Source organism: Solanum dulcamara, chromosome 1 (assembly GCF_947179165.1).
Source record: "Solanum dulcamara chromosome 1, daSolDulc1.2, whole genome shotgun sequence".
Lineage (NCBI taxonomy): Eukaryota > Viridiplantae > Streptophyta > Magnoliopsida > Solanales > Solanaceae > Solanum > Solanum dulcamara.
In genome coordinates, this window is record NC_077237.1 from 47,241,364 (window position 1) to 47,313,452 (window position 72,089).

At 37.4% G+C, this 72,089-nt stretch overlaps 1 protein-coding gene across 5 annotated transcripts; it reads left to right on the forward strand.

Moving 5' to 3' along the window:
* The first annotated feature begins 9,757 nt into the window (after positions 1-9,757).
* LOC129881410 (probable RNA-binding protein ARP1) lies at positions 9,758-38,766 on the forward strand. Of its 5 annotated transcripts, XM_055955754.1 has the most exons (9): positions 9,758-10,074; positions 33,982-34,100; positions 34,285-34,341; positions 35,138-35,305; positions 35,541-35,697; positions 36,042-36,186; positions 36,688-36,730; positions 36,832-37,063; positions 38,525-38,766. In XM_055955754.1, exons 2-9 carry the CDS (start codon positions 34,098-34,100, stop codon positions 38,563-38,565), a joined length of 846 nt encoding a protein of 281 aa, XP_055811729.1. In that variant the 5' UTR covers positions 9,758-10,074; positions 33,982-34,097; the 3' UTR covers positions 38,566-38,766. The 5 variants fall into 5 exon arrangements, with proteins under 5 accessions (XP_055811729.1, XP_055811766.1, XP_055811626.1 ...); XM_055955791.1 differs by lacking the exon at positions 33,982-34,100; XM_055955651.1 differs by lacking the exons at positions 9,758-10,074; positions 33,982-34,100 and adding an exon at positions 10,113-10,719.
* Positions 38,767-72,089: the final 33,323 nt, after the last annotated feature.

A 72,089-nucleotide genomic window follows, 5' to 3' on the forward strand; every position in this document is an offset into this window, starting at 1 on the left:
TCAAGTGCACTGATGCCAAACAAGAAAAATGATCAGATGTCATAAAGTAATCATAACTTCAGAGCTCAAGGCTCTCAATCTCAAGGAAGTATGGCCTAAGGTTCTGCACGAAATCCATCTTGTGGTAGGTGTGGTAGACTATATTTAGGGGAGTGTCATGATAGCACTAGTGGTTACTACAATTGTGGTAAGATGGGTCACTTTATGAGAGATTTCCTATCTGACATACAAGGAAATAGGGGAAACAAGGCCCAATCTTCTTTAGCAGCGCCATTCGGTAGAGTTGGTCAGAGAGGTGCTACTTCAGGGATAGGCAGAGGTTTAAACAGTCACCAAGAACAAGAGAACTCGCTAGATATTGTCACTAGTATGCTTAAAGTCTTTTATTATGACGTTTATGCCTAAATTGATTTGGGCGCAACTCTGTCTTTTGTGACTCTATATGTAGCAGTTAAGTTTAGGATCCTGGTTGGTGAGTCTATTCTAGTAAACAAAGTCTATAGAGATTGTACAATTTCCATCTATCATAAAGATACTTCAGCAGACTTAGTTGAGCTAGACATAGTAAATTTTTATTTCATTCTAGGTATGGACTGGCTTCATGCTTGCTTTTCCTCAATCAATTGTAAAACTCGAGTTGTTAAAGTACAGTTTCCAAATGAATAATTTATTGAGTGGAAGGGTATACCTAAACACCAGAAAGTTAGTTTCTAAGAGGTGTATCTACCACATTATTTGAGTTAGAGAAGATAGTGATGAGACACCATCCCTTCAGTCAATCCCAATTGTAAATGAGTTTCCTGAAGTTTTTCTTAATGATTTACCTGGAGTCCCTCCCAATAAGGAGATAACTTCAGAATAGATGTTCTACTTGATACTCAACCTATCTCTATTTTTCCATATAGAATGGCTCCATCTTGAGTTAAAAGAGTTAAAAAATCAATTGAAAGATCTTCTTAATAAGTGGTTCATTAGGCCGAGTGTCTCACTTTGGGGCGTGCCTCTCCTATTCATGCGAAAGAAAGATGGTTCTCTTATAATGTGTATTGACTACCATCAATTGAATAAGTTCACTATAAAAATTAAGTACCCTCTTCCCAGAATTGATGACCTATTTGACCAACTTCAGGGTACCATTTGTTTATCTAAAATAGACCTTAGATCTGGCTATCATCAATTGAAAGTGAGAGGAAGTGACATCCCAAAGACAGTCTTCATAACTCGATAGGGTCATTATGAATTTCTTGTCATATCTTTTGGTTTGACTAACGCTTCTGCAACATTCATGAACTTCATGAATAGAGTGTTCAAGAAGTATCTAAACATTTTTGTTGTCATGTTTATCGATGACATCCTGATCTATTCTAGAAATAAGGAGGAGCATACCAACCATCTTAAAATTGTTCTCCAAGCTCTCAAGGATAGAAAGTTATATGCAAAATTTTATAAGTGTGAGTTTTATCTAGCGTCATTGGCATTCCTAGGCCGCATTATCTCTGGTGATAATATCCAAATAGATTCACAAAAGATCGAGGCAATAAGGAATTGGCCAAAACCCATATCACTCATCGAAATAAGAAGTTTCTTAGGTTTAGCTGATTACTATAGAAGATTTATAGAGCAATTCTCATCCATATCATCTCCGTAGACTAAGATGACTCAAAATAAAACTAAGTTCCAATGGTCCGATTCTTTTGAGAAAAGTTTTCAAGAGTTGAAAACTAAATTGACTACTGCTTCTATGTTGTCCCTACCCAAGGGAAAAATGGGTTTGTCATCTATGGTGATGTATCCAGAGTTGGATTGGGTTGTGTGTTGATACACAAAGGTAAAGTTATAGCTTATGCTTCCAGACAGGTTAAGATCCCCGAGAGGAATTATCAGACTCACGATCTCGAGTTGGGAGTAGTAATATTTGCATTGAAAATGTGGCGTCATTATCTCTATGGTGTGTATGTGGATGTGTTCACTGATCACATAAGCCTATAATATGTTTTTAGCCAGAAGAGCTAAACTTGAGGTTGAAAAAATAATATCGATGAAGGCGTGAAGGTGCATTATTCTGTGGTAGGGATTGTAACTTTCCATAAATTTCCCATTTGTCACTCAACGATGGAACCTTACTGACTACTTCATGCATGCTCCATTTGACTTAGGGGGATATATGTTATATCCCATATTTTTGTACATTGGAATATTTTTTAGCTCCCCTAAAGCTGCCATGTGATCCATGTTATCCATGATGTTATTAAATGATCCTAAGGAGGGGAGGGTGTAATGCCCCATATTTTGCATAGACTAGTTTTATATGAGTAGTGATAGTTTGAAATAGGTTTGGAAGAATTTGAAAGGGGTTGAGGCCAATCAATTTGTCATAATAGTCGACCTACTTGCTTAAGCTATTGGTTTGGATTTCCTACATAATTGAGCTGCTTGGTTACACGTTTGTCTTAAGTAGAAAGAATCACATAGGTTCTTAAGGGTAAGATGAATTGCTAAGCTACTAAAAAGAACAAGTAGGTGATGCACCTACTTAGAATGTGTGGACTACATTTAAATGAAAAGGGCAAGTAGGTGATGCAACTACTTATGAACTTGTGGCAGGAATTAAGGAGGTGATACACCTACTTTCTTAAAGTAGTGGAAAAGATTATTCCGGGATACGAGATAGAGACTTTTATTCCTGATTTTAATCAATACACGAATTGGTTATAAATTTTAATTGGTCTAGATTATTAATTAGGTATTAGGGATTAATTGAGATTAATTAAGTTAATTAGATCACTAAGTGGGCCCCACCAAGACATGTGGCAGAACCCAATTGGTGTATGAAGGATAGTGGGACATATGTCAACAATATAGACAGCATAGGGACACATGTCAACCCCATATGGACAACATATATAAGCCTAGTAATGACTAAGACCTCATTTATTTCATCTTCTACATTTTGAGAAATCGAGAGATAGAGAGACTTGGAGCTTTAGCCATGGCTAACTGAACTTGTAGCCCTAATTAGTGATCCAAACCTAATTTTTATAAGGTAATCCCACCCTTTAGAAAGTCTACAGCAATGTGGGATAATCCTAGGAGCAGCAAAATTGAGTTAATTGAAGTTATCAAGTTTCAGCCAAGTTGAGAAACCAAATTGTAAAGGTAAGGTCTAATCATCTTTTTACATATTTTACTAAGGGTTTAGACATATTGTAAATATGTAAATATAAATTGAATCCATGAAATTATGAAGGTTGATGTTAAAGTGTTGCTGAACCGTATAAGGGGGCTGTTGTAGTTGGAATTGATGAATTAATTTTAAGTAGTATTTTTGTTGTTGTTATCATAAATTATGTGATGAGAGTGAAGGAATAAAATGGTTAAAGTTGAGGTTGAATTCGTTTTGTAGGCTATTACGGAACTTGTGGTGATATAAACATGGTTTTCAAACACGTCAATGAATGATTTTGTGGTCACGTGTGGGCTGGTATAAATCACGAATTTGGATGAAAATATGGTATGAGATAACCTATGAGAGGCATATGTAGCAGGTGTTTGTAAGACTTTCAGGCATATCTTTATGGTGTGGTTAAGGGCTGTTTTGATATATTGTTGTTGTTCTTTTTGAGCTTGGAAGATTAATAATAATTAAGATTATACATTGTGTTGTATGTGGGTTGGGATGTAATAGGGTTGTTTAGATGAAAAAGTTATCATTATGGATCCTTAAGAATAACTTGAATATGTCATAGTCATATGTAGATTATTATCGAATATTGTAAGTGTGGACTATTTGGGATGTTGTGCAGGCTATTCGGAGGGTTCTTAAGTATTGTATTGAATAACCTTGATATGGAACTTAAACGTGTGGTTATTGATGTTGGCTTAGTCATTGTGTAGTTGGTTTGAATATAAGGGAAACGTCGTCTAGTTTCTAGAAATGAGTTACTAACATTAGAATACGTTTTAAATCTCCCCATAGATTAACCATAGTTCTTGATGTCTTAATATATGTAGAGGCACTACGGGCAGCGTACAAGCATTGTGTTACGAATATGCGCTAAAGTTATGTAAGACTATCCTTCTTTCTTTTGGCATGTCTTAGCTAGAAGTGATATATGATATGAGCTTTGGAGTAATTCCGTTAATAAGTTCCGAGCATGATTCATGACTCTTATTCACTTCTTGACATTAAAATTCTTAAAGTAGTTGAGCAACTACCCTCGAGCCTTCTATATGTTGAATAGTAGTTGGATGTATAATCTCTTATTCTTACAGACTCTACAATGACAAATGTCTCAGATTCCATAAGCTGTTTTGCATTATCTTGATACATGTCTATGATTCCTGAGGCTCTATTTAATATGGTCCATAGTGACATTCAAAGGGTATTTAATATGATTATCACCTTTAATACTGAAGTGCGAGTTTATTCTATTTATTCTATTGAGTCTCAGATGATGATTTAATTTGTATATGGTTACTTACTACTCTGCTCGTGCATACTGTTAATACTTTTTTCACCGAGTCCCGGGCCGGGTATGTTGTCATGCATAATTTTACAATATTATTCATCGAGTCCCTTACTAGAGGGCTGAGTACGGTATATGATGATACAATGTTATGATGATATGGTTATAAGACATAGTCCCATAATGGGCCGGGTACGGTATAAGTGTATACTACTCTATTCACCGAGTCTCCTGCTAGAGGGTCGGGTATGGTATATATATACATATGATGATATAATGATATAATTATGACACCGAGTCCCAAAATAGGCCGGGTATGGTATATGATGATGATATGCATAACTTTATTTCATAAGATGCAGGTACAGTAATTTATGCTTTATATACTCAGTACGTATTCTGTGCTGACCCCCCTCTCTTCGGGGGGCTGCGTTTTATGCCTGCAGGTATAGATACTCATTTCGGAAATCCGTCAGCTTAGAATTTCCACTCAGTAGTTTTAGAGTGCTCTATTATACCATAGCCTAAATTTTTGGTACCGATCTTTTTGATGTATATATTCTTTTATTCAGGGGTACGGCGGGGGCCCTATCCGCCATATGATACTGTTGATACTCTTAGAGGTCTATAGACATATGTGTGGGTTGTGTGTAAGTTTTGTTCAGCTGTATCTATACGAGGTATTGTGGATATTAATATGCAATGGTAGCCTTGTCGGCTTGCGTGTTCTTTCATGATATGATTAGTGGTGACTCCTCAGGAGACAAATGATAGAGATATATTTATATGAAGACGTTATGAACCATTGGAGTTCTTATGTAAGTTATCATATTGTTCGTAGTTCAGCTTGAATATATCTGATAGGTATGCATACGGGTGTCCAGGTCGGACCCCAATAATGGCCTAAGAGTTTGGGTCGTGACAATATAGCTTAGTTGGTAGAACTCCGCTCTTGAAATTAGGTCATTACGATTATGGGTTAGATGTCTAGTTGTCCAGGCGGTAATGATAGTATCTTGTACCTAAACTGGTGGCACTGAGATGGCTTGAGTTGCTCAAGGAATATAACATGAGCATTCTCTACCACCCAAGTAAAGCTAATGCTATTACTGATGCTCTTAGAAGGTTATCCATGAGAAGTAGTACTCATGTTGAGGAGCAAACAAAGGAGTTGGCTAAGGAAGTGTAGAGACTTGCACGTTTGGGAGTTCTCCTTGTGGACTCACATGAGAGTGATATCATTGTTCAGAATGGGGATGAGTATTCACTTGTTGTGGAATTGAAAGAAAAATAAGACCAAGACCCTATTTTACTTCATTTAAAAGAGAACGTTCACAAGAAAAAAGTGATGGCTTTTGCCAAAGAAGGAGATGGTGTGTTGAGGTATCAAAGTAGATTGTGTTCTCTAAATATTGATGGTCTTCAAGAAAGAATCATGGTAGAGGCCCATAACTCTAAATATTAAATTCATCCGGGTTCTACCAATATATACCATGACTTGAGGGAAGTGTACTAGTGGAATGCTATGAAGAGAGCTATTGTTGACTTTTTTCCAAGTGCCTAAATTTTCAAAAAGTGGAAATGGGATATGATCAATGTGGACTTCATTATAGGCTTACTACTATCTCGTAGATAGTACGACTCAATTTGGGTGATTGTGAGATAGTTTGACTACATGGAGTTTTTTTGTCTATAATATCATATAGAGGTGCTCAGTTCACTGCCTAGTTCTAGAAGTCATTCTAGAAAGGTTCTAGCTCAAACGTAAATCTTATACCACTTTTCATTGACTTCAAAGGTAATTGGGATGATCACTTACCTCTGACTGAATTTGCATAGAATAGAAGTTTTCACTCAATATTCACATGGCCCTTTATGAGGCTCTGTATAGAAGGAGATGTAGATCACCATTAGGTTGGTTTAAAGTTGGTGAAGCCGAGTTGATAAGGACAAAATTAGTTCATCAAGCTTTGGAGAAGGTGAAGATCATCCAAGAGAGGTTGAGAATCACGTAAAGTCATCAAAATTCGTACACTGATGTTAGGATAAGAGACCTAGATTTTGAGGTGAATGATTGAGTGTATTTAAAAATTTCACCTATGAATGGTGTTATGAGTTTCAGGAAGAAAGTCCAATTTTTGTTGAAGTTCCTACGAGACGGCCACTACGATCCTTAGAAGTTCCTACGGACTGTAGTGAGGGCCCATAGACGGCAAAGAAAAAATTTAATGATGGGTATTTTTATCTTTTTCCAACTTTTCCAAACTTAAAACCTTATATTTTGGGAATAATTTAGGTCCCTCATCAATTCCCTACGTGCTTTTAGCCCTCAATAACACTTAGAATATTCAGAGAAAGGATTGAAGAGGAGAAAAGCTAGGGTTCGAGAGTTCCAACCAAGTTCTTCGAATTTCGCATATAACAACGATCTTGTAGGTATGTATGGCTATTCATAGTGTTGGAATGAGTTTGACCTCGCACCCTTCATCTCAATTTCATAATTGAAGAGTTCAATCTTGTGTTTCAATCCCCATTAAGTTGAGTTTTTAAGTTAGTTATGAAATCTGTTATTGAGTTCACGGTGTATTTAATCCTATTGTGATTATTTTCCATACTTCGGGTTCTTAAATTGTTGTTAATGTTTACATTCACATGAAACCTAATTGAGTACTTGTAACTACTTATTATTATGCAATATTTGAGTTGGAGTATTAATACCTTGTTATATGTTAATTGAGAAAAAAGTTTTGAGCATGTTATATCCCTTGAGTTTTAAAGCCTTTTACTACTGATTTTGAGCATGAACTTTATTAAATATGCATGATTTTAGAATTTATGCATTTATTTATTTTGAGATGATTTGAGAAATCAAGAGCTATATTTTATACATTTACTGAGTTTGAGAATTATAACTATTTTGAAGAGAATGAAGTAAGTTTGTGAAGAGTTGAGTTAAACTGACTAAAGTCCAACGAGACTAAATGAGTTATGTTTTGAGTACTTACACTCAAGTAAGTATATGAGCACAATAAAATATTTTGGAAGTAGTATTGTGCACCAATTTGGGTAAGAGTTTAGACAACTCAAACCCCATAAACTACATGGTCAGCGTAGAATGGGATCGTCCCTTTGGTTCGGGTGACTCCTCACTTCATTCCCTAATATAGACTTTTATTAAATTTAGGAGATGAGTTTGTGTCCCTTACACTGGAAAGGTATTGGATGACTATGGCAACAACAACAGTTCGGTGTATCACTACAATGCTTAAAGTGGTGGTCGTCGATTAGAGAAACTTCCCAAAAAGTAAACATTATTTTATACTGAGTTGTATTCACTTATTTATATTTTGTAAAGAATTGTCTTATTCTTATATGTGCATGATTTATGTATTTAAGTTATTTCAACATTCATTTCAGTGAGTATTCTTTGAGCCGGTTTCCTCTCAGCTATTTTACATACAGTACATTCCATGTACTGATGTCTTTCGACTCTACATCCTTTTATGATGCAGATATAGGTGTTAGAGATCCTCAATAGATACATCATTGAAGATCAGTTCCTTCCAACTTTTGGGTGAGACCTCGTAGCATACAGAGGAACTTGTTTTTCTCAGTCTCTATTTTTTAGTCTTTTATGATAGCCGTGGAACTATCCCTATACCTATCTAGAGTCATTAGAGACTTCATAGATATAGATAGAGTGTGGAGTTTGTTTCAGTTTTATTGAGTTTATGTTTTAAATAACCTTTACTTATTCAGAGTATATGAGACTTATTTTGAGAAGTATTAATTATATTCTTTTGCATTCTCATCTGAGTTAACTTTTCTATTGAGTTGAGTCTTCCGCTGAGTAAGTTAGCTAGGTCAAGGGTTCTCTTTTGACCGATAATGATTTTCGAATGCCATTCACGTCTACAGTGTATGCTCAGAGCCTGACATAATGCAATCCTAAAAAAATCTTTTTGATTTATTAAAATTATCCTCGGGAAAACTTTTTAGAGTGTCGAGAAAGTTATTCAATGTTATCATAATAAAAGATACAAACTACTACCCAATCAACACTAGCTTGCTACCTTTGTGAGGGTCTTAATTTACATAGAACACGCTGACTAAATTTATGTTGCATTCTCCTAGGTCATTGAAGATGTAATCCATCCAAAGGTGTGAAATTGTACAAGTATATGTGAGAATTTCGCTGCAAGGCTCTCACTCTAAATTCACTCATCGGGGTGGTACTTTGCCTCTTTATTTTACTTGAACCATTTCTTACCTTCTTCTTGATCCATCTCAAACCAATCTTTCTCGCGGGCTCACCATAGGTGGACAATGCTAGCTTTACTTGAGAAATTTGTCCCGTGTTGGACCTCTTTTGGCTCTGACTAGTGGAGGCTTCTTTTATTTTACCTTTCCTTTGGTGTCCTTATGCATATAAAACATAAAATGAATATTATCCAGGATGGCTAGCAAGATTAAATTTGCAAAGGGTTGGAACCACCCCATACTTAATTTACAACTAGGATGCAAGTCTTCATGTTAGGGTACTTAGACTTCCCCTACAAAATCAGATCATTGACTAGATACAACTTCATAATAAGCATGTCAATTTCACGTGGTTCAACATCACTATTCAACCATATCATATCAAGCATATTAGTAATTCGATTAAGGATCCTAAGAATCTTCACATTGTAGATTTCGAGTTCATCATAGTGCTAGGGACATTTCATGCACAATTTGACGGGCTACTAATTCATTTTTCATGGTAAAGTTCACATTCAAGTAGAAACCCACATTTCAAACATACAATGTATATTCAATCCCTAAAACTTCCTCATTTCACATATTCCAAGAAATTTTAGCACGATGTAGTACAATTTACACTTCGAGTCATAGATTTTATTCAACCCAACCATAGTTGATTTGAAAATAAACATGCCCATTACTAATTTTTGCATCATCATTTTTGACCTAGGGCAATGAGGAAAAGGGTTTGTACGAAGTATTCATTAAACAACTAAGTGTATAAGCTATAAATTAATGCAGGCTTATTCATTAAACAACTAAGTATACAAGCTATAAATTAATGCAAACTTACTTTAGTGGTTTTTTTATTTTGAATTTTGGGCTTTTATTAATATAATTCAAACAATGTACAATATATCACTACACCATCTCGGGCAAGGCCTAACCCAAAAAAAAATAACCCGACAAACTAAACAGCAGAAAATAGAAAAATTAATTTCCAAGCCCAATCTATTTACCTATCCGGATCATATCATTACATTTGTCCTAGATGCAGGAAATACTATTCTTCATCTGTTTCTTTGTCTTCCTTGCCTCTTTCACCTAAGAATGCTTTTCCCTTGGATTGCTTAGCTCCAGTTCCTCATGCATTGGGTGATCAATACCTGTCCTCGTCTTTATTCAACTACTAATTAAACTACTAGAAGTAGCCCTTCCCATTTTTGCTTTCATTTAACTTTGTATCATGCCTACCTAATCTTTCTTCTTCCTTTTTCAACTGTGTTCCTTAGTGGATAGGGTCTGTGACTTCTTTTTGGTGTTTTTCTGAGGACTTCCATCATGCGGGACTGCTTTATCTCACTAGGTAAGTTTCTTTTTCTTATTCTTATCTTTTTTTCTTTTTTTTCTACCTTTCCATGCTCAATGTTCTTCAAAGTGTAGCTGGTATGGACATAATGTGATGCTCCATCCACCAACTCTTTATAGTGACTAAGCCAGCTCCAGTGCTCCAGTTTTGATCTGACCAAGTCACCCTACCCTTAGTGGTTGGCATAGTGAAAAGAGAAGAATATTTGTAAAAGTGGTGATGTACTTTGTGTGTTCTTGGATAAAAAATAAGGAGAAACAACATAGAGGATGGTGAGAAAAATAAGGATTGAGATTTTAATTTAGTCCACCGAGTAAGGTTGACTGGAATTTACATGAATTTTTTACTAAATCATAGTCAGACACAATGTAGGAACCAACACAGAGGCATGGGTTCACACCGTGGACCCTAAAGTACATTTTTCCTATTTTGTAATCCTTCAAAAATTTTCTCATAGTCATGGTGTGAGGTTCATGCGGGGTAATAGGTCTGTGTTGCATAGCCTTTGATAGTTTGATATTTATGGAGGAGAAAACCCCTAGATTTGTGAAAGGAATCCATCCCTTTGAGGAAGGACGTATAAAGAAAATTGATTTATTGCAATACTGTCGGCCATCTCTTTTTAGAAAGGTTCGAAGAAAGGTGAGTCTGCTTATATTTTTTCCTTGGTCGAATTAAGATGGATATATAGATTAAAGTTCTAAGAAATATTGTAAAGTTGTTGGCATAGTTCAAAGACGTGATGCTACTAGAACTGCCTAAAGATTTGCCTCTAAGAAAGGAAATTGATCATAGTATTGAACTTACTCTTAGATTGTGTCACCTGCATAATTTCTTTACTGCATGTCTCCATTAGAGTTTACTAAACTTCGCAAGCAATCATTTGAGTTTCTTAAGGCTAGAATAATTCAGCCTTTAAAGGCTCCATCTAACACAACCATCCTGTTTCAGAAGAACCAAGATGACAGTCTGAGGATATGTGTTGACTACGAGGTGATGAAAGTTACAGTAAAGAATAAGTACCTAGTGTCTCTTATTCAAGACTTGCTAGATAGGTTATCAAATGCTAGTTTATTTTCTGAGTTAGCTTTGAGGTTTGGCTATTAGCAGGTTCTAATAAAGGAGGTGGATATCCCAAACACCACATGTGTAAATAGATATGGTACATATGAATTCCTTGTAATATTATTTGGGTTGACTAATACTCCGATTACTTTCAGCAATTTAATGAACAATGTCCTTTATGAGTATCTTGATGACATCATAGTTATATATTTAGATGATATAGTCATATATGGTAGGACGCTAGAAGATCATCTGCTGTATTTGAGAAAATATCACGCTCCGAGCCTACACCATGGGCGTGGCCAGCACTCAAAAATCATTGTTAGTCTTAAGCGAATCATTGACCTGGCTAACTCTCTCAGCGAAAGACTCAACTAATGATAAGTTAACTTAGATGGCCATGTATAAGACACCAACATAATTATTTAAATAATATCACCAAAAAAAACTCTGAATAAAGTGTAACTCAATGTCTCAACTCCATAATTAAAATAGTTTTAAAAAAACTCTGAAAAGAATCATCCTGATCAACTCTGACTCAGTATAAGAATCTTCTAACTATCTATTAAAAAGGTGCTGAGATAAGCCCATGACTACCTCAAGAACTACTAAATAAGTTTAGAACAACTGTTAAAGAAGGAGCTCCTTTGAATACAAAGAGGTCTCACCAAATGTTGGAAGAAAACAATCTTAAACAATGCACATGTTGAGAATCTCTAACACTTGTATCTACATCATAAAATGATGCAGGTCGAATGACGTCAGTACATGGAATGTAAGGTATGTAAAATGACATGGAAGGAAACTTACTCTGGATTGCTCAAATAAAATAAGTACCGAAATGACTCAACTCAAAGTAAAGCATGCAAATATAAAATAAGACGATGCCTTACTAAATATAAGAAATGGAATGCAATTCATTATGAAAAATATTATTATTTACTCTTTGGGGAGTTTCTCTAACCGATAAATATCATTTATGAGCTAGTGATTATACAATGAGTTATTGTTGTTGCCACAGTCGTCCAATACCTTGTTAGGGCAAAAGATGCAACTCATCTCATGGATCCATATAAAATACCTCAATGAGGCTGAGGAATCATCCGAATTAATGGTCACGATTCTATCCTACACTGACTACATAGTTTATGGAACTTGAATTATCTGAAATCTTACCCAAATCGGTACTCACTACTACTTCCAAAATATATTAATAACATCATACTCAGGTGAGTTAAAATACTCATAATTTAACTTATTTAGTCTCATTGGACTTTATTCAATTTAACTTAGCTTTTCTCAAACTCATTGTACTCTCTTTAAAAATAGTATACTACTCAAACTTGGTAAATGTATAAAAATATATCTTTCGTTTTCTCATCTCAACCTCAAAATGAACGTATACAACTTTTAGTTCAATAGTCTCAAAAATAATCATGCTTAAATTCTTTTCTCAATTTAATGCATAAAAATATATCAATGCTTTAACTCAAATAATATATAATGAAATTAATAAACATCAACTCGATAAGGGTTCATGTGAATGTAAGCATGAATGATAAATTTGAAAATTATATATATATATATATGGGACTCAACGAAGAAGGTCAAGCTTGTTTGAAACTTAAAGACTTAGGACTAACACAAAACTTGAAAATTTAACGATAAAATTTAGATGTAGGGCTCTTGGACGAACTCAATCTAACACTATGAATAGTTTTACATATTTGGAAGAATAAAGTTCTTGAAGAAACTTAAGAATCTTGAAGTTCACTCTTGAATCCTAGCTTTTTTCCACTCCAATTCTTGCTCTCAAAATAACCTAAGTGTTAATGAGAGAAAAGGCACTAGGGTACTGATAATAGGCATAAATAATTCCAAAATGTCAGGGTTTTATTTAGAAAAAGATCAAACTAACCTTCATTTAAACCTGTCACTAGGCGTCTATGGGCCCTAGACCCAGGGTCATGCGAAGAGGGGTCTAAGGATCCCTCTGAAGTTGGATCTAAGGACCCTTTTATGGGTCATAGACTATTCTATGAGTCATTGATGGGTTTATCATGCATGATAAGTTTTCTAAGTCTTTGAATCTCTTTCACAACTATCTCCTATGATCCATAGGTGCTTCTATGGGCTGTAGAAGTCACTCGTAGGAGAGTCTAAGAAAACTCAATATTTTTGAAGTGTGGAAAGGAACTACGAGTCCTACCTATGGCTTGTTGGACTTCGTACGGGTCATAGGATCTCACTCGTGGTCACTGGACAGTGTTTTTCTTAGCTTCCTTCTGAAAATTTTCTAAGGAGTCTGAGCTAGGATACTTTTAGATGTTATTGAAAAGTGTCGCAACGTCCTTCATAATTTCAACTCTATGTCAAAATAGAGAAGTGTGAATTTTCTAGTCGTGAGATTAAATTTTGAGGCCACTTGGTGAGAAGAAATCAGGTGCACATCGATCCAAAAAGGTGCATGTTATTATTGATTGGAGTCCCCTAGTGGGGTGAAGAAATTGAGGTTGTTTTTTAAATTCTCAAATTACTATCAAAAGCTTATAGAAGGCAATTCGAAGATAGCTTCCCCATTGACAAATTTGTTTGAAGAATAATGTTAAATAGGATTATCGAAATCGAGTGACAAGCTTTCAAGTCATTGAAGAAGGCCATTGCTTCTAAACCAATACTACAGTTTCCTAACTTTTATATACCATTTAAAGTGCACACCTATTCTTTTGATAATGGTTGGCAGTATGCTGGTGCAAGATGATTATTTTGTTGTGTTTGAGAGTAGAAAGTTAAATTCCTTCATAGCAAAGGTATTTTTCTCATGATAAGAAGATGATTGTTGTGCTCTATTTCTTTAATCTAGAGGGTGTATCTACTGAGATGAAGTTTGTTCTCAAAACAGACAATGTGATCAATACATACTTCAAAGCTCAAGAGAAATTGAGTTCGAAGCAAGCTAGATGGCAGGAAATACTTATAGAGTATGACTTGATGTGAATACATAAACTAGATAATCAAAATTAAATTGTTGATGCATTGAGTCGCAAATAGATATTTGTTGCAGTTTATGCACTTATTAGACATAAATGTGCTTTTCATGATAAAATTAAAGTTAGTTCTACATAAATTTCATTATATGTGAAATTAATTGATCAAGTGAAAGAGGTGACTACTAGACGATATTGGATCAAGGATGATCTGCTGCATTTTAAGAGGAGAGAGGGGGGGTCGTTGTTCCTCAAAATGATGGATGGCATAGAAAACTCTTCAAATGATGCATGCTATTATTTATGTTGGACATCCAAGTGTCAAAAGGATGATCATATTACTGTCCCAAAACTATTTTTGGGTGAAGATAAAAGATGACAGTGGGTCATATGTATAGTCCTATCTTTTGTGTCAACTTAAAAAGACTGAACAAAAGAAGGAATCTGGATTATTATGGCCTGGGCTTGTGCTTTGATGGATTTTATTAGAGAATTTTTAAGAGTGGATGACAAAGCGTCAATCATGGTGGTGGTTGATAAGATATCAAAATATGGTATTTTCATTATTGCTATGACTTTATGCTCTTCTGAAATAGCTATTAAGTTTTTCTACAAGTATGTAGTGAAGAATTATGGTGTTCCACTTGATATTATAAGTGATCCGCATGCAAGATTTACTGTTCAGATTTGGACTACTTTGTTTAGGATAATAGTTATTGATTTGAAGTTCTCAATGGTAAATCACCCATAAACGGATGTACAAACTGAACGGATCAATCATCTACTTTAAGAATATTTGAGGCACTATATGACTACAAGTTATATGAATTGCTACTTATAGATATGCACAAGACAATCAAGAGTTGCCAGATGAAGCACAAAACAGCTTGGGAAGGATAGTAAAACAAATGAAGAAGTATGCTGACAAACATCGGTGTGCTTTGAAATTCCAGGATGGGATGAATTATTGTTAAATCTTTCTCTACAAACTGGAAAAAAATCAGCAGTAAGACAATTCATCGTGGGTTAATTTTTATGGACCTTGCAAAGTTATACAAAAAGTGGGTGAAGTTGTTTACTGGTTGAACCTGTCAGAAAGATTAAAGATTCACCATATATTTCATGTGATTTTTCTAAAGATTTTTTCATGAGGATCCAACAAGTTCATCAACCACATGTGCTCCTCTTATTATGTGGAAGCAGTTTGAGAAAAATCTTGCGAGGATTTTAGATCACATGACTTTGGGTCATAGCAAAAAAAATCGACAAATAAAGTTTCTGATTTAATGGAAGGGAAGACAAATATGCGACGCAACTTGGGAAAAAGAATCATCATTATGACAGTTTGAAGATGAGATCAAGGCTTAGATTCTACTATATCAAGGATGATGAGCTTATCTAGTAGGGAAAGTTTGTTAGACACTTAACTTAATGGTTCAAGTGACTCGGGCTTATCTAGGAGCTTACATGATAAATCTATACAAGAACCAATAACTCCGTTTAAGATCAATTATTGAGAAAAAACCTTGGCATCAGTGTGACTAAGGTATTCAAGGCAAGATGTGCATGCTAAGACATTACAATGGTTGGGAAAGGTTAAGATAAAACTGTGGTCATGGTATGATCTTAGCTAAGACAAGTTTGTGGCAAAGTATTTGGAAAGGAAGATGACTCACGAGACTAGACCAAATAAATATTTGTGGGTAAAGTGTGAAGTTGTGCACCAGAATGAGCATTACGTGCCAGATTTGAAAGTTTTCCGCTCCTACCTCGCACATACATGGGCAGTTGGGTAATTTCTTATTTCTAGCCATTTGTGGCATTGTTAGCAATTTAGATAGGATTTTGTAATTCAAATATGATTTGTGCCTAATAGTTAAGGATGTTAATTGGATAAGACAAGATATGTGTCTAGCATGTGACAAGGGGTTGTGGCCTATTTATTGGTGCAGGATAGTTTCGGCTTATGGTCAATTTTATAAGGCTGAAAGTTTATGTGAGTTTTTATGGCACGCGTTTAATACAAAGTTGGGAAGCGATTTTTGTACATGCCTTATGTTGTGATTTTGTATGCTTTTCTATATCTATAATAGTCTCAAGGAATCACATAACGATTTTTGATAACATGGTGACCTCAATGGTCTATATAATGATTGTTATATATGTTTTGAATTGTTGGGTTGGCTAAGATTATTGTGCTTTTATATATACTTTTTGAATTGTTGTGTTGGCTAAGATTATTGTGCTTAAGGATTCTGGATTATGTCCTTTCCAGCCAGGGCTTTGATCACCAAATTATATTTGTTAATCCTAGTTAAGTATATATGTGAAATAAAGTCCCTAATGATGATACAAACTTATCCTAGGGGTGGAATGACATTTCATAAGTACAAGAGAACTAGCTATTCATCGATTCAAGATAATAAATTTTGAAGTGTTATTTGTATTAAAATCCACCAGTGGTGTAGTGCATGTCATACAGTTCACTCACGTACATGATAAATGCTTTCACTTTTTGCTTCACCGAGTGAGCTTCTAACATCGCATTGGGCAAAATTTTGGGAATTTTATCCATCTTTTATTCATACTTAGTGTCATGATCCGACCTAGGACCTAGTTGTAACACGGTGATCGAAAACCTCGAAGGGCTCCAAATAACCCTCTTGACATGTTATAAGCATACATAAGGCAAAGTAAGTGCAAAAAAAACTAAGAAAGAGTGTAAAACATGATCATAGAAGAAATGTAAGGTCGACTACATAGACTCCATAACATAGGTCCAACAATTGCATTGAGTACATAAGAAGGGTGTGGGCTAAGACATGTCCCTAGCTCACCCTCAAAATAAAATATAACTAGTTTTTGAAAGAAAACAACTCATATTCGCCCTCAATAGATGTAGACTCACTAAGAACTTCGCTAGATAAAATTTTTACTAGACACGTGTGGGAATGTGATCCCCAAACCCTACAGTATGAGACAATGTAGGAAATACTATGCGTTAGTACATTTGAATGTACTAAGTATCAGTGTATGACATGCAATATAAATCATAAAATGCAATGATCAATCAATATACATAATAAGGGAGAATAATTAAATTCATGAGGAAACCTTATTGATCAAAGCACTTGAAAGACATGGTTAATACATAAAGATCGTAAAGAATAGATACATATGTGGGATAGAACCATAACCGATAAAAAGACCATGCTAGCTATAACATGGAATCCCGATGTCTTTCCATACAATGAAAGAAAGAAGAATCTACTTACCAAGGCAGACTCTACCCCGCTAGGTGGGTCATGTACATACGCTATATGTGGATACACTAGTTAATCCACTAAGGAAACCTACGGTGGCACATAATTTAAGGGACTTGAGTCTACTACTAGGGCTTTTGGTAGGGCCTCCACCTCAATATTCGTTTGGTATTAAGTCAAATCCCATGGAATACATAACATAGTAATCATACTTAAAATATATCATAAACTTGTTCATAAACATCATAATTCATAGAATAGCTTGTTTCATAACATAATTGCAATGTGAGTACTGGTGTTTCATCATTATAAATCATACTTTCATAATTCATATCATTAGGTTCCTAGGTCACCACATAGGCCCCTAAGTCACCTTTCTTTATGCTTGCATGTAATTCATAGCTTGAACATAATTGTAATCCTTGATGATAATTCATACTTGAATTTAGCGTAAAACTCATATACATAGATAATTTGGATAAAATCCATAAGAACACTTGAAATTATTTAATTCATAATCATACTTCATAATATCATCATTGAAAATAACTTCGCGCATGGGCATTCGTAATTCAAATTAAAATTATGCAATTCATGTATAAGCATACTTATAGTGATTAAAAGCATAATCAAAACAACCCAATGTAATTCATAACACTAGGGTTCCAAACCCAATTGAAATTCGTGAGATTTTGAATAAAAATCTTAGGACTCCATGAGTGAAAGGAACCCATGGATCAATCCCCACATACCTTGATTAAATTTGACTTTCGAATTGAAAACAGTAAACTTGTTCTTGAAGAAACCCTAGAAAACTTGATGAAGAAGATGAACTCTTGAAGTAATCCTTGAGAGAGAAGTCTTAATATTAATTGGGAGTTAGTGAGGGAAAAGAAAGGTTTAGGAGTATTTAGGATAATTTTGTAATGAATCTAGTCCCAAAAACATCCACATGCATTAATGAAAGAATAGAAAACTAAATGAATTACCCTTCATTTAATTGGAAGGACTCACCACGAAGAATCCATAACAGTCCATAATGCTCATCACAACCCGTGGTGGTGTCCATGATGTTAGACATGGAATTGAAATCCCGAGAGTTGCAGAGAAGATTTTTAGGACCTCCTCCACAGGATACTTCATGGTTCGTGGAGGTCATCGCGGTTTGTAAATCATGGGCATGGTGAAGGTCCTACAGGGTGGTCTGCAGGAGTGACCACCACAAAATCTACCATGGTTCGTGAAGAGCTACACGGTTTGTGGTAGTGAGGCATGGTCCTAGCCTTGGAATAATTTTCTAAGGTCTCAGGGGAGGGGTCACCACGGAGGGCATCACAGCCCATGGTCCCTTCCTTCAATCTTGACCTTCTAAACCACTCCTATGGTGGCTCACCACGAGGCTTTATATGGACCACGACCATGATAGCCTTCTGTGGTCATCACCTTGTGCTGAAAATTACAGGTTTCAGAAATTACATGTTTTGATCCTTTTTTCCGACTTTCCAAATACCAGGGTCTTACAAATCTCCTCCTTGGGAACATTCGTCCTTGAATGAGATTCAAGCTAGTATGAATGAAATAGGAAGGAATATAACAGCCCAACATGAATGTAAAACATCTTGATAATGCATAAATTATGAAATCTTTAATCTCAAGCAAAAACATAACTTTAAAACTCATTTCATGAACATGAATGTATATGAAACCATGAATACAACTAAAATGCATAATTTGGGCTGGTTGGATCATGAAGGAGCTAAGTAACTCAACTAGGCACGAAAGGAAAGAGATGAGGATATTGGGACATCATTTCGGCTTCACTCTCCCATGTAGCACCCTCAATCTCTTGATTCCTCCATAACACTTTAACTGAAGCTATTTCTTTATTTCTTAACTTTCTAACTTACTGATCCAAGATCTCAACCAGAACCTCTTCATAAGAAAGTTTCTCCTTATCCTCCATTTTTTCCAATGGCACAATGGAGCTAGGATCACAAATAACTTCCTTAATAGTGACACATGGAACATCGGATGCACCGATGCCAAATCAAAAGGCAAATCCAACTCATAAGCCACTTTACCAATTCGCCTCATAATATGATATGGGCCAACATAGCAGGGACTTAACTTTCCTTTATTATCAAAACACATCACACTCTTCATGGGTGAAATTTTTAAGTAAACCCAATCATTAACTTCAAATTCAAGTTCCCTTCTCCTTATATCCAAATAGGATTTTTGCTGGCTTTGGGCCATTTTCAATCTTTCTCTAATGAGTCTAACTTTCTCCATAGCCTCAAATACCAACTCGGGTCTTATCAAAGCAACTTTACCTACCTCAAACCAACCGATAGGGGATCTATACTGCCTATACTACAAAGCTTCGAATGGAGCCATCTCAATGCTAGAGTGAAACCTGTTATTATAAGCAAACTCTAGTAATGACAAATGATCATCCCAATTCCCTTTATAATCAATGATACATTCTCTCAACATATCCTCTAATGTCTGAATGATACATTTGGTCTAACCATCTATTTGTGGGTGAAAGGCTGAACTTAGCTTCACTTGGGTACCAAGACTCTTTTAGAAAGACCTCCAAAACTGAGATGTAAATTGAGTACCTCGATTAGAAAAAATAGATAATGGAACACTATAAAGCTTTATCAACTCTCGAATATACAATCTAGCATAGTCCTCGGTTGAATATGAAGTATTAACTGGGAGAAAATAAGCCGACTTAGTTATTCGGTCAACAATCACCCAAATAGAGTCACATTGGCTATGAGTATAAGGCAAACCTGTAACGAAGTCCATACTAAGGGCTTCCCACTTCCAAGTAGGAATCTCAATGTCTTGAGCCAAACCTCCTAATTTTTGATGCTCAACTTTCACTTGTTGACAATTGGGACAGTTTTGTCACGCCCCCAGAGGGTACCCTAGACGTAACCGGCACTCGAAGGCCATTTCTGATCTCCGAGCGAACCACCTGGTCCAGTCACTCATTTATTTATTCACATTTACTTAGCGGAAACTCAATTAATGAAATACTATTCACAATATGAGGGCCGAAGGCCAAGCATTCATCAGCTCAACAATAAAAATAATAAGACTCCTCGAATTAACTACTCAACCTCCCCACACTCCAGTCTATGAAGCCTCTATCCAAGTCTAAAAGGTGTCAATGACAAGTCCATGGCTACCAATAATCAAAATAAAAGAAATGACAACAAAACTGTACAAGAAGGCACAATATCCTCCGGGAACTAGAAGGACTCACCAACTAGCTGGGAGTGTAAGTGGATCTTCAATGGAGCGCCGGTTGATGATCTCTGGTACCTGTTGCTGCATCATAAAATGATGCAGGCCAAATGGCGTCAGTACATGAAATGTACGAGTATGTAAAATGGCCGGAGGAAACAACATCAAGAAAGCATCAATATCAACTCAGGATATTAACTCATATATATATATATATACATAACAACTCACTCAAATGTCCTAAGTCCAACAAGAATAGTTTAGACAAGACTAACTCATAAGCCACTTAACTCAACTGACTCAAAGCACTATCAAGGCCTAAATGGGAGTTTCTCTTAACCGACAACCATCACCTATGGGCCGGTGATAGTACAACAATCAGATGTTATTGCCACGTCTGTCCATACATTGCTAGGCTATGAACGCCTCCCTAATCATGGATACCATCGATTAGTCAAGTCCTATCATTTCAGGATAGTAAAATGGGAAACATCCGACTTTAACGGTTCGATCCCATGGGAAGAATCCAACTTTAACGGTTCCATCCCTACCTACGTTGGCGGCGTAGTTTCTGGGGTTCGAGTATGGACTATACTCTTGCCCGCTTCGGTGCTCGATACTCCTCCCATGACTCTATGCTCATAAGACTCCCTCCAATCATCTCAAACAAGCCCTCACGGCTAGTCTCATGTGGAACATTTCCCACTCATCAACTCTATCCTCATTCTTAACTCAATTTGTGTCATAATGGCAAGTCTCATTTAGGACCTTGTCCACTCGTCAATTCTATCCTCCAATTAACTCAATCAACTCATATAGACAAGTCTCATTACAACCTTGTCAACTCATCACTCTACCATGATCAAATCTCTCTCAATCACACTATCCGACCAATCTCAATCATATCTTTCAAGAGAAATTTAAAAGCACATTTATAACAAAATATAGATATAAAAAATCATTTACTCTATCCATTTGAGAAATCTTTGAGACTCATCACAACTCAAGACTTTAAAATCAACACTTTATAATAAGCAACACTTCTTAAGAAATTAACATCCTTTATCATGATCCACATAATTAGAACGATCAACAACACATATTTAACAACTCATCTTCATCAACTCATACTCACATAAAGGCTCATTTTTGGAACTTCTTAGCTCAACAACATCGACACACATAGAATCAAATAAGTAGGGGGTGAAGTTCATACAAGCATAAACCATACCAAGAAGCTCTATTTTCATGAACATCTAACCTCAAAGCAAGAGTAGGGCACATGGGTGGACTCGACACATGTTTTAGATAGCCTTACATACCTTAGTGAAGACTTGAAGAAAACCTTGTGGTTGGGTCTTCAATGGAAAACTCAAACCTTGAAGCTCTTGGAACTCTTCTTGTTGGAGAAGGATTTGGAGAGGAAGAAGAAGAGATTGAGGGAGAAGAGGTTTCTAGGGCTTTTAGAGAGAGAGTGGGGGCTGAAGAAATGATCCCAAAATAGTCTAGGGTGATACATATATAATTTGGGGCAATTCCCAAATTGCCTCGTCTCAAAAGTTGTAAAAAATAGGCAAAAATGCACCTAGCGCGATAGTGGCGCGTTGCGCCATTGCAGCGCCAGGCCAATTACGCCTAAAACCTGCACACCTCGCAGTGGCGTGCCGCGCCAAAGACCAAACTACTGAGGCATGTTTCTGGCGTGATAGTGGCGCGTCGCGCCCTTACAGCGCCAAGGCCAAAGTTTCTGAATTCTGGAAAATTGGCCAGAAAAACCCTGCACAACTTTTAGTGGCGCATCGCGCCAAGGACCAAACTACTGAGGCATGTTTGTGGCGCGATAGTGGCGCGTCGCGCCCTTACAGCACCAAGGCCATTTCCCCAGCAGTTGCAACCCAGGCCAAAATGAAATTCCTGCCGTGCTAGCTCGTCTTAGGATCGTCATATCTTTTGACTCCGAACTCCAAAATTTACATTATTGGTGGCGTTGGAAAGAACACTCGACGACCTTTAATTTGATAGGTCGTGGGCCACCCAGATTGACGTTCTTCAAAAGATAGGGTCATTAAAAGTCGACCCTTATACGAACTCATCCTAAACTTAGCTACGATGGATCTTTCGAAGTTAGCTCGGTCCTAGGGGTCCATGGAGACCCCACATCACCCCTAACACTGCTCAGTCCCTCAGAGACTCATCTTAACTCATGAATATACTTCAAGATACTCGGGTTTGACCCCTCCCGAACACAAGAAGGGTCCAAATCTTTGGAAAATTTTTGAGGGGTGTTACATTATCTCCCCCTTGGGATCATTCGTCCTCGAATGATGAGAAATCAAGAATAGAATCGGGGTGCAAATCACAGTCAAAACTCAGTCATTCAATTAGTCAAATTCTCAATCAATTATCAATCAAGACTCAAGAAGGCACAAATGAATTCATGTCAAGGAAATGGTCATTACCTTCAACATTCTCCTCGGTAGGCACGAATAGATGGGGATATTTAGATTTCATGGCTTCCTCCACTTCCCATGTGGCTTCCTCAACAAATTGGTTTCTCCACAGGACTTTGACTGAGGCGACTTCTTTGTTCCTCAATTTGTGAATTTGGTGATCAAGAATTTGGACCGGAACCTCTTCATAGGATAAGCTATCCTTAATTCTAATGCTATCAATGGGGACTACCAACGAGCGATCGCCCAAGCACTTTTTCAACATCGAAACGTAGAATACTGGATGAATAGAGGCTAGCTCTAAAGGCAACTCCAACTCATAAGCAACACTCCCAATCCGCCTCAAGATCTGGTAAGGACCAATATATCGAGGACTATGCTTCCACTTCTTTCCAAACCTCATGACACCCTTCATGGGTGACACTTTCAAATATACCCAATCATCCACCTCAAACTCTAAGTCTCTCCTCATCACATCGATGTAAGATTTTTGGCAGCTTTAGGCTGTCTTTAGCCTCTCTCGAATATCTCGCACCTTCTTCATGGCTTGATGAACAAGGTCAGGCTCAATCAACTCGGCTTCACCAACTTCAAACCACCCAATGGGAGATCTACACCTCCTCCCATACAAAGCTTCATAAGGAGCCATTTGAATGCTTGCATGATAGCTATTATTGTATGCAAACTCTATGAGAGGTAAGTGATCATCCCAATTTCCTTTGAAGTCAAGCACACATGCCCTCAACATATCTTCCAATGTCTGGATGGTGCGCTCTACTTGGCCATCTGTCTGGGGATGGAAGGTTGTACTCAAGTTCACCCTCAAACCTAATCCCTTCTGAAAGGATTTCCAAAATTTGGAAGTTAATTGAGCTCCTCTGTCTTAGATGATAGACAAAGGGACCCCGTGCAATCTGACGACCTCCTGTATATACAACTTTGCATAATTTTCTGCGGTATCAGTAGTCTTAACCGCCAAGAAGTGAGCTGATTTCGTCATTCTATCCACAATCACCCAAATGGAATCATGTTGCTTTCGAGACTTCGGCAAGCCTCTAATAAAGTCCCTGTTGATCATCTCCTACTTCCATTCTGGAATTTCTATGTTTTGGGCTAAACTACATGGCCTTTGATGCTCAACCTTCACCTGTTGGCAATTCGGGCATTTGGAAATGAATTCCGCAATATCTCTCTTCATCCCACTCCACCAATAGATTTCCCTCAAGTCATGGTACATTTTTGTAGAGCCCGGATGAATAGAGTATCTAGAACTATGCGCTTCGGCCATAATCCTTTCTCGAACATCATCGACATCCGGCACACACAATCTATTTTGGTAGCGCAATACACCATCTCCCCCTTTGGTGAAAACAATCACCCCTTGTTTGTGAACAACTTAGTTCAACCGGAGGAGGATGGGATCCTGATCTTGTTTCTCCTTTACCTCTGCTACAAGTAAGGATGTAGCCCCATCTCAAACGTTTACTTTACCTTCATTGTTCTCTTCGAGTTGAACTCCCAATCGAGCTAATCGATGTACCTCCTTCGCCAATTCCCTCTTTCCCTTTTCCATATGGGCAGTGCTACTCATGGGCAACCTGCTAAGAGCATCAGCAACAATATTAGCTTTACCTGGATGGTAGAGGATGCTCATGTCGTAGTCCTTGAGTAGCTCAAGCCATCTTCTTTGCCTCAGGTTGAGTTCCTTCTGGCTGAAGACGTATTGCAAGCTCTTGTGATCGGTGAACATATCAATTTACACTCCATACAAGTAGTGGCGCCAAATTTTAAGCGCAAACACCACCGCTGCCAACTCAAGGTCATGAGTTGGGTAATTTCGCTCATGAACCTTAAGCTGTCTCGAAGCATAGGCTATCACCTTCCCCCTTTGCATTAACACACAACCCAAAACAATTCTGGATGCATCAAAATAGATCACATAACCCTCTGTACCATCGGGCAAGGTTAGAACAGGAGCAGTAGTTAGCTTGGTCTTCAATTTCTAAAAACTCTCCTCACAAGCATCGGACCATTGGAACTTAGCCTTCTTTTGAGTCAGCTTAGTCAATGGTGATGATATGGATGAGAATCCCTCTACAAACCTTCGATAATAGCCAGCCAAACCCAAGAAGCTCCTTATCTTTATCGGGGATGTGGGTCTGGGCCAATTCTTTACTGCCTCAATCTTCTGAGCATCAACCTGAATACCATCTCCAGATACAATGTGGCCTAAGAAGGCTACTGATGCAAGCCAAAATTCACATTTAGAGAACTTTGCATACAATACCTGGTCCCTCAAAGTTTGCAAGACGACTCTAAGATGATGGGCATGCTCCTCCTTATTCTTGGAGTAAACCAGAATATCATCTATGAATACAATCACAAACATATCAAGATATGGTTTGAATGCTCAGTTCATGAGATCCATAAAAGCGGCGGGGGTATTAGTCAACCCAAAAGACATGACCAAAAATTCGAAGTGGCCATAACGAGTTCGGAAAGCAGTCTTCAGAATATCACATTCTCTCACCTTCAACTGGTGGTAACCGGATCTCAAGTCTATCTTTGAGAAACACGTAGCACCCTGAAGTTGATCAAATAAATCATCTATCCTGAGGAGAAGGTATTTGTTCTTTATGGTGGCCTTATTCAGTTGCCTGTAGTCAATACACATTCTAAGAGACCCATCTTTCTTCCGAACAAATAGGAATGGAGCTCCACATGGTGAGACACTAGGCCTAATAAATCCCTTATCTAATAAGTCTTTCAACTGCTCCTTCAACTCTCTCAACTCAGCTGGGGCCATTCTATATGGAGGAATTGAGATAGGTTGGGTATCAGGAAGAATGTCAATCCCAAAGTCAATCTCCTTATCAGAAGGGACTCCAAGCAGATCTTCAGGAAAGACATCCGGAAACTCGTTGACAATCGGAACCGACTCAAGGGATGGAGACTCAATGCTGTCATCTTTCACTTGGAAAATATGATAAACACACCCTTTTGAGAATAGCTTTCTGGCCCTAAGGTATGAAATAAACTTACCCTTAGGCGCAACAAGACTTCCCTTCCACTCTATGACAGCCTCATTCAGAAATTTGAACGTGACAATCTGAGTTCTACAATCAATAGAGGCATAACAGACATAGAGCCAGTCCATGCCAAGGATCACATCAAAATCAACCATGTCCAACTCAACTAGGTCGGCCAAGATATCCCTGTGATGAATTGACACAGTGCAATCTCTATAGACTCTCTCAGCTAAGACAAAATCACAGATAGGAGTGGCCACACAAAAAGGCTCAAGAAGACGTTCAGGAATTTTATTGAATTTACTAGCCACATAAGGAGTCACAAAAGATAGGGTGGCACCCGGATCCATCAATACATAACAATCAAAAGAAGAGACTTGAATCATACCCGTCACGACGTTTGGAGAGTTCTCTTGATCTTGGCGACTACTCATAGCATATAAACGGTTGGTACCTCCGCTGGTGCCTGAAGTAGTGCCCCTCTAATTACCTCTAGCCGGTGGTGCGGTGGCAGAATACTGGACTCTATTTCCCCCTATTGGACACTCCCTCTGAAAATGGCCCATTTGGCCGCATTTATAGCAACCAACCCTTCCCGCTCTGCATTCTCCCAAGTGGAGCCTACCATATTTACTGCATGATGGCTTCCCCCTCGCACCTTGACTTACACTGTCCTGGGATTGAGAACCTTGGGATCTGAAATTCTGATGACTCTGTCCCTGCCGATCATACCTGTTCTGCAGCATAGGTGCGCTGGCGGCAGATGAGGCATGATTGGGAGGCCTCTTCTGGAAGAAGGACTTGTTGCCCTTGCTTTGCCTCAGTTCACCCTCAGGGCCCGCTGATTTTGCCTTCCTGCTCAGGTGCTCCTCTCTGTCTTTTCTTTTCTCATCCTCCACCTGTTGAGCATACACCATTAGTCTCGAAATATCCATGTCCGAGATCAACAATGCTGCTTTGCACTCCTTCTTCACATGCCTCCCTAATCCGAAGACGAACTTCCTCATCTTTGACCTCACATCAGGAATCATTTCTGGAGCATACCTGGACAGCTGGATGAACTTCAGGCCATACTCCTTAACCTTCATTCCCTCCTATTTCAGATTAACAAATTCCTCCACCTTCGCTTCCCTCAATTCTCGAGGAAAGAAGTGGTCAAGAAAAGCTCCCTCAAATTCATCCCACCTAGCAGGTTCAACATCTTCACCTCTACCTTATTCCCATTGGTTATACCAAATGTTTGCCACACCTTTGAGTTGATAGGACACCAACTCAACTCCCTCCATTTCCGTAGCATGCATAGCTTTCAGGATTTTCCACATTTCATCAATAAAGTTTTAGGGATCTTCATCAACCTTAGAACCCGTGAATGCCGGCGGATTCATTCTCAGAAAGTCTCTAATTCTAGTGGCAACAGATGGCTCCTAGGAACTAGAGTTGAGAGTCGGCGAACTCTGATTACCACTTCGGGCAGCCATTAGTTGCGTGAGCATTGTAATTGCCCCTCAAAATTCTTCCTCTGATGTGGGTGCAGGTGGAGTAGCTGGCACTTGGGGTGCCTCCGAGTACCTCACAGGTCAGCCTCTAGCCCTTGCCGGGCATGCCTCGACTAGGGCATCTCGGTGTTATCAACATTCCTCTGGCTAGCAGTATGTTTTGGAGGTATTATCTGTAACGTATAAATGCACGAATTAGAAGAGAAGTTTCACAGAGTTTGACTCCATCGCACGAATTCAGAGTATGAAAGAAGTGAAATAATTCCTAATGTCCTATAGCCTCCTGCTTATAAGTGTGGTGCACAACACACCCATAAGAAAGACTCTACTAGACACGGCTTCATAGACTCCCTAGGACACTTGAACTCTGGGCTCTGATACCATGTTTGTCACGCCCCAGGAGGGTACCCTAGACGTAACCGGCACCCGAAGGCCATTTCTGACCTCTGAGCGAACCACCTAGTCCATTCACTCATTCATTCAATCATATTTTCTTAGTGGGAACTCAATTAATGAAATATTATTCACAATATGAGGGCCGAAGGCCAAGCATTCATCAGCTCAACAACAAAAATAATAAGACTCCATGAATTAACCACTCAACCTCCCCAGACTCCAGTCTATGAAGCCTCTATCCAAGTCTAAAAGGTGCCAATGACAAGTCCATGGCTACCAACAATCAAAATAAAAGAAATGACAACAAAACTGTACAAGAAGGCACAATATCCTCCGGGAACTAGGAGGACTCACCAACTAGCTGGGAGTGTAAGTGAATCTTCAACGGAGTGCCGGTTGATGATCTCTGGTACCTGTCGCTGCATCATAAAATGATGCAGGCCAAATGGCGTCAGTACATGGAATGTACGAGTATGTAAAATGGCCGGAGGAAACAACATCAAGAAAGCATCAATATCAACTCAGGATATTAATTCATATATATTTATACATAATAACTCACTCAAATGTCCTAAGTCCAACAAGAATAGTTTAGACAGGACTAACTCATAAGCCACTTAACTCAACTGACTCGAAGCACTATCAAGGCCTAAATGGGAGTTTCTCTTAACCGACAACCATCACCTATGGGCCGGTGATAGTACAACAATCAGATGTTATTGCCACGTCCGTCCATACCTTGCTAGGGCATGAACGCCTCCCTAATCATGGATACCATCGATTAGTCAAGTCCTATCATTTCAGGACAGTAAAATGGGAAACATCCGACTTTAACGGTTCGATCCCATGGGAAGAATCTGACTTTAACGGTTCCATCCCTACCTACGTTGGCGGCGTAATTTCTGGGGTTCGAGTATGGACTATACTCTTGCCCGCTTTGGTGCTCGATACTCCTCCCATGACTCTATGCTCATAAGACTCCCTCCAATCATCTCAAACAAGCCCTCACGGCTAGTCTCAGTGGAACATTTCCCACTCATCAACTCTATCCTCATTCTTAACTCAATTTGAGTCATAATGGCAAGTCTCATTTAGAACCTTGTCCACTCGTCAAATCTATCCTCCAATTAACTCAATCAACTCATATCGACAAGTCTCATTACAACCTTGTCAACTCATCACTCTACCATGATCAAATCTCTCTCAATCACACTATCCGACCACTCTCAATCATATCTTTCAAGAGAAATTTAAAAGCACATTTATAACAACATATAGATATAACCAATCATTTACTCTATCTGTTTGAGAAATCTTTGAGACTCATCATAACTCAAGACTTTAAAATCAACACTTTATAATAAGCAACACTTCTTAAAAAATTAACATCTTTTATCATGATCCACATAATTAGAACGATCAACAACACATATTTAACAACTCATCTTCATCAACTCATACTCACATAAAGGCTCATTTTAGGAACTTCTTAGCTCAACAACATCGACACACATAGAATCAAATAAGTAGGGGGCGAAGTTCATACAAGCATAAACCATACCAAGAAACTCTATTTTCATGAACATCTAACCTCAAAGCAAGAGTAGGGCACATGAGTGGACTCGACCCATGTTTTAAATAGCCTTACATACCTTAATAAAGACTTGAAGAAAACTTTGTGGTTGGGTCTTCAATGGAAAACTCAAACCTTGAAGCTCTTGGAACTCTTCTTGTTGGAGAAGGATTTGGAGAGAAAGAAGAAGAGAGATAGGGAGAAGAGGTTTCTAGGGCTTTTAGAGAGAGAGTGGGGGCTGAAGAAATGATCCCAAAATAGTCTAGGGTGATACATATATAATTTGGGGCAATTTCCAAATTGCCCCTTCTCAAAAGTTCTGAAATATAGGCAAAAATGCACCTGGAGCGATAGTGGCGCATCGCGCCATTGCAGCGCCAGGCCAATTATGCCTAAAACCTGCATACCTCGCAGTGGCGCGCCGCGCCAAAGACGAAACTACTGAGGCATGTTTCCGGCGCGATAGTGGCGCGTCGCGCCCTTACAGCGCCAAGGCCAAAGTTTCTGAATTCTGGAAAATTGGCCTGAAAAACCCTGCACAACTTTTAGTGGCGCGTCGCACCAAGGACCAAACTACTGAGGCATGTTTCTGGCGCGATAGTGGCGCATCGCGCCCTTACAGCACCAAGGCCATTTCCCCAGCAGTTGCAACCCAAGCCAAAATGAAATTCCTGCCGTGCTAGCTCGTCTTAGGATCATTATATCTTTTGACTCCGAACTCCAAAATTTATGTTTTTGGTGGCGTTGGAAAGAAGACTCGATGACCTTTAATTTGATAGGTCGTGGGCTACCCAGATTGACATTCTTCAAAAGATAGGGTCGTTAAAAGTCGACCCTTATACGAACTCATCCTAAACTTAGCCACGGCAGATCTTTCGGACTTAGCTCGGTCCTAGGAGTCCATGGTGACCCCACATCACCCCTAACACTACTCAGTCCCTTAGAGACTCATCTTAACTCACGAATATATTTCAAGATACTCGGGTTCGACCCCTCCCGAACACAAGAAGGGTCCGAATCTTTGGAAAAATTTTGAGGGGTGTTACAAGTTTGCCATAAATTTTGCAATACCCCTCTTCATGCCATTCCACCAATACACTTTTCTCAAATCTCGATACATGTTTGTGGAACCGAAATGAATAGAATATTGTGAACTATGAGCTTCAGTCAATATCATTTCTTTCAAGCCATCAACATTCGACACATATAATCGACCTTGATATCTTAAATCACCATTCCCCTAGAAGAATGCCTCAATGAAATTTTTGGCAACCACCTTCTTCAATTCAACCAAAATAGAATCACTATTTTGTTTTGCCTTTACATCTGCCAGAAGAGATGACTCGGAACCATGTTGCACAAAAACACCCTCATCTATGGAATCAACCAATCGAACACACAAATGTCTAATTAATGTACATCCCAAACTAGCTCTTTCTTTTCATCCTCAATATGAGCAATATTATTCATAGACAACATACTAAAAGCATTGGAAATCACATTTTCCTTACCCGGATGATATGCACACTCATGTCATAATCCTTCAACAATTCAAGCTATCTCCTTTGTTGAAGATTCAAGTCCTTTTGGGTGAACACATATTGCAAACACTTGTTATTGATGAAAATACCTATATGGACACCATAAATATAGTGTCTCCACAACTTCAAAGAAAATACAACCACTGCTAACTCCAAGTCATGAATTGGGTAATTCTTCTCATGCACCTTGAGTTGCCTAGAAGCATAAGCTATTACTTTACCATTTTGCATTAGCACATAACCAAGACCGACTCGTGAAGCATCATAATACACAATAAATCCATCGAAACCTTTCAATAAAGCAAACACCGGAACAGAGGTAAGTCTATCCTTCAATTCTTGGAAGCTTTTCTCACATGCCTTGGACCATTGGAACTTCACCTTCTTTTTAGTCAAAGAAGTCAAGGGCGATGTAATATAATAGAAAAATTCCACGAACCATTTATAATAACCGGTTAAGCCCAAAAAACTCTGAATATCAGAAGGAATAAACGGTCTAGGCCAATTCTTAACTGACTCGTCTTCTTTATATCAACCATAATTCCTTCTTCAGAAAGAATGTGACCAAGAAAAGCAACCGACCTTAGCCAAATAACACATTTGCTAAACTTTGCATACAATTGATGGTCCTTCAGAATTTGAATCACAGTCCTCAAATGATCGACATACTATTCATCACTCCGTGAGTAAATCAAAATATCATCATTAAAGACGATAAAAAACATATCCAAATATTGCTTAAACACCCTGTTCATCAAATCCATAAAAGCCACAGGGGCATTCATTAGTCCAAAAGATACAACTAAAAATTCAAAGTGACCATACCGAGTTCTAAAAGCCATTTTCGAAATTTCAGATTCCCTTACTCGGAGTTGATGATAACCTGATCGAAGATCAATCTTTGAAAAGTGACTCACCCCTTGCAATTAGAAAAATAAATCAACTATCATCGAAATTGGATACTCGTTCTTCACGGTAATCTTATTCAATTGTCGGTAATCTATACACATTTGGAGTGACTCGTCTTTCTTCATAACAAATAGCACGGGAGCACCCCAAGGTGAAATGCTTGGTCTTATGAAACCCTTATCCAACAAATCTTTCAATTTCTCTTCCAACTCCTTAAGTTCCGCCGGAGCCATACAGTAAGGTGGAATAAAGATAGGTTTCTTATCGGGTAGGAGATTAATACAAACTCTATTTCCCTTTCGGGAGGAATGTCCGTGAAGCATGAGCATGGTGGAGGTCCTGTAGGGTGGTCTATAGGAGTGACCACCACGGAACCCACCATATTTTGTGAAGAGCTACACGGCCCGTGGTGGTGAGGCGTGGTCCTACACTTGGAATTATTTTCTAAGGTCTCAGGGAAAGGGTCACCACGGGGGACATCAGGACCCGTGGTGCTCACCACGGTCCGTGGTGCTCACCACGGTCCGTGGTGCTCCTCTGTTGTGGTCCCTTCCTGCAGGCCTGAGCTTTTGAACTATCACCAAGGTGGCTCACCACGAGGCATGGTACGAACCAAGGCCCGTGATGGCCTTCCTTGGTCATCACCTGGTGCCAAAAATTAAAGGTTTCAAAAATTTCATGTTTTGATCATCGTTTTCCAACTTTCTAAATTTTGGGATCTTGCACTTAGTCGATTGTACCTACAAAGCATAAAACATCTTCCATAAGGTCAAAACATGTAGTTGAGTGAAAACAAGGAGTATTAAACTAGAAATTACTCAAAATAATGCACAAATGTGGGTGAAACTTTGCTAAAAAGAGTCTAAATTCACCTAACATAAATGAGCAACTCATTTTCAATGTTATCCTTGCCTTGAGTTTTGTCGTTCATATTTCTCAATCATCCCCTCGCCATGGGTAAAATCGCAAGTTAGTGATCACCAAATAAGCACCGGGAGAGAAAGTAGAATGATTATGTACTACTAACAAAACATGGAATTTATTATATTCAAGGGTGATATTGTAAAAGTATCATTTTATTAAGTTTCCTTGTTCAATCTATTTGATTCAAATTTGTCCTTCCTTCCATCTATTGGATAAAAAATGCACTTTAACCTATTAAAAATGGTTTAAATTTGTCAATCCTTCAATCTATTACATCAAAAATGCCACAAATATAAAAATAACTCAAAAATATTTCTTAATTCAAATTATATATGTCAATAATTTTTTTAACTGTACTTTGACAATTATTTAGTTTCCTTTCGATTTGTAAAAAAAAAATTGAAAAGTTTTTGGTTGTTTATCTAAATGTTCGTCTTACCTAATTGAACTACTTGTTTTAAATAAACAAAAAATACATGAACTGACATATGAATTAACCCGAATGTATATTGTTTTAAAATATTATCTTAGTCACGGAGAATGAGGAATTTCATTTTATTACACGCGCATGCCCATAAAAAGATAATTTTTATTGGAATTTGAAGGCTAAAAATAATTTTGATATGATAAAAATATTAGATTTTAAAATTCTAATAAGATAATTTAATATCGTGCGAAGCGCAGACAAATTAACTAGTATTTAATAGTTGGTAAATATATTTTTAGGTAGAAGGAGGACAAATTTGAACCTTTTTAATAGGTTAAAAGATATTTTGACACAAATAGAAGGACTTACAAATTTGATCCAATAGGTGGAAAGATAATTTTTTTTAACCATTTCTAATACGTTGAGGACATTTTGATCGTTTTCCGTTAAAATTATTAGCTTCACATTTTCATCATCGATATCAAAGCAGTTGTGAAATTAAAGGATGCACCTATGAATGGGTAAAAAATGGACAAAGTAAAGGATGTTCATCTAACCTTTGTTACTAATATTTGCATAGCAGGTAATTCAATTGGCGTGAAAGGAAAGGAATAACGCGTGGACCCATAAACACAACTGTTATGCATCCAAGTTTGGAAAAGAATATTATAGCACAACACACAAACATAGGGCTTTAATATGGTAAATTTTATCCAAGTTTGGGAAGGAAATATTATAGCACAACACACAAACATAGGACTTTTAATATATGGTAAATTGTATCCGTGTTTGGGAAGGATAAATTATAGCACAACACACAAACATAGGGCTTTTAATATGGTAAGTAAAGTTTAATGAAGAGTCGCATGTTATCACACAATGCCAGATAGAAGATGATGAAGAAAAGGAGACCACGTTGATGACCTCAACCCATCGTCCAACTGTATGCTTTTCTGTCCTCCTACTTTTCTCCTTTTTCTTATTCCCCCCCCCCCCTTCTTCATACCCACTCCTCCCCCCCCCCCCACAACAATATTAAGTTTTATTTGTTTATTGTATGTGCACATATATTTTGATTTAATTTATATACACTTAATTACAATGTAAAAATCTATATAACATTTTGTAGCGGGTAATTTTCCTTATGTTATAGATTATTATTCCTAGTTTTTATGGTCGGTTAGTTACTTGTAAACATATATTTTTAGGTGATTACTACTCCATTTGTTTGGATTTACTTATCAAATATTTTTTAATTTGATTTTTACTTTTGCTTGTTATTTTTGACAAATAAAGAAAGGATAATATTTTTTTTCTATTATATCTTTAAGTTAATTATTAACATTGAGTTGATGTATTTAAAAGATGTAGTTAGTAAACATGTTGGTAATCCTATCAATTAATAGAAGTAAAATGATAAACTCATTATACCAATCATTATTTTTATCAAATTTAACAAGTAAATCCAAACGGAGGGGAATAGTATAAAAATTGTTTTATATTATTAATGTGTACTGTGCCTATATTATATGATGAATATTCCATCAATCTACCGATCACCCTTAACTTCACTCTCCCCCTCCCCTCCTCTCCCCTCCCCCTCTGATTTCTCAAGTTTATATAGTCTTGAAGAAGTTGTCCTTTCAAATCCCCTACTTTCTGTCATTGAAGTCTAATTAAACTTCATTCATAAGTCTCTCTCTCTATATATATATATGACGATGAGCAATATTAACCAGCACAACAGCAACATGGGGGATACGACTCTGACAAAGGTGTTTGTGGGAGGGTTGGCATGGGAAACAACCAAGGAAGCCATGAGAGAGCACTTTGACAAGTATGGTGACATCTTGGAAGCTGTCATCATCTCCGACAAGCTCACCGGCAGATCCAAGGGCTATGGCTTTGTATGTCATCAATTCCCCTAACACTAATCCTTGTGTTATTTAAATTGTATAAAATAACCTCTATGACAAATTCGTTAATTTAAATCAAGTTACAAATTAACATATTTTTTTTATATTTAACTTGACTGCATGCTAGAGCATATAACTTCTGTTTTACTCTTGGAATTTTGGCATTCTGATAAGTATGGTACTTTTTATGTAAAATGTCTCAATGTTTTTTCCCTCTTTTGGATAGGTGACCTTTAAGGACGCAGAATCAGCCAAAAAAGCATGCGAGGACGCCACCCCCATTATCAACGGTCGCCGAGCCAACTGTAATCTGGCGTCCCTCGGCGCACGTCGTTCCAGGCCCTCTCCCTCCATCACCCCCCCTCCTCCTCCTCCTCAACAAGGTACCTATTATGGAAAATTTTATTATATGCATTCAATTTCTATAATTTGTCATGTTATTAAATAATACATTTTGAAAGATACAATGATAAAAATGAATAAAACAGTATTAATAGGCAGAAATCTCGCTCACTTTAATTCATGCTCCAGGTGAGTAAAGGAGGGTTTACTGGCTTGCTGGCTAACTCGTGCAATCAAGGAAACACTATTAACTAATCATAATTAAGTATAGAAAGCTTGATATGCAACTATCAATTTGAGATGAATATTGAATAAGATAATTTTTTGTCTGTGATATACTTTCTGAAGTCTAATTTCTATTTTTTTTAATTAAAAAATGTTGAAGGACCGAATGTGGTAGGACCAAGGACCAGTTCAGCATCACCTGCAAGTCACGTGCAGTGGTATTATCCTGCTGGGGCACCCCAAGCTGCAGCTCCGGCTTCACCCTTTCACCATCAGCACCATCATCAGCCTCTTCCTTTCTATGGGTATATATTAATTAAACCCTAATTACCCTCTTCTCGTTTCATTTTGATTTGGATGCCCATATTGTTCTACTTTAATTAGTTTCTCATCCAATTTAAGTCTTACTAGCAAGACTACCTCCATTTTCCTTTAAGCGGAAAGATTTGGTGTATCACGGTCAATGTTGTGTAAATTAGCACGGACAAACATTATTCAAAATTTTGAAGTAAAAGAACCAAGTAAAAAGAGTACTCTACGTTATAATAATTTTTGATAAAATATTTTGAGAAAAGCATGGTAATTTACTTTTTTTGATTAACCAAAATAGTAATGTCACCGCATTAATAAAAATGAGGGAGTACTACTTGAAAAATTCTAAAATGAAGTACGATATGTTCCAATATTTATATTTTACATAGTTGACACAACGATGATGGCAACCGTGATCAAATTGTTTTAAAGAAATTCCTAGCTTATAAATTGAAATACAAACATAATTATAAGGACTTTTGGTATTTTTGCAGGTATTCTCCAGCTTATATTGCCACAGACATGAATTACAATCATGTAAGTTTACCAAAAGAAGCAAATTTTCATCATTTGTCCTTTTTTTTTTCTTTCTCCATGTCCATGTTTGGGGAATTGAAGTGTTAAAATTGGGTGCACAGAAACTAAGCTACAATGGTGGGGGCTACATGAATGGGCATTTCTCTCAAGTGTATCCAAGTCAAGCAATGATGGGTGGCAACACATTGATGCCAATGTACCCATACTATCACTTCCATCATCAGTCACAGACAATGGGCCTTCCAGCCCATATGTACTCTCCAGCAGCTGCTGGCCCAATGAATGCAGTTCCGGCCCTTATGTCAAAGCCTACATCAATTCCTCCTACTGCGGGTATTAATTACTCTCTCGGTCTCAATTTATATAACTTACTTCTTTTTTAGGAAAAATTACCTAATTACACTTTTTTATTTATCATATTTTTTGTTATTCCCATCCATTTCAAAAAAAATTAAAAATCTCTTCTTTCCATTCGGATACATTAATTATAATCAGGATACATTAATTTCGAATAATAAATTATCTCTATGTTTAATGTATCATAATTTAAATGTTATTTGTCGATACATAAAACCTTAATTAATGTATCAGAATTACTGAGTTAATGTATCCGGATTATTGAATTAATGTTTTCGAATTACCATATTTTTAAGCGATTTTTGTAAATTGAAAAAGGTAGAAAAAATGATAATTAACCATTTATACTATGTGATTTATGTAAGTTTTCTTATTTTTTAATGAGTTAAAAAATGATACTATTATATATTCAGTAATTATTTAATTTTGAAATATCCATTTTATTCTTAGTGAAATTATGTATAGCCACATAAATATCTATCACTTATTTTAAATAACAAATTTCAAAAATCTTTTTTTTTACTTCTTTAAACCAACTCAGATTGAGGGAGTAGTTAATTTATTAATCAAGAATAAATGATGCTCTCACGTAGGCCTCACATGGGATTATATTATTAATTAATTTCTTAATGGCCTGGACCCTTCTTCCAACACACATCCACGTGGTGTAGGAAGAATATATTCAACATCAAATCTACTACAGAGTTGCATAAATCTTTTCATAATTTTCCATAGGTCAAACAAGGATAGAAAAAGTAAAAAATTTCTTCATTAGTATAAACTAGAGATTTTCATTTTTACCCAGACATATGAAAAAATTATATCCTTCTATTCATTTTCATTTTCGTAAGCGGTGAAGATATCCTAATTCCTTCAATTAAATTATATCAATCTAATTATTCAGATGATACTGGAAGTTCACGAATAAAGATTATCTAAAATATATTTCTGTTTTAATTTATTTGTCTAATTTTGATTTGATACTAAGTTTAAGAAAATAAAAGAAAATTTTAAATCGCATAGTCTTAAACTACATAGAATATATCAAAATGATACATAAAAATTGAAATTAAAAAATTATCAACAAAGGAAAAAGACATTTTTTTCAATAAAACAATCAAATTAAATCTAAGACTACAGTTAGTAGTAATTAGTATGAAATGTGAAAAGTATTTCAATAAATTTCTTTTACTATGTTGATGATTATAAAGAAACAAGGAAATCCAGAAGTCACATGGTATACAATCACTTGGAACATGACCATGTGAGAGTGCTAGAGATTATATAGAATAAGAAACTGATGAAGATTCTATTTGTGTTTTTACTGATCATTTCTTAGTATTTGTTTGAATAAATTAATAATTAGGTAGTGGTTGTTAAAGATATAAAATTGGAAACTGATATTACAAAAATACAGTTTGTTTGGCTGTGGAATAGGTACAATTGTGATCAATAGGGTGATGACAAAGAGCAATTAGAAGAAATGTGGTGATTGGATCAAATAACAAACGAGGATGAGAGACTGCTCAGGACAATGCTATTATTAGAGATATTCTGTAGTGGCTCTTCTAATTAATTTCCAATTTCATTTATTTTTTTCTTTGTAATTTTTCCAAGCAAGCAAAAAAAAAATTATTATTGTCAATCTGGGTGATAGTTAGATTTATTCATTTCCTGTCCATCACTTTCCCTCAATGGCTAACATATTATATGAGCTCCTAATTAAGCACAAACACTGAACTATATATTATTGTAACCTATAAGCTTCTTCCTCTCTATTAAGTATATTGTATCGTCACCAATTCTCTCACACACGCTAAAAAACAATTAATACACAACCATTATATACATATATAATGAGGTGGGTGGGAGGTGTATGTGGGTTAAGAGCTTCAATAGTAGTTACTTAAAATGTAGTAATTAATAATCAATTGTTTCAGAAGAATGATCTAATTTGACTTGCTACGAATTTTAAAAATATAAAAAAAAATTCAATCTTGTGGTTCTAAATTAAAATAATGTCAAATGTATCAAAATGACCTTTAATTTTGTCTTTAATTTTGTGGCCTCAAACATGCCAAGTAGAAAATTGAGATTAATATGTTGCCAAAATAAGAAAAAAGTCATTTTATTTTAAACAAACTAAAAAGGAAGTAGATCATTCTTTTTTAAACAATGGAGGAGTAATATGTATTTGTGGAACACTTTTTACACCCATGATGGAGAGATATGGGTAGATGTATATTATAAGATGCAACTTAATTAACCTACGTATTTCAAATCTTGTTTTATTTATAGTTAATTCCTTAATAAATTATGTAACTGTACTAAGTTCATTTTAAGTATTAGAATGGATATGGGAATTTTGATATATATCCACTTGCTTAAATTTTGTTTGTTCATGGAGAGGGAGAACATGTGGCAGGCAGGATAATAAATCAGAATGGGACAGTCTGTTGTCATAAAACTTTGAATTCTCAATTTAAATCCTATGGCAGTTAACCAAATGAAGAGAATTGGTAGGTAACATCATATTTCATTACCCAATTGATCAGTATCGGTTGCCTTGCTGGCTCCTCAATATATTAGGACAAAAAGAGGAAAACAACTACTTCAAAACCATTTGCAGAAAACTTGTAGATTTCAATCTATGTGCTATAAAGGTTAACCTTCTCAGATGGACATGGCCAGCACGATATCAGGACAACCTTCTCCTGAGACTGGTCAATCCCAAACCAATACTACTGCACCATTAAACTATGCCTCCACATTACGGCCACCATTCGCTGCTGTGAACCAATCCTATGACGCCTATAGTCTATCTACATGGTGAACACTACAAGAAATGGAATTAGCAACAACTTTTTTGCAACAACTATATTATTGATAAATCGCAACAACTTGATTTAATTGTTGGTATATGTTTTATTTTTGAACCACAATATTCTGTTGTTGTCAAATATTTTAGTATTGTTGCTCTATTATATTAATTACTATTAATAAGTTTCAAATATAATAAAATTGTAACATCGTTTTTGCAACAACCATAATATTGTTGCCCAACTTTAATAAATGGCAATAATTTAATTAATTTGTTGCTATTTTAGAAAATATTTGGCAACAGTAATTTTTTTTATTGCTAATGTACTTAATTTAACAATAACTTATGCAATTGTGGCCTAAAATAGAATTTTCTTTTTTAGTTTTCCACCAAAAAAAGTCGTGGTCTTTTGTTTTTGCTAAAATATTGTAGAAGTTCCCCAAATGTTTATTTTCCTTTTCAACAAGTTTAAGCGCCTCTTTAGTTTTTCCCAAAACTAAATCTAGGTTTTCTCTTTCATTGTTTCACTGAGAAGCTTTGTTCTTAAAGTCATCTGTGAGTTTTCTTTATGAATTAGTGTTTTTTCCCAAAGTTTTGTGAAGTCTTGCATCTGATTATCTTGTGGTTTAGTCTCTTTGGTTATTGTATTCTTGTTTTTTATTTAAGACTCCTTCATAGACTTGGTCAAATTTCAATTGCTTTTTATTTTTGATACTTTTCAGTAGAAAAAGGTTTGATTTTTTGGGAATTTGTGGGTATTTGAATATGGCTGAACTACTTTGCTCAATTAGGTTTAATTTTTATGGTTTAGTTTGATTTGGTCCTATTTCGATTCTTAGGTAAAGACCTATTAATAATATTAGCAACACTTAATAAGCATATGTTGTTCGAACTTTTCAAAAATATCAACAGACATTTGACATATATTACTTGTTGTTCTTTTGGAGAGTGGCATTGAGTTTGAACAACAAAGCCAATAAAATCTACACAGTTGGGTACATAATAATTCTCACGTTCCTCTGGTTTTTACCACTTTTTTGTTAATGAGTCGTGACTGAACTCAATTCAAGAATTCGCATCCATTCTAACACGATGTTCATGTAGAATTCTCAATAAAAAAATGAGATAAATCAAGGATTGTATTGATATGAATAATTGAGTACAAGCTCCTTTATATAGGAGGGAGTTGTAGAGTCCTAGGCTAGCTAAACTTAGAATTATACTATAACAAATACTATTACAAATATAGATATTAAATACAACTACTACATGCACATAGCAGCAGCCTAGTCCTAATTTAACTCTAACTCGTCTAACAGTGAGTCCTACTATAACTCAACTCTTTAACAATCTTTGATAATCTTCAAGACTCCTATCAGTTGGGCAATATTTTTCAACTCGATCCTTAGCTTCATCTTGATCCTTATCTTCAACACTTTCCCTCAAGTTATTGAGTGCTAAGACAATTACTCCTAGCTTGCTTCAAAAACCAGTAAAGACTTGCTTTGTCAATGATTTGGTATGATGTTAGCTAGCTGATCCTTAGACCTCACAAATTATGTAATAAATTGACCTTTGGCCACCATTTCTCGAACCTAATAATAGTCCATCTCAAGATGGTTGGTTCTAGCATGCATGACTGGATTGACTGTCATGTACAAAGCACTCAAGCTATCACAATATAGTGTAGGAACTGACTTGAGGTACACCCCAAGATCATGAAGCAGATATGTGATCCATGTAATTTCTGCTGCAGTGGAGGCTAAGTGCTCTATACTCAGCTTCAACACTTGATCTTGCTATTGTGGTCTGTTTCTTAAAAGTCTAAGAAATACAATTTGCATCTAGGTAGATGTTATAGCCTGTAGTTGATCTCCTAGTAGTGATACAACCTCCGCAATCAGCATCTGAATATCCATTTAACCTACAAGGTGATTGTGAAATAATTCTGAGTCCAAAGTGTAAAGTACCTTTGATGTACCTTAGAATTCTTTTGACTCCTTGAAGATGTTCAATATTGGGACTTTGCATAAACTGACTTGCTAGATTCACTGGATGAGTGATATCAAGTCTTGTGAGTGTCAAATACTGAAGACTCCCTACTATCATTCTGTATAAAGAGGCATCTACAAGACTTCCCACAACTTCATGTAAACTATGTTTTTGAGCCAAAGAAGTAGCTACAGCCTGTCACGATCTGACCTAGGGCCTAGTTATAACACAACAATCGAAACTCCGAAGGACTCCAACCAAGTCTCTTGTTGTTGTTGTTGTTGTAATAGAGGCTAAACCATGGATAGTAAACGAAAAATATCACATGACAACTTAGATTCAAAACATTTGTCCAATTAGATGCCTCTACTCATGAGCATGGGCGGGGGCTAAGACATATCCTTAGCTCACACTCAAAATGAAGCATAACAAAAATCTTTGGAGACAATAACCAACTCGATAACTAGTCCCCGATAAATGAGGACTCACTACAACATTGCCGCATAGGAAAGCTTAACTAGCCACGTGGATGAATATGATCCTCAACCTGAACCCCTATATAATGACCAAAGTACATGATAAAATGAGGTCAGTAAAACAAGAGAAAATCATAATGACCAAATCATTTGAAAAGCATAATTTAGATCATGAAATACATAAGAAATCATACATATATGGGATAGGAATCATAACCGACGATAAGACCATGCAAGCTATAACATGGAATCTCGATGCTACCCCTACACCAGAAAAAAATAATCTACTTGCCAAGGTAGACTCTACCCTGCTAGGTGGGTCATAACGTATGTTATATGTGGATCTACTAGCTAGGCCAAAAAGGGCAATCCTACGATGGCACGTCGTTATGGGACAAGAGACTTTATATAAGGACCCTATATTTTGAGCACCCACCTCAAGTCCATATTCGGTGCTAAGTTAAATCCCACGGAATACATACATAACATAGAAATCATAATGAATGTATATCATAGTCATGTTCATAGGTTTGAAATCATAGAGTAGCTCATTTTCATAACATAAGAGCAATGTGGGTATTGTCCTTCCACATTACAAATCATACATACATAATCATAGTTCATACATGGAAATTAGGGTAATGCATGATCAATTGATTTGAAAATCATGAAATTGACTTGAGAACATGCATGGTCATATACTTTCTATCAGCCCATACATAATTTATGAAGATAATATCATTGAAAGTATAACTAAAAATACCCATAATTCATAACATGAATTCTAAAGATTAATATTGGAAAATTCAAGGAAAAACTCTTCAATTCAATGCAATAAATATCAATTTATATTAAAATAGACTTATAATCATAATTTAAATCATAATTCATGCAATTGAAATAGATATCATAAAACCCATAAAATCCCAAACTTGAATTTAATAGAAATCTTGAGAAATTAATTGGGCTTCATGGATGAAAGAATCCATGAATTAATACCCACATACCTTGAGTGAGAAAACCAAAGAATTTGGGATAATTTGAGAGTTTTGATTGACAGCATAAGTGAATTTCTTGTAATTCTTCAATGGAGTCCTTGAGAGTTCTTGTAGATAGAGAAATATTTGAGTAAGTGAATTGTAGAAGAATAAATGGAATTAAGGGTTTAGGATAGTTTATAGAGCAGAGTTAGGCCCTAAAAACATCAAGGTTCATTAACTAACATTTAGGAAAATGTCTAAAGTGCCCTTACTTAAAAAACTGAATTCGGATAAAAAACATCTCCTAGGTCCACGATGCGGAGATGCTTACGGATTGGCCAATTTTTTAGCGAATGAGATTTTGGCTAGATTTTGACTGAGGAAAAAATTACACTAAATGGGAATAAGTGGGAGACGCGGAGCTTTCGTGCACCTCATTGTTTTATGCAGTTTTTGACAAAATTCATCTTTTGATACACGAGTCCTAAAAATCCACCAAGACTATTTTTCCGCAGGTATTTACCCCCTCTTGGCATTCCGGACTTGGATTTACCAAAAAGAATAAGGATAATGCGTTACGCGAGTGATCTATTCCCAAGATATTTATGAGTATTTTGAAGAATGTTACACAACCTTTGCCAAAGTCATATCAGTCTTGTCCAGTAACTCAACTGTATACTTTCTCTAAATCAAGTGAATTCCTCTTGCAAAATACTTGACCTCTACTACTACAAAGAAGTGTGAAAGACTAAGATCTTTCATATCAAATTCCTTTCCAAGTAACAGAACTAACTCTGAGACATGTGATAGATTACTTCCTGTTATAATAATGTCATCTACATATAACAAGAGGAATATGGTACTTTGTGAGTTTTCAAATTAAATAAGGAAAGATCTTCCTTACTACAATGAAACCGAAGATGTAAGAGATGCATGCTAAACATGTAAAACCTGGCTGTTAGTGCATGTTTAAGACCGTACAATGCCTTTTTCAATAGATAAACATGTTGAGGATACCTTGGATCAACAAATCCAGGAGTTTGAATCATGTATATCTCCTCTTGTAAGAACCCATAGAAAAATGCATTTTCTGACATCTAACTACTAGATACCCCACGTAGAGCTGACAACAAGGGATAGGACCACCCTAATAGTTGTGGCATTAACGATAGGGCTAAATATTTCTTAAACATTTATCCCTTCATGTTGTGAGAAACCCCTGGCTACAAGTATACCTTTGTATTTGTCTATAGTTTTATTTGCCCTCACCTTGGTTTTGAACACACATTTAGAACTAACTAAGTTTATACCAGCAGATTTGAGCACAAATATACATGTCTTGTTGTTTTTTAAAGCACTGATTTCCTCCTGCATAGCTACACGCCAGTGGGGGGACTTTAATACATCTTTAACAGTCTTTAGTTCCCTCATGATTTCTTGTTTGTTGTTAGTAAGAAGTGATAGATGGTGTTTCTTTGCCTTGTGTTTGGTGATCATATGATGCCTTTGTGGTGCAGGGGGTAGATCCTCTAAGGTAGATCGATGAATGATAGTATCTCCAGATAGTAGATTGTTAGTCATATTTCACTTTGAAAACTTTTATATGTATCCTTGGCCGTGGAGGACTGATCATAAGTATAGGTTCAGAAAATGGTGGACCAGCAGTATCAACCTGTTCCATACTACCATCGTCTGATCCTGCTTCTAAGAAGTCAATAGCACTAGCATCGTCAACAGGTATAGGTGATGTAATGTGATCAGTAACATTATCACTAGCAGTTTGTGCGTTAGGATCATCACTATTAATATGTTCCACACTACCATCATCAAGAGGTATAGGTGTTATAATGTGATCAGCAGCTTGTGTATTTGGATCAACCTGCACTTCCGTTGAACTAGGATCAGTTTGTGCATGCACTTAAGAAAAAGATTCAACAAAAGTAGACAAATGAGGTAAGACATCAATGTTAGTCTAGGTTGTCTTGGAGACGTAAAAGGTAATATGTTCTAATGAAAGATAATGTGTCTGGACATATACACCCTTCTTGTTGAAGGATGATAACATCTGTAACTTTTGTGCAAACTGATGTATCCTGTGAACACACAAGGGTAAGTCTTTGTACTAAACTTGTTACTGCCCTTGATATATGGGAAACACCTACTACCAAACACCTTTAAGCTGTATAATCTGGTTGCTCACCATGTAACTTGAAAAATAGAGTCACTATTTTTAAAACCAAGGAGGGCAATCTATTAATGAGGAACACTGCAGTGAGAAAATCATCACCCCATAGAAACAAAGGAAGATTAGCATGGAGTAGACGTGTTAAGCGAGTCTCAACAATATGCCTATGATTTTTTTCTAAAACTCTATTTTGTTCTGGTTTGTTAGGACATGAAATATGTCGAACAATGCCACAATCTTCCATATGTTTAATGAAGTCTTCTTTGAGGAATTCACCATCTCCGTCACACTGGAATATCTTAATCTCTTTAGAAAACTGTTTTTCACCAATTTCTGAAATTTTACAAATACTTCAAAAAATTCAGACTTCTTTTTCATTGGATAAAACCAAGTATACCTTGTGTGGTCATTTACAAACACTATATAATATCTCATATACCGAGAAGATTTAACAGGAGCAGGACCCCATAGATCATACTATATTTTCAATAAAATTTCCTTCTCAATTTTATTCCTCAAACCAAATAAAAGTTTACAACTTTTGCCCAACTGACAACTGGAATAGACAAAATGACTTTTGTTCCAACTACTAACATTTATGCAACTATTTCTACTCAAAACTTTTAATGACTTCAAACTAGGGTGTCCTAATATAGTATGCCACATGTTGTCTGATGTGTTCTAATCGCATGTAGCAGTCAAGGCATTAGCATATAACCCACTTCTCTTAGATCCCTTACTTCTTTTCCTTTACAACAAAATTAGTTTCATCAAATTCAAGAGTGTAACAATTATCCTTTGCAATCTCACTGAGAGTAGATTCTTAGTAATCTTAAGAATTACAAGAACCTCCTGTAATTTTATACATAATGTAGTTGTATTCCCAACATGTGTTATGTCTAATTGTGATCCATTTCCAACAATAATTTTATCATATCCATTGTGGTTTTTAAGATCAATCAAAATAGCTGATTTATTTTTCATATGGCTACTGGCTCTTGAGTCCATTATAGAACTCAATGAACGAATAAATTACTCATTCGTAACTCAAGAAACTAGGGCTAAAATTCAATTGAACTCTTTGACGCTAGTATTTAGATGTAGTGTGCATGGATGAAATCAATCCAACGCTATTATTAGCCTTACATACCTGGAAGAATTAGATTCTTGAAAAACTTTGAAGAACTCGATGAATGCTCTTGAAACCCTAGCCTTTTCTCCTCTTGAAATAACTTAGAGCGTGTGAATTTAATTGTCTGAGGTTTGAAATGAATGGAAAGATTATTAGGATATAAAATAGAATTAAGGGAGTTAATTGAGGGTAAATGGTCAAGAATACCCTTCTGAAAAAGTAAGAAAACCATAAAAATCAAAGAAAAAGATCTTTTAATGAATCTCGTCGTTCGAATCGATGATCTGGAGGTCTCCCTGCTGAACTATTCGGTGAGTTGCCGAAAGAGAGATTTAGATTGAAAAAATATTCAGAGTTTGAATGTTTATAGGCCCATACAACAAGCTAATTCAGAGTGTCGCCGAACCATTCGGCGAGTTGCCAAATTGGTAGGTGAGCTCGCCGAATTGTCTGGTCCAGACACGTGTTAGTAAAACAACCATAATCTTTTACTCCGAACTCTAAATGATACAACCTTGGTGGATTTAGAAAGAAAACACACAGGTTTTTAATTTTATAGGTCATGGGACACCTAATTTATTATATTCTAAGAGATATGATCGCTTGAAGTTGACCCAAGTAAAATCTTTTATCGAAACTCAATCCGTAAGGAAGCTTTCAAATTATCTTAGTACTAGAGTTTCCTTATGACCCTAATTTACATCTAACACACTTCAAATACTTAGGAATTGGTCCAAATAAATATATTCAATTAGAATTCATTGGGTCAAGTCTATACGTATATAAAAATTGGTTTGGGTCTTAGCTTAGAAATTTCTGGGGTGTTACAATATCTCTCCCTTAGGATTATTCATCCTCAAATGATGGAAAAGCTAGGAATTAGCACATAGCATGAAAACCATGCAAGAATTGAAACACTCAAACTCATGAATATATATTTCATCTAAAATTAGAGAAGGGCTATAATCTCAAACAAAATTCCTCATAACTTTCTGGGAAAAGAATTACAGGCATGATTCACCGAAGAATTTTAACTATGAAGTATTGATAATGTCAGAGTATCTAAGTCAACTGGCATGGGTTCATGAAGCATGATTACTATTTGAACATGAGTCATACTCTATATGAAGCTATTTGACATGGAACATGGATATCTTAATATAGAATAAAAATAAGGCTACTATGCATTAAACAATACGACTAATAGCTTTTGAGCTTGACAACTCTTCTAAACTATGCTCTTCTTCTTGAATACTACACTTCAATAACTAAAATTCATAGCTCCCAACAAAGCCTATGTCTAACTGTATGCTATTACAGAGTTCAAGGGTAACTCAAAGACATAAGCTGCTTTACATAAAATGATCATCCTAATCTAAACTACAAGCTTTATGTTCTAAACCTCTATATGGAATTTCATCCCAACAGTACTACTCCTTACCACTACATTCAAAAAACCTCGAGTCCTAATCAAGAAACACCCAATGCACCGTGCATTCATCTACATGTATTGACACTACATTCAAGCCTAGTTCTATAACCACTCTAATACACTCACTTGAAACTCTTAACAAGAAGTCATCAATAGCCTTTTACTATCACTCACATAATGACAAACACACAATCAAGCCTAACATTCTAACCACTTTATGGATTCTTTAAAGTTAACATCACTTAAGAATTTTCATGTCTACCTTAGAATCTCTACATCCACATTTGCATTAACTCCTACTAAGAGGCATATCAATATATTCTTACCTATCTATTGTATATAACAAAATCTTATCTCGCTCTTTCTCTACGTCTATAACCTTAAATGGAATAAACACCACAAATATCACAACAAGGAATACTTGCTCTCTCCCATCTGCTAGAGTTGTCAAAATAGCCTGGCCCAACCCAACCCAACCCTAAAGGGCTAGCGAGTTAAATGGGTTAGGATGAGTTGACCCTTTTAACTAAAGGGCCTATAAAATAATATCCCAACCTAGACCTAAGCGGGCTGGGGGTTGAGACAGGTTGGAACTTCAATTAAAAGATGGATAATGTTGGCCACTTAGAATGACTATTGAACATTGATGAACACAACACCAATACGTCAAAAATTCACATGTCCATGAGTTCCACACACTTTAGTAGAATATTTACAAAAGAAATACAACATGCAATTTACAACTATTAACAATCATAAGATTCATCATAAAAATATACATTACATGTCATTTTTTCATAAACTTGACAAGAAAGGAGAAATAAGAAATTAGGCATAAACACAAAAGTAAAAGAGGTCAAAGATTCATAGTTATAATAACTTCAATTACCTAGTTTCTAAAGATTTGACAAAATAAAACACTATTTAAAATATATATAATAAATATTTTTAAAATTCATGACCCATGAGCTGACATCTGAGGCTCGCAGGTTGAGCCTATGAGGCTGGTGGGCCAAATGAGGCTGGGCTAAAAAGCATCATTCCTAAATGGGGTGAAAATATTTAGCCCAACCCCACTTAATTCAAGAATTGGATTGGGACGGCCTCATGGGTCAAGACCATTTTGATATCTCTACCATCTTCCATAACTCAACTACTATCATCAACATCACTATCAAGACTAAACAAAAAGGATCATCGAAAGGGCTTAAAGGGAGAGATCATAAGCATGATTCATTTAAGATTTCTAATCTAAGAACATTCATGATGTAACATTACTTTGCTAGCTACTGAGAGTAAATCACGAATCCTCGAGACTAAATATACTATGAGACCTGAGTGCTTATATGATTTATTCATATCATAAGGCTGATATTCGAAACTTTATGAAGTAAGATTGAGATCAAAGGGCTAAAGTCTTTGTCTCTTATTCTGGAAACTGAGCATAGATGTGAATCTGTCTTTAATGCTGATATACGAGGCATTAATAGGGTGTTATAATGATTGAAATTTGAGAAATGTGCTAGAGATGGAATGGACCGATTTATCACCAAAACTCGTTCTAAACACATCATTTTTTGATTCTCTTCACTTGAATTGGTTCTTCATCTTATTAACACCCCTTAGGTCTAAAACTGACACTCTAAGGCTATAGACCTATTCCAAATGCTAATCTCATGTCTACTAAGCTCTCTAAGTGCAGGTACTAAGATTCTTTCTAAGGCTTGTTTCTGACCTACTTCTCTTATCTTCATGTTGCTTCTATAGTAGTCTTTCTTTAATCGTTACCCATATTGTCTTATAAAGCCAATTTATCTAGCTCTTAATAGTTTTACTTCTCTTTGTTAGCCCGTTAATACTTATATGTTAGGTTCACATAGGCCTAACTGAAGAAAACTTGAACTATAACAAAAGACTCGTCATTATCTATATATATAACCCCTTTGACCTAATTATAGATACTATAAATACTTACTTCAGCCTTTCCCACATTGGAAAATGGAGGATACTAAGTAGGCACACATAGCAAATCATAAACTTAAAGCCTCACAAAACTATATACTTATCTCGAATACACATCTTAAGCCTCTTCTTACCTAATGACTTATCCACAATTCACCATTTCATCTAAGGGTCACATACACCATACTCATAATATCACACTTCTTGCAAGTTAATATCTTAAGTCCTTGCATATGCTATGTCAAGCCTACTAGATAAAGTCTCAAAACCAACATTATCACTCTCATACTACTATCCCATTTTTCATAATGCTCATCTAAAATTCTAGATTAGTGTCTAGTAATAAACACGGATATCAATATAATTGCTCACATACTATACTAACTTACAACTACTAGATAATATTAAGAAATATTAGACCACTTAAAACCTCATGACCAGTAATCGATCCTCATCTCATGGTCGGTCTAATTAAATCCGTCACCACATCTCCTTTCACAACCTAAGTACTATTTATCCATTCATTACACATCATTGCTTAGTTATGTTCATATCCCTCTAAATAACACAGGGCTCTCTCTTCAAAATAAATAACAAGGTATAGCCTAAATTCGTTAACTCCCAACTACTAAATCCTTCATTCAAAATCTATTCTTGGCTTTTACTAATACAATAACACATCAACACCAAACTCTTTTCTAGGTTTAAGTATACTCTAAATCATTCTAACTTACAACCCTTCCTTTACCTTCTATCATGAAAGCTAGAAGATGCTAACTACTCTTTAGTCAAAATAAAAAGGAACTTGACTTAACCCCTTTACATATTTTATAGATACATAACTCTAGTTACAAGCCTCAATCCACTACCATTCTCACCATTTGGTTTCTACTTTTCCATTTTCTTCTTTCTAGATCTAGGATGATTCCACTACTTATGGCTTATAAAAACTTGAATCACACTCTCTTGGGTGGTAACACTAAACATATAAAGCTATAACTTTCCTTCTCAAGGATAACATCCGAAGCAAGGTTTGGAGAAAAGAGTTTGGGAGCACATCTTACTTTGGCTCAAACACATGATTCATATGATTAAGAGTGTCTTCTTTTGAATCACTAGACTTAAGCACACTAATCGGTTTCTCTCAAGACTGGTGTAGTTTCTTTACTTTTTAAAGACTTTACCTAAGAGTGAATCATCAATAATGTCACGCCCCAGAAGGGTACCCTAGGTGTGGCCGGCACTCGAAGGCCATTTCTGACCTCCGAGTGAACTACCTGGTCCAGTCACACATTCAATCAATCACATTCTCTTAGCGGATAACTCAATTAAAGAAATACTATTCATATATATAGGGCCGAAGGCCAAACATTTACAACCCAACAAGGCAATAAAATAAGACTCCTCAAAATAATCATTCGACCTCCCCACACTCCAGTCTATGAAGCCTCTATCACAGTCTAAGAGGTGCCAATGACAAGTCCATGGATACCAACAATCAAAGTAAAGGAAATGTCAACAAAACTGTATATGAAGGCTCAACATCCTCCGGAAACTAGGAGGACTCACCAGCTAGCTGAGAGTGTATGTGGATCTTCAACGGAGCGCCGGTTGATGACCCCTAGTACCTGTCTCTGCATCATGAAATAATGCAGGCCAAATGGCGTCAGTACATGGAATGTACGAGTATGTAAAATGGCCGGAGGAAACAACATCAAGAAAGAATCAATATCAACTCAGGATATTAACTCATATATATATATACATAACAACTCACTCAAATGTCCTAAGTCCAACAAGAATAGTTTAGATAGGACTAACTCATAAGCCACTTAACACAACTGACTCGGAGCACTATCAAGGCCAAAATGGGAGTTTCTCTTAACCGACAACCATCACCTATGAGCCGGTGATAGTACAACAATCAGACGTTGTTGCCATGTCCGTCCATACCTTGCCAGGGCATGAACGCCTCCCTAATCATGGATACCATCAATTAGTCAAGTCCTATAATTTTAGGACAGTAAAATGGGAAACATCCGACTCTAACGGTTCGATCCCCTGGGAAGCATCCGACTTTAACGGTTCCATCCCTACCTACGTTGGCGGCGTAGTTTCTGGGGTTTGAGTATGGACTATACTCTTACCTACTTCGGTGCTCGATACTCCTTCCATGACTAAATGCTCATAAGACTCCCTCCAATTATCTCAAACAAGCCCTCACGGCTAGTTTCATGTGGAACATTTCTCACTCATCAACTTTATCCTCATTCTTAACTCAATTTAAGTCATAATGACAAGTCTCATTTAGGACCTTGTCCACTCGTCAATTCCATCCTCAAATCAACTCAATCAAGCCTCATTTAGATAAACTATTATGACATCCCCTCAAGATTTAGTCCAACTCTATGACTTTAGCTCATCAATTTAAGTGGAATAGCACGTCTAAGGAAATTAACTTAAGCAACGTATTCAGATGGCTAAAGAGATCAACAAGACGTAGCAATAAGTCATTTCCATCAACTCATACTAACATGAAGGATTTTAGGGACTTCTTAGCTCAACAACATCAACACATATAACATCAAATAAATAGGAGACAAAGTTCATACAAACATAAACCATACCAAGAAACTCTATTTTCATGAACATCTAACCTCAAAGCACGAGTAGAGCACATGGGTGGACTCAACCCATGTTTTGGATAGCCTTACATACCTTAGTGAAGACTTGAAGAAAACCTTGTGGTTGGGTCTTCAATGGAGGACTCAAATCTTGAAGCTCTTGGACTCCTTTTTATTGGAAATGGAGAAAAAGAAGAAAAAAGAGAGAAGCTAGGGCTTTTTAGAGAGAGGGTGAGGCTACAAAATGTTTTCCCAAAAGACCAAGGGTAACATATATATAATTTGGGTAAGTTCCCAAATTACTCCTCCTCAAAAGTTCTGAGAATAGGCTAAAAACGTACCTGGCGCGATAGTGGCGCGTCACGCCATTGCAGCGCCAGGCTGAATACACCTAAAACCTGCACACCTTGTAGTGGCGCGCCGCACCAGAGACCAAACTACTAAGGCATGTTTCTAGCGCAATAGTGGCGCATCGCACCCTTACAACGCCAAGGCCATATTTTCTGGGTTCTGGAAATTGGCCTGAAAAACCCTGCACAACTTTTAGTGGCGCGTCACGCCAAAGACCAAACTATTGAGGCATGTTTCTAGCGCGATAGTGGCGCATCGCGCCCTTACAGTGCCAAGGCCATTTTCCCTAGCAGTTGCAACCCAGGCCAAAATGAAATTCCTGCTGTGCTAGCTCGTCTTGGGATCGTCATATCTTTTTACTCCGAACTCCAAAATTTACGTTCTTGGTGGCGTTTGAAAGAAGACTCGACGACCTTTAATTTGATAGGTTGTGTGCCACCCAGATTAACGTCATTTAAAAGATAGGATCGTTAAATGTCAACCTTTATACAAACTCATCCTAAATTTAGCCACGACGGATCTTTTGGACTTAGCTCGGTCCTAGGGTCTATGGTGACTCCACATCACCCCTAACACTGCTCAGTCCCTCAGAGACTCGTCTTAACTCATGAATATACTTCAAGATACTCGGGTTCGACCCCTCCCAAACACAAGAAGGGTCCGAATCTTTGGAAAAATTTAGAGGGGTGTTACATTATCTCCCCCTTGGGATCATTCGTCCTCGAATGACGAGAAATCAAAAATAGACTCGGGGTGCAAATCACAGTCAAAACTCAATCATTCAATCAGTCAAATTCTCAATCAAGACTCAAGAAGGCACAAATGAATTCAAGTCAAGGAAATGGTCCTTACCTTCAACATTCTCCTCGGTAGGCACGAATAGATGGGGATATTTAGATTTCATGGCTTCCTCCGCTTCCCATGTGGCTTTCTCAAAAAATTGGTTTCTCCACAGGACTTTGACTGAGGCGACTTCTTTGTTCCTCAGTCTGCGAATTTGAAGATCAAGAATTTGGACCGGAACCTCTTTATAGGATAAGCTATCCTTAATTCCAATGTTATCAATAGGGACTACCAACGAGGGATCACCCAAGCACTTTTTCAACATCGAAACGTGGAATATCGGATGAATAGAGGCTAGCTCTGAAGGCAACTCCAACTCATAAGCAACACTCCAAATCCACCTCAAGATCTGGTAAGGACCAATATATCGAGGACTAAGCTTCCCCTTCATTCCAAACCTCATGACACCCTTCATGGGTGAAACTTTTAAATACACCCAATCATCCACCTCAAACTCTAAGTCTCTCATCCTCACATCGATGTAAGATTTTTGGCGGCTTTGGGCTGTCTTTAGCCTCTCTCGAATATCTCGCACCTTCTCCATGGCTTGATGAACAAGGTCAGGCCCAATCAACTCGGCTTTACCAACTTCAAACCACCCAATGGGAGATCTACACCTCCTCCCATAAAAAGCTTCATAAGGAGGTATTTGAATGCTTGCATGATAGCTATTGTTGTATGCAAACTCTATGAGAGGTAAGTGATCATCCCAATTTCCCTTGAAGTCAAGCACACATTCCCTCAACATATCTTCCAATGTCTAGATGGTGCGCTCTACTTGGCCATCTATCTGGGGATGGAAGGCTATACTCAAGTTCACCCTCGAACTTAATCCCTTCTGAAAGGATTCCCAAAATTGGGAAGTGAATTGAGCTCCTCTGTCTGAGATGATAGACAAAGGGACCCCATGCAATCTGACGACCTTCTGTATATACAACTTTGCATAATCTTCTGCGGTATCAGTAGTCTTAACCGCCAAGAAGTGAGCTAATTTTGTCATTCTATCCATAATCACCCAAATGGAATTATGTTACTTTTGGGACTTCGGCAAGCCTGTAATAAAGTCCATGTTGATCATATCCCACTTCCATTCTAGAATTTCTATGTTTTGGGCTAAACCACATGGACTTTGATGCTCAACCTTCACCTGTTGGCAATTCGGGCATTTGGAAATGAATTCCGCCATATCTCTCTTCATCCCACTCCACCAATAGATTTCCCTCAAGTCATGGTACATTTTTGTAGAGCCCGGATGAATAGAGTATCTAGAACTATGCGCTTCGGCCATAATCCTTTCTCGAACATCATCGACATCCGGCACACACAATCTATTTTAGTAGCGCAATACACCATCTCCCCCTTTGGTGAAAACAATCACCCCTTGTTTGTGAACAACTTCGTTCAACCGGAGGAGGATGGGATCCTGATCTTGTTTCTCCTTTACCTCTGCTACAAGTGAGGATGTAGCCCCATCTCGAACGTTTACTTTACCTTCATTATTCTCTTCGAGTTGAACTCCCAATCGGGATAATCGATGTACCTCCTTTTCCAATTCCCTCTTTCCCTTTTCCATATGGGCAGTGCTACTCATGGGCAACCTGCTAAGAGCATCAGCAACAACATTAGCTTTACCTGGATGGTAGAGGATGCTCATGTCGTAGTCCTTGAGTAGCTCAAGCCATCTTCTTTGCCTCAGGTTGAGTTCCTTCTGGATGAAGACGTATTGCAAGCTCTTGTGATCGGTGAACACATCAATATGCACTCCATACAAGTAGTGGCGCCAGATTTTAAGCGCAAACACCACAGCTGCCAACTCAAGGTCATGAGTTGGGTAATTTCGCTCATGAACCTTAAGCTGTCTCGAAGCATAGGCTATCACCTTCCCCCTTTGCATCAACACACAACCCAAACCAATTCTGGATGCATCACAATTGATCACAAAACCCTCTGTACCATCGGGCAAGGTTAGAACAGGAGCAGTAGTTAGCTTGGTCTTCAATTTCTGAAAACTCTCCTCACAAGCATCGGACCATTGGAACTTGGCCTTCTTTTGAGTCAGCTTAGTCAATGGTGATGATATGGATGAGAATCCCTCTACAAACCTTCGATAATAGCCAGCCAAACCCAAGAAGCTCCTTATCTATGTCGGGGATGTGGGTCTGGGCCAATTCTCTACTGGCTCAATCTTCTGAGCATCAACCTGAATACCATCTCCAGATACAATATGGCCTAAGAAGGCCACTGATGCAAGCCAAAATTCACATTTAGAGAACTTTGCATACAATACCTGGTCCCTCAAAGTTTGCAAGACGAATCTAAGATGATGGGCATGCTCCTCCTCATTCTTGGAGTAAACCAGAATATCATCTATGAATACAATCACAAACATATCAAGATATGGTTTGAATACTCGGTTCATGAGATCCATAAAAGCGGCGGGGGCATTAATCAACTCAAAGGACATGATCAAAAATTTGAAGTGGCCATAACGAGTTCGGAAAGTAGTCTTTGGAATATCACATTCTCTCACCTTCAACTGGTGGTAACCGGATCTCAAGTCTATCTTTGAGAAACACGTGGCACCCTGAAGTTGATCAAATAAATCATCTATCCTGGGGAGAGGGTATTTGTTCTTTATGGTGACCTTATTCAGTTGCCTGTAGTCAATAGATATTCTAAGAGACCCATCATTCTTCCAAACAAATAGGACCGGAGTTCCCCATGGTGAGACACTCATCCTAATAAATCCCTTATCTAATAAGTCTTTCAACTGCTCCTTCAACTCTCTCAACTCAGTTGGGGCCATTCTATATGGAGGAATTGAGATAGGCTAGGTATCAGGAAGAATGTCAATCCCAAAGTCAATCTCCCTATCAGAAGGGACTCCAGGCAGATCTTCAGGAAAGACATCCGGAAACTCGTTGACAATTGGAACCGACTCAAGGGATGGAGACTCAATGCTGTCATCTTTCACTCGGACAATATGATAAACACACCCTTTTGAGATTAGCTCCCTGGCCCTAAGGTATGAAATAAACTTACCCTTAGGCGCAACAGGACTACCCTTCCACTCTATGACAGCCTCATTCAGAAATTTGAATGTGACAATCTGAGTTCTACAATCAATAGAGGCATAACAGACATAGAGCCAGTCCATGCCAGGGATTACATCAAAATCAACCATGTCCAACTCAACTAGGTCGGCTAAGGTATCCCTGTGATGAATTGACACAGTGCAATCTCTATAGACTCTCTTAGTTAAGACAGAATCACCGACAGGAGTGGCCACACAAAAAGTCTCAAGAAGACGTTCAGGAATTTTATTGAATTTACCAGCCACATAAGGAGTCACAAAAGATAGGGTGGCACTCGGATCCATCAATACATAACAATCAAAAGAAGAGACTCGAATCATACCCGTCATGACGTTTAGAGAGTTCTCTAGATCTTGGCGACTACCCATAGCATATAAACGGTTGGTATTTCCGCTGGTGCCTGAAGTAGTGCCTCTCTGATTACCTCTAGCCGACGGTGCAGTGGCAGAATGCTGGATGCTATTTCCCCCTGTTGGACACTCCCTCTGAAAATGGCCCATTTGGCCGCATTTATAACAACCAACCCTTCCCGCTCTGCATTCTCCTAAGTGGAGCCTACCACACTTACTGCATAATGGCTTCCCCCTCGTACCTTGACTTACACTGGCCTGGGATTAAGAAACCTGGGGTCTGGAAGTCTGGTGAATCTGACCCGGCCGATCATACCTGTCTTGCGGCATAGGTGCGCTGGCGGTAGATGAGGCATAATTGGGAGGCCTCTTCTGGAAGAATGAACTGTTGCCCTTGTTTTGCCTTTGTTTATCCTCATGGCCCGCTGATTTTGCCCTCTTGCTCAGGTGTTCTTCTCTGTCTTTTCTTTTCTCCTCCTCTACCTGCTGAGCATACACCATTAATCTGGAAAGATCCATATCCGAGATCAACAATGCCGCCTTACACTCCTTCTTCACGTGCCTCCCTAATCCAGAGACGAACTTCCTAATCTTTGACCTCACATCCGGAATCATTTATGGAGCATACCTGGATAGCTGGATGAACTTTAGTCCACACTCCTTAACTGTCATTCCCTCCTGTTTCAGATTAACAAATTCCTCCACCTTCGCTTCTCTCAATTCTCGGGGAAAGAAGTGGTCAAGAAAAGCTCCCTCAAATTCATCCCATCTAGCAGGTTCAACATCTTCACCTCTACCTTGTTCCCATTAGTTATACCAAATGTTTGCCACATCTTTGAGTTGATAAGACACCAACTCAACCCCCTCAATTTCCATAGCATGCATAGCTTTCAGGATTTTCCACATTTCATCAATAAAGTTTTGGGGATCTTCATCAACCTTAGAACCCGTGAATGCCGGCGGATTCATTCTCAGAAAGTCTCTAATTCTAGTGGCAGCAGATGGCTCCTGGGAACTAGAGCTGAGAGTCGGCGAACCCTGATTATCACTTCGGGCAGCCATTAGTTGCGTGAGCATTGCAATTGCCCCTCGAAATTTTGCCTCTGATGTGGGTGCAGGTGGAGTAGCTGGCACTTGGGGTGCCTCTGAGTATCTCGCAGGTCGGCCTCTAGCCCTTGCCGGGCGTACCCCTGACTGAGGCATCTCGGTGTTGTCAATTTTTCTCTGGCTAGCCATACGTTTAGGAGGCATTATCTGTAATGTACAAACGCACGAATTAGAAAGGAGTTTTATAGAGTTTAACTCTATTGCACGAGTTCAGAGTATGAAAGAAGTGAAACAATTCCTAATGTCCTATAGCCTCCTGCTTATAAGTGTGGTGCACAATAAACCCATAAGCAAGACTCTACTAGACACAGCTTCATAGACTCCCTAGGACACTTGAACTCTGGGCTCTGATACCATATTTGTCACGCCCCGGGAGGGTACCCTAAGCGTGGCTGGCACTCGAAGGCCATTTCTGACCTCCGAGCGAACCACCTGGTCAAGTCACACATTCAATCAATCACATTCTCTTAGCGGATAACTCAATTAAAGAAATACTATTCATATATATAGGGCCAAAGGCCAAACATTTACAACCAACAAGGCAATAAAATAAGACTCCTCAAAATAATCGTTCAACCTCCCCACACTCCAGTCTATGAATCCTCTATCACAGTCTAAGAGATGCCAATGACAAGTCCATGGCTACCAACAATCAAAGTAAAGGAAATGTCAACAAAACTGTACGTGAAGGCTCAACATCCTCCGGAAACTAGGAGGACTCACCAGCTAGCTGAGAGTGTATGTGGATCTTCAATGGAGCGCCGATTGAGGACCCCTGGTACCTGTCTCTGCATTATGAAACAATGCAGGCCAAATGGCGTCAGTACATGGAATGTACGAGTATGTAAAATGGCCGAAGGAAACAACATCAAGAAAGCATCAATATCAACTCAGGATATTAACTCATATATATATATATACATAACAACTCACTCAAATATCCTAAGTCTAACAAGAATAGTTTAGACAGGACTAACTCATAAACCACTTAACTCAACTGACTCGGAGCACTATCAAGGCCTAAATAGGAGTTTCTCTTAACCGATAACCATCACCTATGAGTCGATGATAGTACAACAATCAGACGTTGTTGCCACGTCCGTCCATACCTTACCAGGGCATGAATGCCTCCTTAATCATAGATACCATCGATTAGTCAAGTCCTATCATTTTAGGACAGTAAAATATGAAACATCCGACTCTAATGGTTCGATCCCCTGGGAAGCATCCGACTTTAACGGTTCCATCCCTACCTACATTGGTGGCGTAGTTTTTGGGGTTTGAGTATGGACTATACTCTTACCCACTTCGGTGCTCGATACTCCTCCCAAGACTCTATGCTCATAAGACTGCCTCTAATTATCTCAAACAAGCCCTCACGGCTAGTTTCATGTGGAACATTTCTCACTCATCAACTCTATCCTCATTCTTAACTCAATTTAAGTCATAATGGCAAGTCTCATTTAGGACCTTATCCACTCGTCAATTCCATCCTCAAATCAACTCAATCAAGCCTCATTTAGATAAACTATTATGACATCCCCTCAAGATTTAGTCCAACTCTATGACTTTAGCTCATCAATTTAAGTGGAATAGCACGTCTAAGGAAATTAACTTAAGCAACGTATTCAGATGGCTAAAGAGATCAACAAGAAATAGCAACAAGTCATTTCCATCAACTCATACTAACATGAAGGATTTTAGGGACTTCTTAGCTCAACAACATCAACACATATAGCATCAAATAAATAGGAGACAAAGTTCATACAAACATAAACCATACCAAGAAACTCTATTTTCATGAACATCTAACCTCAAAGCAAGAGTAGAGCACATGGGTGGACTCAACCCATGTTTTGGATAGCCTTACATACCTTAGTGAAGACTTGAAGAAAACCTTATGGTTGGGTCTTCAATGGAGGACTCAAATCTTGAAGCTCTTGGACTACTTTTTGTTGGAAATGGAGAAGAAGAAGAAAATAGAGAGAAGCTAGGGCTTTTTAGAGAGAGGGTAAGGCTGCAAAATGTGTTCCCAAAAGACCAAGGGTAACATATATATAATTTGGGTAAGTTCCCAAATTGCCCCTCCTCAAAAGTTCTGAAAATAGGCTAAAAACGCACCTAGCGCGATAGTGGCGCGTCGCGCCATTACAGCGCCAGGCTGAATATGCCTAAAACCTGCACACCTTATAGTGGCGCGCTGCGTCAGAGACCAAACTACTGAGGTATGTTTCTGGCGCGATAGTGGCGCATCGCGCCCTTACAGCGCCAAGGCCATATTTTTCTGGGTTCTGGAAATTGGCCTAAAAAACCCTGCACAACTTTTCGTGGTGCGTCACGCCAAGGACCAAACTACTGAGGCATGTTTCTAGCGCGATAGTGGCGCGTCGCGCCCTTACAGTGCCAAGGCCATTTTCCCCAGCAGTTGCAACCCAGGCCAAAATGAAATTCCTGCCGTGCTAGCTCGTCTTGGGATCGTCATATCTTTTGACTCCGAACTCCAAAATTTACGTTCTTGGTGGCGTTGGAAAGAAGACTCGACGACCTTTAATTTGATAGGTTGTGGGCCACCCAGATTGACATCCTTTAAAAGATAGGGTTGTTAAAAGTCGACCCTTATATGAACTCATCCTAAACATAGCCACGACGGATCTTTCGGACTTAGCTCGGTCCTAGGGTCCATGGTGACCCCACATCACCCCTAACACTACTCATTCCCTCAAAGACTCATCTTAACTCACGAATATACTTTAAGATACTCGGGTTCAACCCCTTCCGAACACAAGAAGGGTCCGAATCTTTGGAAAAATTTTGAGGGGTGTTACAAATAAGGATCTTAGAATTATTATTTCAATCACCTTGAGTATGAGGGGTAGTCGAATAAATTTGTGAAAAGCATGAATTTGCATAATTATCTTAGGGGACAACTCTATTGCATGATCTAGACTTTCAAAGAAGGGAAACTTTTCTTATGTCTATAGTCCCTAATTTATAGAAGTGGGTCCCTCACAATCATAAATAAGATCCTATTGAGACGGATTCATAGACTCCCTAGGACACTTGAATCCTTTATTCTGAAACCAAGTTTGTCACTCCCCGAGCATATACCCTAGGCGTGGCGGATACTCGAAAATCATTGCTAGTCCCAAGTAAACCCATAGCCTAGCTAATTCACTCAATAAAAGACTCCTTTCAATACAAAGTTAACTCAATTGGAAATTTAAAACATCTTCATCAATAAGTAAATAATAGATTTAAAATACTCAAAGTATAATGTAACTCAATGTTCTAAAGTCAATAATGCAATTATAGTTTTAAATAAGTCTCTGAAAGAATTATTCTAACTCAACATCTACTCTGTCTATGAAGCCTCTAACTGACTCGTAAGAAGGTGCCGAGAAAAGCCCATGGCTACCTCAACTAACTACTAATGATTAAAAGAAAGATTTCAAAAGAAAGAGCTCCTTCGAATCCAATGAGATCTCACCAACTACTGAGGGATAAAAGTCTTACTGATGTGTCTGCGATCATGAGTACCTGAATCTACATCATAAAATCATGTAACATCGAATAACGTCAGTACATGGAATGTATAATATGTAAAATAACTGAAAGGAAAGAATAACTAAAAGTATACTCAATGACAAGAACAAATCTCAGCTCAACTCAATAATGGATGCAAGTTTCAGAAGTAAAATAATGCCTCAATAATGAAAATAAAAGGTATGCAACTCAGTGAAATAATGCATATGTACTTATTATGGAGTTTGTCTAACCGACAATTATCACCTATGAGCGAGTGATGATATAAAGCTTTGACTACCGTTGCCATAGCCATCCAATATATTTCTAGGGTAAAGGACGATCAACCTCAATGGATCCAATATAAAAGTCCTCTTTTGAGACAATAGAGGCTTGGCCTCTATCCTACACTGGCTATGTAGTTTATAGGGTTAGATTTGCCTTTACTCTTACCCAAATTGGTGCTCAATATTACTCCCAAAATATATATTATGCTCAATAAAGTAAAATACTCAAATCATCTCATCTAATCTCATTGGACTTTAATGCCTGAAAACCATTCAGATCAACTCAAAATAAGCATGTTAATATAATGATTATCAACCCAACTAGGCTTCATGTGAATGAAATTATGAACAAAAATCTCAAGAATTCAAGATATAGAAATGTAAGATCCCGGAAGTTGGAAAGTCCTAAAATGAGGAATAAAAGATGAAAATACTCAAATCATCTCATCTAATCTCATTGGACTTTACTCAAAAAGCTCAATCTCATCTCAAACCATAATGCAATTTCATTTAAATATACTTTTTAAAATCATTCACATCTCGTCACAACTCTTTCATAAATTATTTAACTTAATACTCAAAGTTATTTAAACTCAATGCTCATGCTCTTTCAAAATTCAATAAAATATGCATACTTAGTTTAAAATTATATTTCGTTTAATGCCTGTAAACCATTCTCATCAACTCAGAATAAATGCATGTTAATATAATGATCATCAACTCAACTAGGCTTCATGTGAATGAAATCATGAACAAAAATCTCAAGAATTCAAGATATAGAAATGTAAGATTCCAGAAGTTGGAAAGTTCTAAAATGAGGAACAAAAGATGAAAACCCAAAAAAATACAGCTTTTGACACCAGGTGGTCTTCATGGGACCCACTATAGGCCGTATTGATGACCACAGGTCGTGAAGATCCACTGTGGTCCAAGCCCTGTGTTATGAGTTTTGAAGTGATGACCACGAGGGGCCACCATGGGCCATAGGGTGGAACACGGTCCATTATAGGCTCTGTGGTGAGCCTCTCTTCACCACGACTAAGGTTCAAAGACTATAATGACCTCCATAGACCGTGAATGTCTCCATAGAGGAAGTCCTAAAACTTTTCCTGCAACTCCTAAAATCTGAGTTCAAGTCTCGTGCCATGGATAGCCACTACGGGATGTATTGCCTTTCACGATTCATGGTATGTCCCATGAGGCACCCCTTTTCTAAAACGTTAAGTCCTACTTCACGGATAGGACCATAGTTCGTAGTGACCTTAACGGTTTAGTGAAGGCCTATTTAGGTTCCAAATTCAATTTTAATGAGGGTTATTTTAGTCTTTTCCTATATTTTTTGAATGAATGAGGACGGTTTGTAAGGCTAGATTCATACCTAATAACTACCCTAAAGCCTTCTAACCCTCTCATTCTCAAACATAACTCCTAAAATCCAAACCCTTTCTCCCAAGTTTTCTCTCAGTGTCTTCTTCTTCCTCAAGCAATTCAAAAGGGCTAATCAAGGTCAAGCTTTCATTCTCTTCAATTTTCAGCTCATCAAGGTCAAGGTACGTGGGACTTCATCCATGGGTACCTTTCACCTATGGAATCCCAAATATTTCCTCTCAATTATCTTATGATTACTTCAATTAAATCCCTGATTTCATGATTTGCATTGAGTCTTCTCAATTATGATATGTATCTATGCTATTAGCCTAATTATGCATAATTCATATCATATTATATGATTTGAAGTTGAATTTTACTAAACCATGATATATGCTAGTTTCAAGTATGATTTTGAGATATGATCATGATTTTCAAGTTATTTCTATAAAAGCTTTATGAATGAGATTAAAGATGCTTTATGCAAATAAGTTTATGAATAATGCTTTGATGATGTTTCAAGCAAGTTTAATAAAAGAGTGACTTGAGATCCTAGAAGGTGACTTAACACTTTAATGAAAGAGTGACTTAAAACCCCAGAAGGTGACTCAAGACTCTAATGAAAGGGTGACTTACGATCCTTATTGAGGAATGTGACTTAAGGCTCTAAAGATGTTTGTGGAAGGTTTAGACCTATGTTATATGAATTATATGATAATGAGCTATTCCTATGAACAAGTTTATGAATTATGATTATGAAACATTTATGATTATTACAAGTATGATTTTATAATTATGTCATGATATGTATTCTGTGGGAATATGTACTTAGCACCGAGTGGACTTTGAGGTGGGGGCTCGACCTAAGCCCTAGTAGTAACCTCTAATCTCTTAAACTGCGTTGCCACCGTAGTTCTACCAATATGACCTACCTAGTTGATCCACAAATAGCACATGATGATAATAATTAGATAGAGCCTACCTTGGCAAGTAGCCTCCCCCTTCTCGATGTGGGGATCATTGAATTCCATGTAATAGCTTGTATTGTCTTAATGTCAGTTACAATTGTCTCCTACATATGTAAGTTCTTATGATGATTATGATGATGTAATGCGTTGACCAATAAGATAAATATTTTCATGACTTTAGCCATATTTTAAAGATATTGGTCTTGCATTCATGATACATATTGATTATATCCGATGCTTATTGTTCATGCATATTTTTACATACTTAATACATTTCATGTACTAACACATAGTTTTGCCTATATTTTATCATAATGTAGAGCCCAGCGATCACATTCATACTCCTTTCACTTGTGGCTAAAGTTTACTATTGGCTTCTTATTGGTGAGTCCTCACAGTTTGAGGACATGACATTGATTTCTTATCTTACAATTGTTACTTCTATGTTGACTATTGGGTGAGCTGAGAGATTGTCTCACACCTATATCTAGCATTAAAGGCATGCTATATGTTCATTAGTGACCGTGTTATCACTTTTTCCACACATCTTAAAACTTATGATGTATTGAGACTATGCTTTCATGTCATCGATTCTTATTTATTTATTTAATGAACCTTATGTATGTTATGCTAAGAGTCTTGGTTGGAGTCTTTTGAGATTCTAAATGTCGTGTTACGACTAGGCTTTAGGTCGGGTCATAATAAACTTGGTATTAGAGCACACAGTTAAAGTGTCTTAGGGAGTCTACTATGCCATCTCAACTAGAGTCTTGTTCATTGGTGTGAAGCATGCCACATCTATAAATAGGAGGCTATAAGATATCATAAGAAACAATTCACTTTTTTTATGATCTTATCGTGCTATAGAGTTGAACTCTAAGGTTTTCTTCTCTAATGCTTTCTCTTTGCAATTACAGAATCATGACACCACGAAGAACTCCCATTCAAAGAAATGTTGAAGAAGAGCCATAAGCCCCAAATACTGCTTTAAATGATCAAGTGAAAATGTGGAGTTTAGAGCCACTTTCCAAATGTCAGCCCAAGCCATGACTACTCAAGTGAATTGAGGGGTAGATGGTCCTCAAGTTGTGACTATTGTGGCTTCAAGGGTTAGAGATTTCTCAAGGATGAACCCTCTCGAGTTTCATGGAATCAAGGTTGGTGAGGATCCCCAAGACTTTATTGATGAATTGTAAAAGATTATTGAGATTATGAGAGTTTCTTCGGAGGAAAAGATGGAGTTGGTGGCCTACCAACTCAAAGGTGTTGCTCAAGTTTATTACAACCAATTCAAGGCCAAAAGGGTTGAGGATGGTCCTATAGGTTGGGAAAAGCTCAAAGTTACATTTCTTGATAACTTCTTCCCACTTGAGTTAATGGAGGAGAAGGTGTTAGAATTCATAAACCTCAAGCAAGGTAACATGAGTGTGAGGAAGTATGCCCTCAAGTTCACAAAATTGTCCAAGTATGCTCCATCCTGGGTAGCTGACTCTGGTGCCTGAATGAGAAAGTTTATTTCAGGAGTGTCGAACACAATGTTATAAAAGAGTTCTGAAATGCTATGCTCATCAAGGAGATGGACATCTCTAGGCTCATGACCTATGCTGAGCAAATTGTAGGAGAAAAACTTAAGGAGAGGAATGTAAGAGAGTCCAAGAGTGCTCGTTTTGAAGGTGGGTTTTCTCACAATAATTCCGGTATGGTAATGATCATTCCCGACAAGGCCAAGTTTCTTCACAATCTTTGAGTGAAAGGTTTTAAAATTATAGGGTCTTAAAACCTAAAGCACAAGGTGGTGTTAGTGGATCTAATCTTCCTAAGTGTACCAAATATGGAAGAAATCATCGAGGTAAATATTTGGTTGGAACAGGGGCATGCTTTGGATACGGTAAGATGGGGTACAAGATTTTTGAATGTCCTAATAAGGGAAAGAAAGAGAATCCTCAAAATCAAACTACTCAAGGTGGAAAAATTCCACAAGGTGGCGACCCTTGCCAAAATAGGTTCTATGCCCTTCAAGCTAGGTGAGAAGTTGAGGATTCATTGATTTGGTTATAGGTATGTTAAAATTCTTTGATGTTGATGTTTAAGCATTAGTAGATCCTGGTGCTACTTTATCATTTTTTACTCCTTATTTTGCTATGAGATTCATTGTTAGTCTCGAGATCTTTCTAGAGCCTTTTTCGGTCTATACTCTAGTTGGTGAATCAATTTTGGCAAAAAAGGACTATAGAAATTGTCCAGTCTCAGTCTTATAAAAATTCACCTCCAGTTATCTTTTAGAGTTTGAGATGACCGATTTTGAAGTTATTTTTGGTACGGGTTGGCTTCATGCATGTCATGCCTCTATATATTATAGAACCCGTATGGTTAAATTTCAGTTTTCTAATTAGCTAGTCATATAATGGAAAGGTAGTAATTCTGTGTGTAAGGGTCAATTCATCTCATGCCTTAAATATCAGAAAATGATTTCCAAAGTTTGCAATTATCATCTAGTTTGGGTTAGATATACTAACTCCGAAACTCCTACTTTTGAGTCAATTTCAGTTGTTAATGAGTTTCTGGAAGTTTTCCCTCATAATCTCCCAGGTATTCCTCCTAAAAGGGAAATAGACTTCGGTATCGATTTCTGTAAGACCCCAGAATTTGAAAAGTCAAAAAATGAGGATCAAAAGATAAAATTATTGAAACCACCAGTTTTTAGCACCAGGTGATGACCTTGGGACCCACTACGGATCATGGTGTGGCACTATGGTAGTGACTTAGGAACTCAGTCCTGGAGGGTGAGTGTCGCGACCCGATTCCTCAGGTCATGATGGCACCTATTATAACCCACCAGTAAGTAAGCTAACCCATAAACCCGGAACAGCAAATAATAGGTTTGAGAGTGAAAACTAAACAAGAGTGGCGAATTATAAAGATAAGTAGAAGGAATAAGCGGAAGTAGACCAAAATATGATATTAACAACTAAAGATCCCTCCCAGAACCTTGAAGTCACAAGTATAGAGCTACTACAAAATAAAAAATGAGTACAAGTCCCAAAAGTGGACCGGACATATATATACAACAACTGGCTAGTCTCAAAAGGCAAAAGACGGGCCATCCATCCTGAAAGAGACAAAAGTGATTAAGAAATGCCAAGTGCTCGCCCTAGTCTTCGAATCTAACTGCAACAGGCTTGATCTATTCGTGATGGTAGCTAGTGCTCGGTCCTACATAATGAAAGTAGATGCAGAGTGTAGTATGAGTACCAAGACAACAGGTACCCAGTAGGCATCATAGGCCGACTGAGCACAAAAAAGTAAATACAATATGAAAAAGAGGAATAGGCCTAAATAGAGATCAACATAAGCATCTAAAGTGAAAAGAGTACTATGTATGAAAGCTACAACTAACTATACCCAATTGGTCCCCTATAAGCCAAATCGAGACACTCGTGCGCAATTTAAATAAAAACCGGATGAACCCCCATAAGCTCGCCAAGTACACAGAATAGCTACAACTACCAAGGCTAGGAACCAAGAATCTGCAATGTTAGGAGCCGAAGTACTATATCATTCCCAAACCTAGAATCTCTAAGAGCTAATCGATCTAGGGGTGCCTTAGGGGTCGAGGCCGGGACTGGGACCCAGATGCTTGCCCGAATGTTCATAGTGGCCAAGGCCGGGACTGGATACCCGAATGCTTGCCATAATACATAAGTGTAGTCGAGGCTGGGACTGGGTACCTAGATGCTCGCCATATTACATCGGTGCGGTCGAGGCCTAGATTGGTTCCAGGATGCTCACCGTAACACATCGATATGATCGAGGCCAGGATTGGATACTCAGATGCTCGTCATACTAGCAAGTCGGCGGAGGCCAAGGCTGGGTACCCAGATGCTCCCCAATAATTTAGAATTGAGGCCAGGACTAGGTACCTGGATGCTCACAGATATTTTATCCTATGGTGCCGAATATTCTCCTTTCCAACTAAACAATAATAGTAACGAGAATCTCCTTCCCAATGAATCAACCAATATGCCACTAAAATTGAAACGAAGCCAAAGTCAACGATCACGAAATATTGTATTGTCGATGCCTCATGAAAGTCACGATTATACCGAGTTATGGATGATGGTATTTTTAAGAGCAAGAGTAATACCTAGGTAAGGCCAAACTACCAGGCACTAGCCCGCTACACCATTCTACAAGAATCTAAGTCTACCGGAGCGATGCCGGGGTATCTAAAGCAAGTTTACATCATATACTAAGGCCAACATATTCCTCAGTATCAACAATATGTTCATTCAACTCTCCTTAGAATACTAACAAATACCGACAAGATACACATGCTTCTAAATACCCGAAAAATTCGATAACAAGCCTAAAATATGATTTCTAACATCTGAGATATACAATTAAACTTTACAACCTATACTAAGGCCAACATACTCCACAATAGCAACGACATTCTCATTCAACTCTCCTTATAATACTAATAAATAACGACAAGATACACATGCTTCTAAATACCCGAAAAACCCGATAACAAGCTTAAAACATGATTTCTAATAGCTAAAGTATACAATCAAACTACCCAACCCAAATTCCAACTATTTAAACATGCTTTCACACATTCCAGCTCAATCTAAAGAAAGGTAAACCATAGCCTACCTGTAGGCTAAACACGCGAGCTTCAATTTACTGTGCTGGAGTTTTTCCCTTTTGAATGATTTCAGAATGCTTCCAAGCTGTCAAAAACAGAACCACAACATCGATACAGTTGTTTAGACACTAATTTCATAATTTTTGGAGATGGACCAATTTTGGGGTCGAAAATGGGAATTGTGGGATCCATATATGAAATTCTGGATTTGACCCCCAAATAGGTTCTAAATGTCACCACAAGCTTATAAATCAGATTTATAACACAATTCAGGGTGGAAAATTACGTAAGACGATCAAACAATCAATTCCCATATTTTCAAACTAAGAAAACAATATAAGACAACCTATTTACATGTCGATTTCTCAAAAATGAAAATCTGTCAATCAAAACAAATTATACCATGATGTTCCTTGCAATAAACCCATAATCTAGCCTCAAGAATCACTCAAAACGGAGTTATATTGACCAAGATACACTCTTCAAAAATTCCACAAAATTTCATTCCGAAAATGACTAAATCAGTAACTAAAAATGCATTTTTACCTCAAACAAAGCTTCTCCTCGCATTTCTGAGATTATCACGAGATTCCTCACAAAATTTTCTTGAATTTCGACCCTTGAATCACAAAAATCGGGTTAATATAGGTGAAGAAACAATTACTCAAAGTTATTCAAAAACTCAATACAAAAATGGACACAACTGCAATTAAAATCGCAATGTTTACCTGAATCGAATGCTCCAAATCAGTTTTCAATCTCTCCAATGCATTCTCCATGAAAAACCTCACAATTTTGCCTTTTGAATCACCTAATTTGGAGCTCTAATGCTCAAGTTATGGGATTTTAAAGTTGGAGAAAAATCCCAAAAAATAATAATAACAGCAACTGCTGCAGCCCTTTTTTTTTGGAGAAATCCAAAATCTACGACGGGGTGCTCGGAATTCGTTCAAAATACGATAAAAATAAACCAGATATGCTACACCACTAAATTCAACATTCCGGACTCAATGACGCATTCAGAATTCCCATACAAGATTATTTTAATAAAAAGTGGGTCTCACACCCAACAACAATTTTAAGTCTTATTCCACAACGGGCCTCGATATTAGTCCGGAAGCCTCAAAAAATGAATGAAGGGTCATTCTAGACCAAAATCAACATCCCGGAACTAACCGCGCTATCAGAAATTTCATTCGAGCGCATTTTCCAAGAATGTTGACCAAAGTCAACCATAGACTAGGTTTCAAAGTCAAAAGCGCCAAATGGCCCCAAACTCATATCGGTTGCCTCGATAGTCATTCCAACAGTACTACTAGCATAATTTGGTCATTACGGAGCTGATGCAACCATCAGAATTTGAATTCGAGATCTTATTAACCCAAAACTCGAAAAGTCGCAACTAAACCAACTTAGGCCTTCAAAATACCATAACGGACTCGGAACCTCTAAAAATTCAACCAACACTTTTTCCAGACCAAAAACCATCTCCCAAATCCAAACGTCGGAATTCCATTCCGAGTATCGGAACTCCAAAAATTAACCAAAGTCAAACCTTGGCTTAAAGTTCTTCAAATTCTCAACTCAAGGCCTCAAATCTTCGTTACAACTCCAAAACTGATTACGTAAACTCTCCTAAGCCTATTTCGATATTTTGGAGCTGCTGGAATCGACGGAATTCCATTCCGAGACCCTTAGCTCTAATTGACTCCAAATACCACTTTTTTATACTTAAAGCTTATGAAACTCAAAATTTCCAAGTACTTAACTTTTCATGGGATTTTCTAAAAATCAACACCCGGTAATAATTAGAAATGACTCAGGGCAACTAAAGGGAGAGATAAAATAGTCATTTTACAAAAATTCCAAAAATGACCTTAAGGGTCATTACAATATTCACTACTAAAAGAACTTTCTTCCCTCTGTTTGAGCTAACAGCCAAGAAGTTCGTCTATGAAAGTAAAAGTACAGTCACTATCTAGAGGTATGAAAGGATGAGGGTTTTGGGACTGCATGCTTTGATTAAACCTCGAACACCCTTTCGGGTCGAACAACGCCATCACAAAACTTAGGCTGAGAGGAAAATCCTTAATTTTACTTCCAACTCCAAAAACTCCTCCTGTCCTTTATTGGGCTCCAACTCTCGATCGTTTAGCCCGAACTTAACCTAAAACACTGGATTTCAACTAAGGATGACCACAATAAACCAAAACCATCGAATTGAGTAATACACGACCATGGCAGATATAACTCACTAAAAATTCCAAATACTTGTCTTATATTTTCAAATCCTTTTCTCCACGCCACTAAAGGTGTTCTACCAGTCCTTAGCTATCCTGAAAACCTTTAATGCAATTCGAAAATTGAAAAACCAAGAACTCAAAATCCCAATCTCAACTTGAAAAACCAAGAACTCAAAATGAAACTGATGTTCTAGAACTAAACACTCGTCAAGCTTCCGAAGGCTTGACTCACACTCCTCGGACCATACAAAGGGAACATCCTGGTGAGTCAAATAGATCAATAGTGATGCAATGGTGGAGTAACCCTCGATGAATCATCGATAATACCCAGCCAATCCAACAAAGCTCTAAATCTCCATAACAGATGTGGGTCTAGCCCAACCACGATTAACCTCAATCATCATCGGATCCATCCTGATACCCTCTCTGGACACCACGTGTCCTAGAAATGCCACAGACTCCAACCAAAACTAACACTTTGAGAATTTAGCATAAAGTTGTTGTTCTCTCAAGGTCTGGAGCACAACTCTCAAATGCTGCACGTGCTTCTCTCTACTTCATGCGTATAATAGTATATCATCGATGAATACAATCATAAAAAAGTCAAGATAAGGAC

Excerpts from the sequence above, each read along its gene's own strand:
- LOC129881410 (XM_055955651.1), top strand. The coding sequence starts at position 10,600 with ATGGAGGAGAAAACCCCTAGATTTGTGAAAGGAATCCATCCCTTTGAG. Across the intron at positions 10,720-34,284 it reads TTAGAAAGGTTCGAAGAAAG|ATAGAAGATGATGAAGAAAA; the intron begins GTGAGTCTGCTT and ends ACACAATGCCAG. Across the intron at positions 36,731-36,831 it reads CAGACATGAATTACAATCAT|AAACTAAGCTACAATGGTGG; the intron begins GTAAGTTTACCA and ends TTGGGTGCACAG.